The following is a 68,005-nucleotide window of genomic DNA, read 5'->3' as shown; positions in this document are numbered from 1 at the left end:
ATCTATCTATCTATCTATCTATCTATCTATCTATCTATCCATCCATCTATCCATCGATCTATCGATCTATCTATCGATCTATCGATCTATCTACACACATATATATTGCTATATATTTTACTACACATTTACTACATAATATGTGCAATATATACACATACATTGTATACACATAGTAATTTTCATTTTTGTCTCCCCCATTAGAAAGTGGCCTCTCTCTGAGAGCTGGGGCTGTGTTTTTTGCCCTTTTTTGTATCTCTTTTTTGTTTGTTTTGTTTTAGGTTTTTTTTCTTTTTGCTTTTTTTTTTGGAGGGGGGAAGGCAGGGCAATTGTGGTTAAGTGACTTGCCCAAGGTCACATGGCTAGTAAGTGTTAAGTGTCTGAGGTAAGATTTGAATTCACTCAGGTCCTCCTGACTCCAGGGCTGGTGCTCTATTTACTGCACCACCTAGCCACCTTTTTTTTTTAATCTCTTACATTTAGTGCCTGGTACATAGAATATGCTTGTTGAATGACTGATAATCTAAGTCACTTAATCTGTCAGTTCCCTAGTTAATTTTCTAAAACTTTCAAATGCACAGAAGGTGGCAACCTACATTAGTAGAGAGAGTTTCCTCATCTGGATCTGGGAGTTCCCTATATCAATGAAATAATAGGTCCAAAATCCATCCTTACCTATTCAGACTGTATGCTGAAAGACCACAGAGGAAGCTGTATTTCTGATGAACACAAGTAAAAAGAAGATAATTATGTCAACAGTGAAGAGTTCAATCTACAGGACAAAACAGAGAGATAAAGGTATTCACATCTGTCCCCTAAGTCCCATTTGGTCTTGTGCTGAGCCATTGGTAAGTGCATTAGTTCACAAAGGATCTTGGGGTCATGGAGCTAGAGATAGAGAGAACCTTGGGAGCCATCTAGGCTGATCCCTTTGTATTAAACAACAAGATCAACTTGGTCAATGCCACTTCTCAGCAACTAGTACAAGACTGATGAAGCTAAGTGGGCACAAGGCAAACCCTTCCCACAAAGAAATTCTTGGAACTAAGGAGGGATTTGAGACAATGATTACATCATGTCATATAGTAGAGGTTTCCAGATGCACCAATAGATAGAATAAGAGGTCAGGCAAGAGTAGACACACACACACACACACACACACACACACACACGAAGGGTGAGAGGGAAATAAAAGTCAGAGGCCAGGTGTGATTAAATAATATAGAACAGAGGTCTTTCTTGAGTCATAAGATATCCCCTAAGATCAATGCCAACATCCGGCATGGAATCTGAACCAAAGGCTTACCTAACTATGAAAGGGCTCTCCAAAAGCTCCTATTCACAAATGACATCTTAGGACCAGAGCACTGCAAAGTCTCTTCCGTGAAATCCACAGTAACATGAAAGAGATTGGTCTGATGGCCAATTGGAAAAGCAGTGTAGGTGACAATACATAGTGATGAAATTCTGATAGGCATCTGGACAGAAAGCCTGTTGAGCTCATTTATAATGTATTGACAAAATTGGGAGGACTTGGATGGATCAACTCATAAAAAAAATCCAAAGGAAGAAAGGGAAGACACCAAAAGCATGGAAATATTTCAGGTTTTATTTATTTGGGAGGGAGAGGGGGGAAAAAAGACATTCAAGAGAACATCAACTACTAAGACAGACGTCTACTTTTCCATATATATGTATATGTATGTATGTATATGCATGTATGTACACATATATATAATTTATTAGAATTATGTAGACATACATATTGGACATCCATTAATGAATGAATGATCAAATTTAAAAAATATTTATTGCCCACTTACTATAGGTCAAACACTGTGCTAGGCACTGGGAATATAAATGGAAAAGGGAGACAATACCTGCCCTCAAGAAGTTCACAGTCTGATGGAGGGAGAGAATATAGGAGAGGGAGTTGGGTCTGGGGACTCATATGAATGGTGGGTGTTGTCAATTATTATGAACCTTCTGGAATAAATGGTAGTATTGATTTGGTCACCATTCCCAGAGCAAGAAGTGAAAAAGGGAGTTGGGGGTAAGCCATCTCTTGGCAGGGCAAATGGCAACAAATCCAGGTTGGAAGGGATGTGAAGAATGTTCTGGGGCTGTCAAGATATAGTGACATTAGTGTGTTTGCACTCACTGTGATCAGTACAGCTTGGTGGATTGTCCAGTCTAAAAGATGCTCTTCCAAGGGGTGAGGAGGACAAAGAAAGCAGCAGGATAGATGATAAGATGTCCAAGACTGATTGGTTGGATGGGATGAGGGCATTAGAAGGAAACAGGTAGGCTTTCAAAAGGGATATGCCACATTAGAACATATCTTTAACATCACAAAATTTATTGAAAGATGAAGACAATATAAGAACCAATTGTGCTTCATCATTTCACTGTAAAAGAAAGCATTTGGTTCAGTTGAGCAAAGTGCCATCTTGTAGACCTTCTTCCAAAAAGGTGTGTCCCATTCATATGCCAAGATTTTTTGAAAGATATAACAATAGAAAGGATCTTGTTCAAAGACCCTCTGATCATTAACATCAGCAACCAAGGCATAAAACTAGAAAATGTATCCTCTCCAAAAGGACTCATCATTCTAGAGACCTAGCATGCAGTTCATGTTGGAAAGGAATTCCCTATTGATGGTCCAGATATTTCTTGGATATGACATTGTATGGTAGCATCAAGTCCTAACACTCAGAAGTGCCTCTAGGGAGAAATTTTTACCCACTCTAATGATTTCAGCTTAACCACCCACGAAGGAAAAAAACAAGTAGATGAAGAATGTCTATTATACAAAATATAACACATAGTAGGTTGTACAAACTATAGAATTTGTTCATCAGAATATATATGTACATATATGCACATATGTACACATGTACATATATGTATATACATACAGAGATAGATAATTTAGGACCAATAATAAGTTGGTCCCAAAATTAATCAGAAGGAGAAGAGTAAAAAAAGATTGCCTTCAGAAAGATGGGGTCATTCTTTAATGACCCCAAAGTTCTCCCAGAAACAAATGCATACAACCAATCTCATTTATTCCAATATTCTACCAGTGTTATCACATAGAGCCAAGTCATGGAACACTATGGTATCTGAAGAATAGGAAATGAGGATCATTCAGAAGACTCTGAAGAGGCATATGGTGGTTATAAACAGGCTGCACCATATAACAAATATGGAAGATCAAAGACAGCCTAGAAAGGATCTCATCAGGAAAAAGTATGAGCAAAAAATAAGATGTGGCGAGAATGAGGGACCCCTTCACAGAGGGCCGGCCTGAGTATTGACTGGTATCCTCACAATGTCAGAAGAAAGCAAGGAAGGTCTTCCAGAATGTTGGGTGGGCAGTCTATAACAAACTTGTGGGAGGACATGGACAAGAGTCATATGGGATGGGCAGGCAAGAATGGTCATAATCAGGGCAGCTAGGTGGCGCAGTGAATAGAGCACTGGTCTGGGAGTCAGGAGGACCTGAGTTCAAATCCAGCCTCAGACACTTAATACTCACTAGTCGTGTGACCTTGGGCAAGTCACTTACCCCTAATTGCCCTACCTTTCCCCTCCCCCCCCAAAAGAACTTAACATTTTAATTACTTCATTGAAACCTTACAACAACCCTATCCAGGGGTGTTTTTATTATTCTCATTTTGCAAGTGGAAAAATGGAGGCTGAGAGAATCTGTAACTTGCTTAGAGTCATATACTTAATCAGGAAAGCAGGATTTGAATTCAGGTTTTCCTGACTCCAATTCCAGCATTCTATTCACTATGTCATGGGCAGATGAAAGAGACAGATAGATAGAGACAGAAAGATTTCTACATATTATAGAGTAACACCAGAGTTGGCTGAATAACTGGACCCAGAGCTGAGCAAAAGATTGGGCTATGCTCTATTTGGGAATGTGTAGTGTCCAGTGACCTCAACCTGTTCGTCATCCCAAAAGCCTCTCTCTTTAGCAGTAATGCAGAGCACAGGAGATATTGCAGACAGAAATAAAGCAAATGAGTCACATGAATTTTTTGGTTTCCCAGTGCATATAAAAGCTATGTTCATACTACACTATAGTCTATTAAGTGTATTATGCTTTAAAAGTGTACATACCTTAATTTAAAAAAACTTTAGTGCTAAAAATTGCTAACAATCATCTAAGTCTTTAGCAATCATAATAATCTTTTGCTGGTGGAGGGTCTTACTCCAGTGTTAATGGCTGCTGATCAGGGTGGTGGTTGCTGAAAGTTGGGGTGGCTGCAGCAGTTTCTTAAAATAAGACAACAATGAAGCTTGCTACATCGATTGACTCTTCCTTTCACTTGAACACCTAGAGGTATTGTAGGGTTATTAATTGGCCTAATTTCATATTTTTGTGTCTTCAGAAACAAGGAGGCCCAAATTGGGGGAGAGAGATGGGGACGGCCAGTGGGTGGAGCAGTCAGAATACACACATTTATTAAATTCACCATCTTATGTGGGCATGGTTCATGGCTCCCCAAAGTAATAACAATAGAACATCAACAATTGCTGATCACAGATTATAACAGTTATAATAATAATGAAAAAGTTGGAAATATTGTGAGAATTACCAAGACATAACGCAGAGATACAATGGGAGTACACACTGTGGGAAAAAATGGCGCCGATAGACTAGCTTGATTCTGGGTTGCCACAAGTCTTTAATTTGTAAAAATTTAAAAAAAACAAAAAACAATTTCTGTGATGCACAATGCCTGTAGTCTACCAGTGATACTATATGACTGTGACTCCTGGAACACCAAGACTTCAGTCATTCCAAAGGGCAGTGGAAACAAGTCATCTACAACATATTACCAAATTGATTTCCATAATAAATATATGATGGGAAGAGAGAGGCTGGTTGTATAGTGAAAAATTAGACAGTCTGACAACTTCAAGATATTAAAAAGCCAGAGAAAGGCCCCCCAGGAAACTTGGTGAAAGATTTATGGAAAGACTAGGACAGAAAACATACAGATTGAGAAGGCACAGATGGGATTTTGGTTGGAATGCTATACCAGTGAAACCACCAATTCATGTAAGTAGCGAAATATGTAGTTATTATGTCTTTTAGAAAAGGCAGCACAGTGTAGTAAGTAGTGTTGGAACTGGAGTCAGAAAAAATTTGTTTCAAATCCTGCCTTAGACTAAACTTACTAGCTGTGTAAACCTGGGCAAGTCACTTAACCTCTTTCTGCCTCAGTTTCCTCATCAGTAAAATCAGGGGGTTGAACTTGATGATCTCTAAGGTCCCTCCCAATTCTAAATCTATACTCCAATGATACTTCCTGCCATTCCAGAATGGGGTGTTCTACTCTCTGGAGTCTCTTCTGGTCTCTTGAAGACAAGTACCCCTGAAGAGCCCCAGGGATGACCTTGTCAAGATAAGTCTTTTCACTTGGGCAGAAGCAGCTGGCAAGGGTCCTGATGCTTACTGTCCACAGGCTGCAAGCTAACCTTTGACCTCAGAGAACACAATAGGGTCATTGAACTCTATCTCTGGTAATGACCCCAGTGACAGGCTCCAGGCCTCTACCACTACCAGCTTTCATTTTCAAAGACAATTCCTTTTCTTCCTGACCAAAGGTCCCTTCTGTCGTAAATGAATATGTGGACCAAGGGACTGTCCCAGGAGTGCCTTGCATGGCAAAGCCCAGCCAAATGGAGCATTCAGGGAGGAAGCCTAGAGAACCAAGGCTTAAGCTCAAGCTATGTGAAGTCAAGAATCCCAAGGTTGGATGTGGGCAAATTGGAACACCAATGCATTGCTGGTGGAGTTGTGAACTGATCTAGCCTTTCTGGAGATCAATCTGGAATTATGCCCAAAGAGCTATAAATACTTTCATACCCTTTGATCCAGCAATACCACTCCTAGGGTTATATCCCAAAGAGATCATAGAAATGGGAGAAAGACCCATATGTACAAAAATGTTTATAGCAGCTCTTTGTGTGGTAGCAAAGAATTGGAAATTAAGTGGTGCCCATCAATTGGGGAATGGCTGAACAAGTTGTGGTATATGCATGTTATGGAATACTATTGTGCCATAAGAAACAAGGAGCAGACGGTCTTCATATTTACCTGGAGAGGCTTAAAAGAGCTGATGCTGAGTGAGAAGAGTAGAACCAGGAGAAATTTGTACACAATTACAGATACAACGTATGTGTGATGACCAGCTTTGATAGACTGGACCCTTCCCAGCAGTGCAGTGATATAAGTCAATCCCAAAAGATTCATGATGGAGAGAAATATGTGCATCCAGAGAAAGAACTAGAAAGAACTGAGTTTATATACAGGTGGAAGCAAAATATCTGATCTTTTTCCTTCTCTTGTTTGGTTTTATGTCCTCTTTACCATTTTTCATTCCATCTGATACAATCCGTCCTTATAACCTGACTAATGTATAATGTGAAAGTATTTACAGATCCTATACTTGACTATATGCCGCCATGGGGGGGAGGGGGGGAGGTGGGGGGACAAAATGTGAAACTCAAGGAATTGTGGAATTGAATCCTGTAGACTAAAAGGAAACAAACAAATTAATTTTTAAAAAATAAAGAAAGAAAAAAAAAAGAATCCCAAGGTTTCTCAGGATCAGAATAGAAAAAGTGTGTATGTGAGTGTGTGAGTATGTGAGAGTATGTGAGTGTGTGTGCATGTGAGTGTGTGAGTGTGTGTGTGCATATTAAAGCACAACCATGAATGCAAGAGTGAGTATCTACATATCCTCAATACATAACTGAGAACTGCATAAAAGTATGAACAGGAGTAGTTGTGGAGATTTGGTCCTGCACAGGATGAGAGGAGGGGCAGTTTAGAAGTCAATATGGAATGCCCATGCCACTGTATTGTTGTTATTGTTCAGCCATTTTTTAATAGTCTGATTCTTGGTGACCCCATTTGGGGTTTTCTCGGCAAAGATACTGGAGTGGTTTGCCACTTCCTTCTACAGCTCATTTTACAGATGAGGAAACTGAAGCAAACAGGGTTTAGCGATTTGACTTGCCCAGAGTTACACAGCTAGCAGGAGTGTGAGGCCAGATTTGAACTCAGAGAAATGAGTTTTTCTGACTCTAGGACCAGCACTCTATCCACTGTGCCATTTAGCTGCTGATGAAGCGACCTTAGACAACCTCTAGTCTAGACATCTCTTTTTGCCTCAGTTTCCTCATCTATACAATAATCTGGAAAAAGAAATGGCAAACCACTCTAATATCTTTGCCAAGAAAATCCCAAATGGGGTCACAAAGAGTCAGATACGACTGAAATGACTGAATAACAAAAAATTTTCCCTTCCAGCCCTATGTCTATGATTCTGTATATTAGGGACAACTGAAAGGACCAGCCAGGAAATGAAAATAGGCTCTATAGGCCGTTTGACTCAAATATATACTCAGAGACTTTTTAAAGACATTTATGAAATACTCAATCATAAAGGGAATTACTCTTATCCATAAAACAAACCAAACATTGAAACTGAGCCAACCTCCAATTTTTAAATTAACAATGAAATTTTACTTTCAAAAGTTTTAAAATAAGGCTCACTCCACCCCCCCCCAAAATAAGACACTAAGATATGCCCAGTCACAACTATAAGAAGGGATAACAGTCGGTAACAGCCTTCTGCCAACTGTGGGAGCCATCAGAGCTACTCAGATAAGGTCAGGTCATGTGTAGATCTAGGACGGTAATGCTACCAAAGAGGCATAAACTCCCAGCAGAAAATAACAATCTCTTGGTTCTGCAGGCACTGCAACCATTCACCCTATTAGTCAGTTCTGTGCTGCCACCTGCTGGCCAGTGCTTGTAAGCTCCCTGAGGGCACATACCCTCAGAGCTCTCAGATCCAATTGGCAAAGATTGGGAGCTCCCCTTTCTGCCTCCGCTAAGATCTGCTCTGTGTAAAGGAATGTGAAGACTGGCAACAACAGAGACAAGCTTGCCCTTTCAAAGATCTGTGACAAGCCGGCCTGAGTCAATGATGGGGCAGATTGGAATAAAACAAAACAGACCCTTGCTAGTAACAACAAGCCCTTCCATGTGGCCGACCAGGACCAGGAGTAAATAGACATGGGTTCTGGTCGTCCTTCCACCATTTACTGGCTGGGAGACCTTGGACAAATCGGCTGAGCCAGCTCACTCCCCAGAAACTGATAGCTTTAAGATATCGCCTGCTGTAGTAGCAAGCACCCCAGCATACCCAGGGTGGCTGCCAACACAGGTTCTTAGATCTGCTTTTCTAAAGGAAAGTAACTCAAAATGGGTTAACAATCTGCTTTAATCGATCAAACATATCATTTACCTAGTTCAGCGGAAAAAGTCAGCACCCCAAACTTCAGAGTATACAGACAGGTTACAAGCAGAAGTTACAAGGAGACAGAGAAACAGACCAGCAGACAGGGCTTCCAGCTGTCTGACCATTACATCCATACCTAGTCACAGCTACCAGAGAAGGAAGCACCAACATCTGGGTTTTCGAAGCGGAGGGGCTCAACGGCTGCCCACAGTCTCATCTGGTAAATCATACAACTCTTCTCAAAGTGAGCCCCAAAACAAAGCCCAACATCACGGTATATATAGCCTTCTCCTGGCTCAGAGAATGTCACAACCTTCTTGACTCACTACCCAATCATAAAGTATCTCCTGAAAACCAAGACTCCCACCACAGGCTCCAGGTGCACTTAAGCCTAGGGAGATCTTAAATTCCCATTCCCATAATACCTGACTACCTTGGGAGGGGATTTAGGTGTATCAAGAGAGATGGTACATATGGCAGTACTCTCACTGCTGGAAAGAGCTATAAAAATAAACATAAGGCAGATGTGCTACTGCTTTTCCATTGATCTCATTTTCTCCTTATAACCATCCCGTCATCTAGGGAAGAGTGGGGATTATTTTCTCATTTTTTCAATCTCATCAACCAAGGACCAGAGAATCTCAATGATAAATATTCACCCAGGATCACACAGACTATAAGAAGAAAAAGTTAATTTTAAGAGAAAATAAGAACTGGGTCTTCTGACTCCAGATTAATAATAATGTCTAGATTTGTATCTTGTGTTAAAGTTTACAAAGCACTTTACTGAGATTTCATTTGATCTTCACAATCCTGGGAGATAAGCAATATTATTATCTTCATTTAACAGATGGAGGAAACTGAGGCAGACAGAGGTTAAGTGACTTGCCCAGGGTCACATAGTTAATTAGTGTCTGAGGCTGGAATTAAACTCAGGTCTTCTTGATTCTAGGTTCAGTGCTCTAGCTAATTCACCACCAAACTCTGCTTCTGCACTTGGTGGTAGAGCTTTGCCTGGGCTTAGAGATCATTCCTTTCAGAGGCAGTGTGGAAGAGTGGGTGGAATGTTAGAGTTCAGGAAGCCAGGGTTCAAATTCCACCTATGTGATCATGGACAAGTCAAGTAATTTCCTGGAGCCTTGGTTTCTTCAAAAATGAGGAAGAGAATACCTGTATGCTGTACCCCATAGAGTTGCTCAAATGAGCTCAAGACAAAGTTTTTGGTGAGCTTAGATCATTATATACATGTTAGTAATAATAATAATCATAATAATAGTTAACACTTATGTAAGCACTTTAAGGTTTATTCCTCTTTGGACTCTATTTCCAACACTCTGGACTTATTTCCCCACCATTTCCTATCAGCCTTCTCACCCTGGAAATCACACTGCCCCCACAGCCCCTTCCTCTGATCCATCAATCCTTCCCACAACCTCCATTTTAAGTAAAGTGACCAAACCAGCTGTGTTCACTCCATTCATAAAGGCTCTGCTCCTGACTCTCCAAACTTCTTTCTCTACCATTACCAAAAGGTAGGTGAGTCCCTCCTCCTTCTCCCACTCTCTTCCTTTTCAGCTTCCTTTTAAGTGTTGTCTTCCCTCAAACAAACGTAAGCTCTTAGAGGGCAGGGATTATCCTGTTTCTTTTTTGCTTATATTTGGATGCTTGACACTTAGCTGAGTGCCCAGCTGAGTGCCCAACAAATGCTTGTTGACTTGATTCACATTATAATATCTCACTTGAGCCCCACAAAAGCCCTGTGAAATAGGTGGCATTATTACCCCATTTTATAGATGAAGAAACCAAGGGCAATGAATTGACCAGGGTTGCATAACTAATAAGAAGCAGTATTCAAACTGTGGTCTTCTGGATTCCAAGTCCAGTGCTCCATTTATTCTTCTGCTTATAAGATCTAGAGCTCAAGAGACATGAGAGGTCTCCAATCTAACCTTTTAACTGATGAGGAAATAAAAAAAATCTAGAGGGAGAAAGTGATTCACCAGTGGTCACACAGTTAGTTGGTATTAGAGCCAGAATTTGAATCCAGATCCTCTGATTCCAAAGCCATCCCTTTACACCAGACCAGATGTCTAATCCATTTCCAGTGGCACAGGAATCTCACAAGAGAACAAGTCAAATCCCAACAGGGTCTGGGCACAGACCAGAACCCATATTATCTCTGCCTTTGTTACTCAAGCTTGTCATTTTCCATTAGCTTTGGAGAAAATTTTTATTCAGTGAAAGGCTCTTTGGTGGTTTCCCAGAATCTATGCTGTCCTGGGAGCTGTCCATTCATTCAGTCCCCCCTCCCACTCGAGCCATTAGACTCAGGATTTAAAGTCCAAGTTTGTAGACCTTGGCTTTTCCCCAGGACTGCAGTGTGGAACTATGCCAAATGAGCAGGGCCCCATGCTTGGTCCAGGTTGAGGACTTAAGACCAAGAGCCTGGCATAGGCATGGCCACTTTCACTCCAGTTCTTCAGAGGCTGAAACCACTATTTCTGGGAGCTGTGGGTTAGAGGGGGAGTTTTGTTCCAAATGATTCACATGGGAATGAGGGTTTATACATTTCATTATTTGTGCCCCCTTCCCTCATGCCTTGCTTATTTCAATGATCTAACTAATCTCGGTGAAGAGAATTAGTTCTCTTAAATGTTCCTTGGTATCTAGAGCTGACTTTCCTAAGGATGGGAAAGCATTTCCCCTCTGATTTCCATGTATGAAATACAGGATGTGAAGCATAGGGATTATTGCAGGAAGAGCAGTGGATTCTTGTCTGGGTTGGTTTTAGGAAGCCCATGGATTCAAGTTTGTTTGGTTTGGTTTTTCTAACCCATTCTTCTTTTCACTTAACAAAAATACTTTAAACCCAGTCAGATTCCTGGATCGAATTCACTTTGCCATGCTCAATGCTCCCTTTTAGTGTCATTATTTACTGTCTCTCCCCCTTCCAATCCAGCCTGGGAGCCACTGACAGATAAAGAAAGATGCCTAAGGAAGAACTCCAATGAGGTCACTCTCAGGTTTAAAGACCTTTTTAATGAATTCAATTTAATAACGATTTGATGAGTACCCCCTATGTTCATGGAATTGTGTTATATTAGGCTGCTAGGTGGCACCATAGGACATAGCTTACTGGGCCTACAGTCAGGAAGACCATGGCCTCAGAAACTTACTGTGTGACCCTAGGCAAGTCACTTAACCTCTGTTTGCCTCAGTTTCCCCAACTGCAAAATGGAGATAATAACAGTACATACCTCGTAGGGTTGTTATGGGAATCAAATGAGATATCTGTAAAGTGCTTAGCCTGATATGCAGTAAATGCTATATGAATGCCTATTCCCTTCCCTACAGACTATGGAAAAATACAAAGACAGATAAAACAATCTCTGTCAAGTAGCCAATGATCCAGCAATAACTCCATGTTTGTGACTGGAACCATCCCTAAACACCTCAGTCTCTCTTTCAACTTCTTTCTCCATGATCAAGCCTAGGCTACCTGCACCTTCAGCGTTATTTCCCCCTCCTTTCCAACACTAGATCCACCATGCCCTACTGGAAAGTCAGAGGGGGTATGAGAGAAGATATGGAAGACAGCAGATTGGAGCAGGGGATATCCAGTGGGATCACTATTTTGGGGTGGTGGGTAGGGAAAAAACGGGGAGAAAAATTGTAACTCAAAATCTTGCAGAAATGAATGATGTAAACTAGAAGTTAATAAAGCATTTGAAAAGAAAAACAAAACAAAAAAACACTTAATAAATGTGAGGTTTTTTTCATTCATTCCAGGTTTCTTTGTGGGCATCTTACCTGCAGTTATTTCCTCCAGTCACAAAGAGTTCCAAGTTGAGGGCACAACGGGTGCTAAGAGAAATGCTGGCATTGGCCGGTGAGTCAGGAGAACCAGGGCCTACGGTGAGCAGCAATTGGGGTTGGCACTAGGGAAACAAAAGACTATCTTAGGACTTGGCCCCTACCTTCCTCAGTGTTAGGAGCTGTAGGCATCAGGGATAAGGGATGGGGGTTCAAACTTCTCTTTCTGGGTCGGTCTAGGGTCCTCTAAGACTGTTTCACTTCCAGGAAATGAGGGAGAAAATTTAATTGATCAACCCCCCCACCCCTGCCCCCATTTATCTTCTGAAATATACCTAGAGCATGAATGAATTGGAATAAATAATGTCCAGAGAGGCTTTAACCTTCCAAGGATCAAAGGTGCCAGGTTACTATTGCTAGCCCAGAAAAGCAAATGGACATCTGGACAGATCTGGTCTTTTAAAATCTCCTTGAACCACTTTAAATTGCCTCCCTCCAGCCTTTCTCAGATGAAATGTTTTATTTATGGTTTTATACAGCAAAAGGTTGGAACACTAACTTATATTAAAAGAGAAAAGAGAAAAAGTACCATCCCCTACACTTCCTTTGCAAAGACTGTTGGGACTAATGGACATCAGTCAATCTGAAAGACAGATCTCCCTCTGCCAGCTGGGTCTGTAACCCTAGAATATTGATCAAGTGTCCACATCCCTCCCACATAATAGAATTTCTTGGGAAACTAATTGTTTTCTCTCCTTTCATCTCCCTGAATGAGGTCAACAGCAAGGGCAAAGAACAGAGAATTAGTTCTCTTAAGTGTTTCTTGGCAAAGGAGACAGATTTTTTTTTTCTTTCTAATTTCCAAGTGTAAAGGGAGCTATTGGAAACACAGGGAGTCTTCATGAAACCAAAAATTCTATGACCGGAGTTGTTTTAAGGAAATTCAGTGGCCTTGTGCTCAGACCTTTTCTGAACGGTTCCTCTTCTCTCCTAAAAGAATCACAGGATTACAAAGCTGGAAGGGATGTCACAATGACCACCTAATTCTAATCCGACACACACCAGAAAAATATGCAATTTTTATTACAACACACCTGGTCCATGTGTTAATGAATGATCCTCCTGCTTTGCTTAAAGATCTCTCAATCAGGGAAATCTCACTGTTTCCCACTATACTTTTGGACAGAGGTCCTATAAAGAGGATGGCTCTGTGGTGCTGCTGAGCAGCATTGGAGATGGGAGGGGAGAGAAACAGAGACAGACAAAGACACAGAGACAGAGACAGAGAGAGACAGAGTGACGGAAGCAGAGAGAAAGAGAGAGATTCATCAAGAAATAATATCAATACTCAAAAGGGTCATCAATAAAACATTTCCCCAAAAAGTGCCTCCCTAAATAACTTATATATATATATATATATATATATGTATGGAAACTAAGACTGGGATTTTCCTTAAGTAACGGCATTCCTGAGATAAATACAATATAGTATTGGTGGTAACCTCCAAGTATGAGAGGCAGGAGTTTCTGGATCTTACTACTGGATGTTCTGCAAGGTTAGGTACCCTCTGTAGCAACTTCTTGAAGGAAAAGATGACCACCAGCAGAAGAATGAGCCCAAGCTATGTCCTGGTTGGGAAAAGGTGTGGATTTTGAGGATAGCAGCCTCTCAGGAGAGCACAGCTAGAGGGTTCTATCAGGTGTTAAGTATTTGTTAACAGGCAATTTCTTGTGCGGTTTTTAAAGCATTTCTTCCATGATAGAAATAGTTACTCTACTTTGTACACTGAATACATTTCTGGAAGGAACCTGTTAATCTTTTTTGAGGGGAACCCTAAACATGAGACAAATATAAGCTTCAAGAGATTTTTCTCTGAGCCTCTGGGGCAGGGCTGGGGAACCTGCAGCCTCCAGGACACATGTGGCCTTCTAGGTCCTAAAGTGTGTCCATTTGTATGCAGTCAAAGGGCCACACTTGAGGACCTAGAGGACCTCATGTGACCTCACAGCTGCAGATTCCCCATTCCTGCTCTGGGTTTTGGTTGATTTAATAAGCCAGAGAATACAAAAAGAGAATGACTCCTTCTCTTTGGGGGCCATACTCCCCCAGGGTATGAAAATTGTCTGAGTGAGCCAAGATCTGGGGTCCCTTAATGAACCCTTCATCTTGGTCCCTGGGCTAAAGGCTTTATATTTGGATGATTTATAAAGGATTTCTTCTCCTTGGCTAGGACACTTTTAATTCCTTATAAAGCCTGTTAGATAGAAAAGCTAATATAATTTTTCATTTTCTTATTAGTATCCATATAATACTCCCTTGGCTACTCGCCAGGGTCCATTTCTAAAACTGGCTGCTTAAAAATTCATCCAATCTCGGGTACTTCCTGAGCCATTCTTGGCAAAGGAGGTTTTTATCTTTCAGTTCTTTGGAGTGCTCCGTCTGTTCCTGAGACACCAGCTCTGTGCCAGCCAGACATCAGGAAGTCAGCATCCGTAAGCACAATCTTATGGGTCACCATCTTGTAACCATCTAGAGATTGTCGGGGGGGGGGGGGGGCTGGGCTCCTCTTTGAGGATGAAGGGACAAACAACAACGACAATGACAACAAGGATTCCTCCCCCAAGAATGCCAACAAGACCTTATACCCTCTGTGACTGCATCTTCCTTTATCCAGCCATAAAAGGTCCTAGAACTGATGTCTTACCGAAGACTGGGTTTTGGCACAGATGTGGCACCCATTCACAGACATATTAACTTGAAGGAAGAAGCAATGAGAGATAAAGAGCTCTTTTCAGATGTTTGGCCAGTTCTAAAAGGCAAAGGGATGTTGGGAAGTGTTCTTAGTCAATCTTGGGAAAGATGAAAGAGAGCCCAGCATTACCTAGATATACATTGATGAAAAGTCAGGAAATACAAACTAGGTTTCCTTTGTTGCTTCCAAAAGGTTCACAAGAAGGGAGGGAAAGGGAAGCAGAGGAGGGGCAGATGTCTTTGGGATGGCCCGATAATGATGCTTGGCAAGTGTGAATGAGAGAGCAAAATTAACTGATGATTTTGATATGTGTTCAATGAGAAGTACTGACAGTAACAATAAGACCACCACCTTGTGGCAGTGTTTACAAAGCACATTAATGAGGCTGCTTGTAGCTGGTCTCCTTATTTTCTCTGTCTGTCTCTGTCTCTCCCCCCCCCCCCCTTTCTTCCTCCATCTCACACACACACACACACACAGAAACGCACAATCTTATTCTCAGTTAATTCTGTTCCTTCTATCATCTCTCATGCCTTCTTCTGATTATCCAAATCCTACTCATCCATTAAAGCCCAATTCAAAGTTTCAAATGCCCCTCTGTCCCAAGATGCTTTTCTTTACTCTAATTGGACCAGACCCTGGACAAGTTACTTAGCTTCTCTGAGTCCTAGGCAACTCTCTAAGGCTATTAGTTACAAAGCAGATGCCGATATGTATTGGTAAGAGGAGCTGTGAGTTTCCTATTATCAATAAAATGATATGGCTGGTTGAAAAAAAGAAAGCAACAAATAAATACAAAGAATTGGTCAGGGCATTTTATAAAGAGAAATGGAAGAGAGACAAAGGGACAGGACACGTGGCTCAGACTCCAGAAACAAACAAGAGTAGGAAGGAGGCAGAGACAAGGAGCCCTCTGATCCACACTAAGGACAGCGTGCCTCTCAAGTGACAGACACCAAACCCTCAGGACAGGGGAGACAAAGGAGATGAGATCGCTGCATTAAAGAAATTGGAGGGCAAAGGAACCTTTGAAACCTTTCCAAAAGGGAGGTGTCAGCGTCTTGGTATTTTTTCTTCCCATAAATAAGGTGATAGGTTCTGCTGCCATAGAATGGAAACCTAGATCAAGCCCGAGCCAGGAAAGAAAAGGGATGCAATTCTTAGATATCTTCTACCTTGTAACAACATGTTGAGACGTAGAACAGCTGGCCTTCTTGAGGGAGGTGATTGTATAGGGTGAGCAGGGCCTGGTCCAATTCGAGTCCAACACCTAGCACATACACACAACACAGAAGAGTGTCAACTAACAAAAGTAGGCCAGATCCCTCCCAGGGGTACTCTGTCTGTCTCTCTCTGTCTCTAGCTCTGTTTCTGTCTACAAGCCCACATTTGGGGGTAAGGGATGTTACATTATACTTAATAGTTGGCTATTACTAACTAAAAAGCTATACTCTATTTGAATTTAAAAGACCAGGAGGGGTGGGGTGAACCAGTGCAGACCATTACTGTCAATCTGAAACACTCATCAGTCTGTTCAATCAAATCATGTACACAAAACGTGTGTATTATATGTGTATAAAAGATACTCATCATTATAATTGCATGCACGTTGCAGATAAAACTGCATTATCCAAAGACAAATATAATGCACTTGGAACTCTCCTCCCTCCCCCTATGTAAATATCAGGCATTAGGTGGGTGTGTTCATATCATAAAGCCAGACTAAAAGAATCATTCCTCAAATCCTGGGTGCAGAGAGTACAAAGTAATGATGTAATCACGATGAAGAGGCAAATTCCACAAATCACTTTAATGCGAGTCAATTGAACGAGTATTTATTCAGCACCTACCTTGTGCTAGAAACTCTGATAATAAAAAACAATATTGAAACTCCCTGACCTGGGGGAGCTTACATTCTTCTAGGGAATTCTAGGGAGAGAACTGCCCTTTGTGCATTTCACTAAGTCATTCTTGACTGATGGAATCTCTGAAAGTCAGAGCTGGAGGGAACCTTCCAGATTTTCTATTCTGTAACTCCCTCTCTGGCCACCTCAATTTAGAGGTGAGGAAAAGGGACTCAAAAGAGGTTTAAAAAGAGGTGACTTCCCCACACCCAGAAATAACTGGCCATGTAACCTTGAGCAAGTTACTTAACCCCAATTGCTTTTAAAAAAATAAATAAATAAATATATTCCTATAAGAAAAAATAAAATAAAAAAATAAAAAGAGGTGACAGAACTGGGATTTGTACCCAGGAAATCCCCTTATGAATCTTGGACATTACTGCCTCTCCCGAGACTTTAGAGTTGGAAAAGACAGTGATCAAAAGTAAGGTCAGGTTGGTCTGCAGATAGGAGCACTGGGCTGGGATTGAGGTCCTGATCATCACTGTGCCACGAACTTGCCTTTTGACATTAGACAAGTCATTTCTACCCTCTGGATCTTGGTTTCTCCACTATAAAAGGAAGGTAATATTTGCCTTCTCCCTCCCTTGAAGGCTTGTTGCAAAGACATTTTCATCTGCAAACAATTGGAAGATATCAGTGACCTTATATATCCATATTATTATAGTAATTTGACCGATGAAAGAACAGGTTTGGCAAAAAAAAATGTTATAGCTATTAATGTTTAGTCAATAATCCAGAACTTATGTTCTCTTTCTAAGGTCAGGGGATGTGGATTTAACACTGAGGTGTTATCTTCCCCACTCTTTCTCCAGTAAAAAATATTCATCCAGTGAAGAGAAAGAAATGTTTTCATTTTTGGCCAGAATTAAAGAATGCTTTTAAACTTATTGATGTCTTTTGTTTTAGTAGCATCTTCATTTATGAATATATTCCTTCCTCATCCCCTTACCTAGAAAGTCATCCTTTGCAACAAAGAGGGGGAAAATAGCAGTTCCTCAAAATATACCAAGACATCAAACTTATGTGGAAATGCATGCAGTATTCTACACACATTGGTTTACATACACATACACAAACACACAGACAGACAATACACACAGACACAGACAGACAGACAGACACACACCTTCTGCATAGAAGGGAGAGAGGTGCATTTTCTCAATTCTTCTTGGGGTCAGGCTTGACCAGTGAAGATGCAGTCCTTTCTAAACTGACCTGCAACTGGGAGTTTCAGGTTCTGATATCTGACTTGATCCTCAGACCTGTCCAGAAAGTTTAAAGATCTAAGAAATCACTCTCAAGGACTTGAGACTAGAGTCAAAGACAGAATGACAAGTGGGCCCTGTGGCTTAATATTTACTTAGTATCTACTCTGGGTAGTCTTTATAGGTTTTTTCTTTTAAATAATTTCCAAATCATAAAAACACAAACAATATTAGAATCACAAGAGAAAAGCTGCAAGTGTTAGACAAATTGAGAAGCTGAATAATTGGTAACTGATTAGGAGTCAAAGTCACCTAGCTTTGTGGCAGAAACAATCATATCAAGACGCTACTGTCTGAAGTATGGTTTTTTCCTCTGGTCATATTTAGATGGAGCTCCCAGAGATCAGAGACCCTTGATTGCTTCCTCACCTTCACCACCACACCAAGTGCAGCCCACAACAGCAAAGAGCCAGAAGACGGAGTTCATTTTCAGCTCCATTTTCTCCAGGAGGTGTGGTCATAAAACTTTGCCCCTTTCACTGAGCTGGGAACAGAGTTCAAATGACTTAATGACTTTATTTTAGGAAAGATAAAGATCATGTTTTATTTAGAAAGGAAAAGATGCAGTAGCTATGGATCAGCAAATAGTCTTTCATTCATTAATGGAATCAAATGGTCCATAGGTCGCCTTTAAACTCCATCACTAGACTATCAAAAAAAAAAAAAACCCCAACAAAAAACAACCCATCACATTTTGATAGTGCTCAAAGGTTGACAAAGCACTTTACTGCCATGGATCCCAGGAAGTAGTGTGAGTATTATATCTCCCATTTTACAGTCTGTGGAAACTGAAGCTATGTATGTATAGAGATTGACTGCTTTGCATGGCTTGGAGGTGGGGGACTTGAAACCAGGCCTCCCCGGCTGTGAGGATGGTTCCCTATCCATTGTGCCATACTGCCTCCAACACAATCAGAGAAACGGGGCATAGGGGATTGAATATGGAACCTGGAGTCAGGAAGACCTGAGTTCAAATTACTAGCCGTCACCTTGGATAAGTTGCTTAGTTTCTATGTAAATTAGTTTCCTCATTTGTAAAACAGAGCTAATAATGAGTAATATAATATAGTATAGTATAATATAACATATAATATAATGTATTACAACATAATATAATATAATTTAATATATAATAATGGGGGTCATGTGAGATAGCATCTAAAGTACTTTACAATCTTAAAGTTTTATATAAATGCAGGTTATAATTATTATAGTAGGCAATTAATAAATGTTTGTAGAATTGAATTTGGCCCATCCTGAGCACTGTATTTGCTGAGTGACTTCTATGGGGCCAGCAGAGCAGTTCATGGTTATCCATCTTGATAGAGTCTCCCTGTCTTGATTCCAGGGAAAAGTCAGATTTTTGCTGACTTCTAGGAATTCTGGATGCCTGGCCCTTCTAGAGAGACAGAGGAAGAGACTTCCCAGGTTCTTAGTTGATCTAGTGAGAAGAGATCTTCGTGAACAGATGAGTAGGATGAAATTAAATGTTGGTTGGTTCAAAGGGAAGGATATAAAGTATCTCTATAACTATTCTGCAACTTTGACTCAAGAAAGGAGGCAGAAGGAAAGATTTGAGTCGGGACTTGAAGGTAAGCTAGGTGGCAGAGAAGAGGAGGGAGCATTGTAGGCATGGGGGACAGCCAGTGTCTTATTGAAAGGAAAGAGTATGGGAAAGGAGAGGGAAGGAAAGGGTTACTAAGAAAGAGGAGGGGTAAGAAAGATGTTATACTTGACCTACCATTCCTGGAGGGCTGGCAGGCTTAAACTGGGAAAGGCAGAGATTGATCTCCACCCCCAGGGGCCCATTAATTTCCTGGATAGTATGGCAAGATCTAAGGAAACTACAGAGATGGGGAGATCCCATCTCCTGCCCACTCTGGTACACATTCAATGTAATATAAAGAGCTGACCCTTAGCCAAGGAGCAAAGTTTGACTCCCATGAAGTTTCAAAACCCCATTTATGTGTACTGGTATTCATTTCCTTTTCTCAATTTTCTAAAGGTTGATTTTGTTTTTCTTTTGGGTGCTGACAGGGATCCCATGTACTTTTTCCCCATTGAGTTAAGGACTCACAAGAACTCACATGTTCTTCCAAGGGGCCATCACTGGGGAATTCAGAAAAAAGCTAGTAACTCTAATGATGGAATTTTAGACAATGTGGCAGGTAGATGGGTACATATTTGCAAGGATAAAGGGGGAAACTCCCTTACATGAGCCAAATCAGATCACATTTACAAGGATCTGGCTGGATAACCATTTGTTGGGTATATTGTTGAGGGATTCAAATTCAGGTTGCTCTAGGCATTCTGAGATCCCTTTCAACTCCGATATTCTGAGATTGTCCTAACTAAAACCTCTAAGTTTTAGTTAAAACAAGTGCATTTTTTTTTGTTAAATTTTTCATTAAAATTTATTTTCTCTCCCTCCTTTCCCATCCCACTCCCCCACCATTAAAAAAGGTGGGGAGGATCGGGGAGGCTAGATGGTGAAGTGAATAGAGCACCGGCTCTGGGGTCAGGAGGACCTGAGTTCAAATCTGACCTCAGACACTTAACAAAAAAAAACAACAACAAAATAAAACCTAACCGTATGACCTTGGACAAGTCACTTAACCCCAATTGCCCTGCCTTCCCCCCTCCAAAAAAAAAATAGGGAGGGAGTAACAAACTTGCATAGACAAGCAAGACAAATTCTCACACTGGTCACATCCAACAACAGTCTCAGCACTGAGTCCATTATTTCATCACAGCTTTTTCAGGAGGTGGATAGCATGCTTAATCATTAGAATTAGAATCTAAACTCCTAGAATCATGATTGGTCATTCTGTTAATCAGGATTCTTAAGGTTTTCTGAGTCATTTTTTAAATTAAGCTTTTTTCAATCAAGCAAAAGTCATCTACTCCCCCTCCTCTCACCAAAAGAAAAAAAAATAAAGTCCTTATAACAAATATGAATAGTCAAGGCAAACAAATTCCCCCATTGGCCACATCAAACAACAACAAATAAACAAAAAAAAGGGAAAAACCCCAAACCAAAACTGATTCAACCTGCACTTTGAGTTCATTACCTTTCTTTCAGGATGTCAGTACCATGTTTTATTGTGAGTCCTCTGTAATCATGGCTGGTCATCCCATTGGTCAGATCTTTCAACTTTCTTGATTCTTTCAATATTGTTTGGCTTTACAGTATTGTGGTTATTGTATAAACTGCTCTCTTGGTTCTCATTTTACTCTTCAAGAGTTCATACAAGTCTTCCCAGTTTCTCTGAAATCATCCCCTTCATTTTTACAGTACAATACTATTCCATCACATTCATGAACCACAACTTGTTCCAACATTTCCAAATTGATGGGCACCCCCTTAGTTCCCAGTTCTTTGCCACCACAAAAAGAGCTGATATATATATTTAACCTATGTTTTTTTTTTCCCTTTTATAGCCTATTTGTCAATAAGGTATCGACCCAGCAGCTAAATTGTAACTAGGTCAAAGGATATGTACAATTAATAACTTTGGTGGCATAGCCCTCAATGAAATGGCTAGACCAATTCACAGGTCCAAGAGTAAATTAATATGACTATTTTCCCACAGCCCTTCCAACATTTGTAATTTTTTTTCCTTTGTCATATTTGCTAGTCTGGTGTGTATGAGGTAGAACTTCACACTTGCTTTAATTTGTATTTCCCTAATTAATCATTTGGAGCATTTGTCCTGTGGTTATTGAGGTTATCTCTTCCTTTGAAACTGCCTGTTCATTCATCTGTTGGGGAATGGCTCTTATACTTATAAATTTGAATCAGTTCCTTATAGATCCTAGAAATGAGACATTTAACAGAGACTGGTAAAGATGGCTATGAAGCCTCCCTTACCCCCACCCTTCATTCACCTATTCTCATTCTAATTTTAGCTATGTTAGATTCGGGTACAAAATCCTGTTAATTTTATGTAACCCAAATTGTCCCATTTTATATCGTATGACCCTCCCTATCTCTTTTTGGTCAGGTTCTCTTCCCTGTTCATTGATCTTTCTCCTCGAACTGTTTATGTTATTATCTTTTATATGCAGGTATACATTTGGAACTTATTTGATATAGTCTGGAGAAAATTAAAAGCAAGTCTAGCAGAAGCTAAATGTAAACCAAAGTCAGAACTGTATACAAAAATAATAGATGCCTCCACGTCTGACTCAGACATTTAGGTATGTGATATTAGGCAATGAATGTTGTTAGTAAACAATAGTATCAGTAGGTTAGTAAACAATAGTTACTAAACAATGAGTATTGTTGTTTATAGTTGTGTCTAAGTCTTTATGACCCCTCCTTTTGGGGGGGCTTTCTGGGCAAAGATACTGGAATGGTTTGCCATTTCCTTCACCTCATTTTACAGATGAGGAATTGGGGCAAACAGGTTGAAGTGACTTGCCCAGGTTCACCCAGCCTTGCTAGCTAGTATCTGAGGTCACATTTGAACTCATAAAGATGAGTCTTCCAGACTCCAGGTCTGGCACTCTAGCCACTGTACCACCTAGCTGTCCCAGTGAATATGTGACTTAGACGTAACTCCCGCAAAGATCTGTATATGTGATATTAGGCAATGAATATGTGATTTAGACTTTGATTTAGCAATACCACATTAGGTCTACACCCTAATAAAAAAGAGGGAGAAGAAATACACACACACACACACACAAATGTTTTTGTAGAAAAAAATGGAAACTAATATGGTTTCCTCCTATTGGTAAATGGCTAAACAAACTACAGTGTATGAATGTTATGGAATATTATTGTGGAATGAGAAATAAGTTGGATAATTTTAGAGGAAACTAGATGGCCCACTCTGAACTGATACAAGGTGAAATGAGCAGAACTAGAACAATTTCTACAATGACAATAACATTGAAGAGAAAAACTTTAAAGAAAGACTTTATAGAGACTTCAGAACTCTGATCAATGGAGTAATAAATCTTGAGACCAGAAGGCTGAAGATGGAATGATGGAACATGCTATTCATTTCCTGAGACAATGAACTTAAAATGCAGAGACACAGATTTTCAGACATGGCTAATGTGGGAATCTTGTTTTCCTGGATGTGTTTATGAGGGTTTTTTTTTTCATTTTTTTGTTAAGGAATTGGGGACTAATAGGAGAGACAGATTATAAGTCTATATAAAAATATGCACACGCACACACAATTTATACTCCTTTCTGTGAAGTCTTCTTACATCTTATTCTGTCATGAGTGACTCGACACTGGCTTCCTCGCTGTTCCTCAGACAAGACCCTCCAACTCCCAACACAAGACATGTTCATAGCTGTCCCATCCCTAGGATAGTCCCTCACTGTCTCTGCATCCTGGCTTCCCTTGCTACTTTCAAGGGCTAGCTCAAATCCCTCCTTCTACAGAAATTTTTTTGAAACAGGGACTGTTTTTTGCCCTCCTTTGCATATCCTATCCTTTGCATAGTGCCTGGCACACAAAGTGTTTCATTGCAAACTGTCATTAAGCCTACTCCACTGCCTCAAACCAGCGAGGACGTTAATCTTAAGGTTATTGTGCCCCATATGACACTTAAAAACCCACTATGTCCTCCCCCATCGTCTCCTTTGCTCCAGTCTCTGGGGAAGGGGAGACCTTTCTTGTTAGTACTAGCCCCTTCACTTATCCCCTCAACTCCTCAGGCTTTTATCATCACTTTCTATTCACTAACCACACTGATTCCTCAGGTTTCCTTTATCCTTGGGAAAGGGGGAAATCAACCTATCACTAGGTCATCACCTATCATTAGGATCTGGCTTGGTACTATGAGGTCATGGGTTTTACTACTAGGCTCCTTTTTCAGATTTTGTCTCATGAATTTCTGGGTGTTTCAGCTGCAGTTTTTCCTTCACTGTTATTCTTCATGTATCTCACCTGGTAAATCATAGATTACCAGCTTTCTTTCTTCCTTACCCTTTTTATTAGATATTCAGGACAACAGAAAAATACTTTTACAAGCCTTTGTTAGGAACACTCCATCCCTGGCCAAGGGTTTTTCATTTGGTATTCTAAGCACTGACCCACAAATTCAAACCCACTTCTCAGACAGCATCTTTAGTCAGCTCTTTACTTCCTAAATCATGCTTTCCTCCACTCCCCGCCCCCCCACCCCCATTTTAGCATCCAGTCTGATACTGATGATGCCTTTTAAGAGAAATACACTTACCAATGACCTCTTTGTATACCCTTTAAGCACTTAGCACAGTGCCTTGCATACAGCACGTACTCAATAAATATTTACTGAATGTTGAATATGAGCAGTTTCTTTCCCATGGACCAGAACTGGAAAAGGAAAAATCTGAATTTTGTGAAGTTTCTCCCTATTTCCATTTGTAAAAGGGCTGCCTACTTTTCAAATCATTTTGTTTTTTATAGCTGAAAGTCTAGTTTCCTTTATTCATTAACTTTTGGAATTTGCTTGGATCTTAAGAAAGAAGGCCTCAATCACTACAGCAGGGGACCTTACCAAGAGGTTTGTAAACTTGGGTTTATATGAACATTTTGATAAACTACATTTCAATAGAATTGGTTTCTTTTTGTAATTCTATGTATTTTTTACTTTATGTACTTAAACATTTTTCTCTGAAGACCCTAAGTTTCACCAGACACCAGAGGATTAATCTGGCTACCCAGGAATACACCTAAAACAGTCCATTTCTGGACTTAAGCTCACATGCATAGGCCCCCTTAACTAGGTATAACTTAATGATATTAAAACAAAGGCTAAAAAGGGTATCTGCCAGTCTGACATTCACCCAAATCCCTTTTCTCTTAACTCGAGACCTGCCATAGCATCTAGGAGTTCTCTTTTTTGCTTTTTGGAGGGCAACTTGCCCAAGCTCACACAGCTAGTTTTTGTGTTAAGTGTCTGAGGCAGGATTTGAACTCAGGTCCTCCTGACTCCAGGGCCAGTGCTCTATTCACTGCACCACCTAGCCAAGTTATTTCTAAGGGCATCCAACGAATTCAATAATAATAAGCTGCTGCTAGTCACTCCAAAAGAAAGGTACTAAAATGAAAGCTTTTCCCTTTCTGTGGCTTCACCTACAATACCCCTCAAATTCTTAGCATAGGCCTCCCCAGGGAATACCAACCAGCTGAACAACCAGACTCTAATATTAGCAGACACCACTTAGCATACCACGAACACTAAAAAATGTTCAGGTAGGAGCAGCCAGGGAGCACAGTGAGTAAGAGCACTGACCCCAGTGTCAGGATGACCTGGAGATCGAATCCCGGGCTCAAAAGCACCCACCCAGAAAACACCTGGCTGTGTAGCCTTGAGCAAGTTACTTAACCCCAATTGCTTAGGGGCGGCCAGGTGGCTCAGCGAGTAAGAGCACCGGCTCCAGTGTCAGGATGACCTGGAGATCGAATCCCGGGCGCTCAGATACTCAGCACCACACCCAGAAATAACTGGCCATGTAACCTTGGGCAAGTTACTTAACCCCGATTGCTTAAAAAAAAAATGTTCAGGTAAAAATCTCATCAAAGTCTTCATGTAAAGAATGGCGTGCGGCAGAACTAAATCAAACTATCCAAACCGCTCACAGAATAAAAGGATTTGAAAGAGGAAAAAACAGGCTGCTGATTTTCCTCCTCTAGCAGATATATCATGAAAATAAGGTCAGCAGGCAATTACTCAAAATCAAATTTCTGAGGCATTTGCCCATAATGAAAACTACTACACCGCAATTCACAAGAAAATACTTTAATGATTCTATGTAGGGGGGCTCTGTGAGCCCAACTACACTGCTATACCTCAAGTGTTGTAGGAAAAAATCCACCAAAGCATAAATTATCTCAATTTCTATCTGTACGTGTTCCAAATGCTCCAAGTGCACCCCACGTTATCAGCATCAACCTGGGTGTCTCTTCTCCAAGAGGTGGTCTGTGGGCAGTCCAAGCAAGAAGTCTGACTTAGAAGCCAGGCCTTTCTTTGGCTTGCTATCTTCAAGCCTGCCAATATTTTAAGTGGTCCTCGAAGACAAAGCAGACGCTCTGCCCAGAGCCTTCAGAAGGCTGCCTGCCCTGACGTCCCAGTCCCCTTCAGGCTTGACCTCAGATTCTTTTGCTCTTTCTGGCCCCTGATTCGGAAGAGTTTTTTCCTGGCTTCTTTCTGACGCTTGAATTTCTCCTCCTCCTCTTTTTGCTTCATTTTGAGGTGTTCTTTATGCTGCTGGCGATGCTTGTCCTTGGCCTTCCTCATCTTGTAACTGTGCACTGTGCCCAGAGCAGCAAGCAGGGAGAAGATCTGTTTTGGAAAGAGACCCAAGTCATCAGAACATAGTGTTTTAGAGACATAACATTTTGTAATCTCTCAGTTTCAGAGAAGCCTAGATATGAAACCTGAGTCTATCAGAGATAAGAATTCAGTTGGGAATAAAGTGAAGTGTCAACTTTTACCAAGTACAAAGTGATGGTAAAATACAACCCATTATATCTTCCTTTGCATTCTGTATATCTTTCTGACAACAATGATGAAGAGTATTTACTTGTATGTACATCTCGAAATACTTTTGATTCTATGGGTCACTATAAGTTAGCACCATTAGAGTTAGCCCTGAAATAAAACTAAAGCAGTAGACAAAATTCTTGCCTTTAAGGAGAGCTTGCTTTAGGGGACAAGTTTGTTTTTCCCGAAGTCAAGAAGGGTGAAAAAAACAAAAGAAAAATGATCTCTGTGATTTCTACCCAATGTCTTAATTATATCAACTAACAGCAGTTATCAACCATGAAATAGTCCAGTCTGCTCCCATTCATGAATACTAGAAATACTCATAAATGAAGCCTATTTGCATAAATGTTACAAATACAAAAATATTGGGGCGGCCAGGTAGCACAGCGAGTAAGAGCACCAGCTCCAGTGTTGGGATGACCTGGAGATCGAATCCCGGGCTCAGACACTCAACACCACACCCAGAAATAATTGGTCAGGTAACCTTGAGCAAGTTACTTAACCCCAATTGCTTAGGGGCAGCCAGGTGGCTCAGTGAGTAAGAGCACCGGCTCCAGTGTCGGGATGACCTGGGGATCAAATCTGGGCTCAGATACTCAGCACCACACCCAGAAATAACTGGCCGTGTAACCTTGAGCCAAGTTACTTAACCCCGATTGCTTTAAAAAAAAAAAATACAAAAATATTTTTGCCTTTTTACCCCCAAAATGAGATGAAGTCTGCTTTAATCTTGGGAACGCCTTTCTTTCCCTTGATGAATCATAAATAACAGATGTGACTAGAAGAGACCCAGGAAGCTGTCTCTGCTCTAAGGCAAGAAATGATCTTCCTCATCCAATTCAGAGAAAGCTAAATTTTCCCCAGACACAAATGAAGATGCACTGGAAAGGTAAGCAATACATCATGAAACCACATCAGAATACAATGCATGGTAAACCATAACAACATCCTACCTTTTTTTCATGAGGCTCTCTGATAACAGCTGGCCTCACCCGATCCCTTGGCACCTTGGCAGCCTTCTCCTGGTTCTTAGGCTTGCTCTTAAAAGGCAGGGCCTTCTGCAGGGCTTTGGGAATGTGGAGTGAATTAAAATGCTTCTTCTGCCTCACTATTGGCTGAAAAAAAATAAAACCATACAGTACAGTATTTTCAAATTATATTTAATGTGTATTTTTTCAAACTCTGGCACTTAACCTCCTTAAAGGATTTCCCTTTACCACAAAAAAGCACTAAATTTCACCTTCAGGTACAACTGAAGAGTAATCTGTGTATCATATTTATTGAGCATCTCTTATGCTCACACTTTGGTAGGTGGCATGGAGGGTACAAAGAAAACACAATCTTGTTAAGCAGATTATACTACATGATTATCAGCAATTAACGTAACTATCCCTAGGCAAAAGCTCATTGTAATATTTATACCATATTGGCACATAAATGCTTTGAAAAATTTTGAGTAAAACAAATAAGAGAATAAATTATTACATACTGCTTGATTGGTACACTTATTCTTTGAGTGCAATGAATTACCTTATACAGAGAATCCTTGCTTTGCTTCAGACGGATGCCATTTGCAATGCGAAGCTGACCTGTTGTCCTCATTCCTGTCCAACTATCTTTTTCACCTACTGGTTTCAACAAAGATGTTACTGGATTATAGAAGGTTGGGATGGAAACAGGATACCAGGTTCTCATGAAGACAATATCTAGAAGAGAAAAATTCTTATTTAAATCTATGAAAGAAATTCAAGTTCATTCATTCTCTCAAAAAATATTTATTAAGAGTTCACTATTTACTAGGTCCAAGACACAACGTCAGGAGTTTTGGGGGAATACAAAGGTAAGACATAGTCTCTTCCCATTACCATCCAATAATTAAAGTGTCCTGTATTCGTTGGCATGTTCTAGAAGCAAAAGCACTAATAAATTCACATAATAACTCTGTGATTTTAAGGAATAATTAATCTGTGAGAAGACAGGGAGGAGTCACTAAAATAAATCAAATATTCCTGCTCATTGAACCTCTATTACATTCTTTTAAAAGGCTGACACTTTAATTTGTACCAAAGAGAATCCACACAGTCTGTACTTCTCAACAGTAAAAATACAACATAAGATATTCAACTGCAGTGGCCCCCTAAAAATCTCTTCTCAATAATGAATGGCCTCAACTACCACGAATTAGCAAATACCAGTAAAAAATCAATTACCTGCTTTGGATCAGAGCAAAGGATTACTTACCACTCATCAACAACTTGTCCTCAAAGGTGGCTCTGAAGGCACCTTCTGGGGCTCGAAGAGCCTTCTTAATCTGCCCCCTTATCCCACTGACAGTCCGGATTGCAGCACCTTCAAACTTGGCCACTTCCAGGGCAGAGTTGAACATTCCCTGTGGGTGATTTTTATCAAAAATTAATCATGCCTGTTATTTCTTCACGCAAGGCTTTTAAATCAATGATTTGAGAAAGGTTTTTTTTTAATACAATTAAAACGCAAATAACCAAAATCCGGTCAACATAAAACTGACAAAGAAAAAAAATACTTAGGATGATTGGTGGGCACCAGAACAGTGTGTGTGCGCCCATCATTAACCTACTTGGGGTTTTACTGTGTTCCATCCCAGCACAGACCCCGGGAGAAGAAAGGCCCCTGGTCAAAAGGTTAAAAGTCCTATAAAATGATAACCCTTGTCAGGAAAAATTTTTGCTTAACAGATAAGAATAAACACAGGCATTTATGGCATAGGCCTCTTCTTTACTATTTCTCAATTCAGAGTCCAAAAAAAGCTTATGAAAACTTACCAATGAATAAAAACAAAGAGAAGCCTGTTGTACTTCTACACCCAGTAGCTGATAACTTTAAGCCTGGGCACCTATGGCTCTAATCTGTATAGTCACCTCACTTTAGCTGCAACAAATGAAGACTCTGTGGCTTAAGCAGGCTAAGTAACTACAGGCAATGAGTATGGATGAAGCAAAAGAGGCCTGCAGTCAGAATCAGAAGCCCTGGATTCACATACTGCATTTTCCACTTTCTACCTAACTTCAGGCTACCTTACCTAAAGACAAACCTCCCTGGACTTCAGTTTCATCACCTGTACATTGAGGGAGTTGAACTAATTGGCCCCTTAAGGTTTCTCTCAGTTCTCAATTTTTGTTCCTATGAACTTGTCAAAGGTAAGAAATATATAGAATAGACCAGAATTAGAACACAAACTTTTAAAAATCTACTTCTTTCCTATTTCATTCACTCCTTTGAAATTTCTAAGAATGCGCGCAGGCACAAAGAAATATAAATGCTTTGTAAAGTTTAAATATAAACTGGATCACATTTCCAGTTCACATTAAATACTGAATTGCTTAGCATTTTTTCATCTTTGCTTTATTCTGAACATACAAACCTTAACAAAAGAAGTGTTCTTGAAGATTTTAAAGGGAAAACCTGTTAGCTTTAATTTCTTCACAATTGTTATGGATTTGTCCAAGTCAAGGACAACCCCTGTGGCAGCTATCCGGAAATCAGTCTAAAAAAAAAGACAACAAAAAATGAGTATTTGTGGTTTGACATTTTATTATAGAATTGTGTTTCATTTACCATCACTAGGAAAGATTAGGTACTCAGACTCCAGTTAATTAAAATCAAGGCAATGAAGTTTAGTGCTCCTTCTAGAGCAGGGTCTTTAAACTAGAGTCCACCAAGGTCCATCAATAGAGCGATTTCAGGGAGCCCATGACTTTCTAAAAATTATTTTGATAAATGTATTTTAATATAGTTTGTAATGCGTTTAAAAGCATTATTCTGAAGAAGGTTCACCAGAGTGTCAAAGGGGACACAAAAATGGTTAAGAAAGGACCTAATGTGAAATTAAGAGGTGAGAGAGGAGATGGGGAGAGACAGAATGGGGTAAAACTATCTCATACTGAAGAGGCAAGGGAAAATGGTTACAATGGAGGGGAAGAATGGGAAGGCAAAAGGGAATGGGTCAACCTTATTCTCATTGAATTTGGCTCAGGGAGGGAATGACATACACACTAAATGGGGTATCTCACCCCTGTAGGAGAGTAGGGGGTAAGGGGATGAGAGGGGATGATGGAAGGGAGGGCAGGCTGGGGGGGAGGGAAGTTGGAAGCACCCACTTTTGAAAAGGGACAGGACCAAAGCAGAAAATAGAACAAGTGGGAGGTGGGATGGGAGGGAGGGAAATGTAGTCAGTCTTTTACAGTATATGTACTATGGTAATGTTTTGCATTAGCTACACATGTACAACCGATACTGAATTGCTTATCTTCCCAGTGGGGGTGGGTGACAAGGGAGGAAGGGAATGAATCTGGAATTCAAAGTTTTAAAATCAAATGTTTAAAAAAAAAATTATACACACACACACACACACACACACACACACACACACACACACACACACACTATTATTAATACTATTTTACAAGTAATTGGGAAATAAGACACACAGGCACTGGGGCAGAGAGATCCACCATGCCCTACTGGAAAAGTCGAAGGGGGTATCGGAGAAGATATGGGAGAGAGCAGATTGGAGGAGGGGATATCCTGTGGGACTCCTATTTTGGGGCAGTGGGTAGGGGAAAAACAGGGAGAAAACTTGTAACTCAAAATCTGGCAGAAATGAATGATGTAAATCAGAAGTTAATAAAGCATTTGAAAAAAAAGGCCTAATGGGGCGGCTAGGTGGTGCAGTGAACAGAGCACCAGCCCTGGAGTCAGGAGGACCTGAGTTCAAATCCAGCCTCAGACACTTAAACAAAAACTAGCCATGTGACCTTGGGTAAGTCACTTAACTCCAATTGCCCTCCCAAAAAAAGGACCTAATAATGAGGTATTCAGAAGAGATAAAAAGAACTTCTGATGAAAAGTATATTTACTTTTTTAAAGAAATGCAGTTTTATAACCCCCCCCGCCAAAAAGAAATAAAAGAGCGTATAGCAGATCACATGTAGCAAAAACCTTATTGCAGAAGCATTTTCCCAAATCCATAATTAACCCCACACATTAAAGATGACTCCCAAACACAAGTAAGACTATTCCAAGCATCTGAATTTACCATTGTGCCACTGACAGACTGAATCGCCAAAAACCCAGTTCCCTGTGGGGTGATAGGACCTAAAAGTAAATGAAAAAAGAAAAAGAAACACCATGAACCAAAAAGGGGAAGAGAAAAGATATGGAGGACTTCAGGAACCATTTCATGATGCCCCCAGCAGTCAAGAGGCACAACTAAGGTCTCCAATAACTGCTCATCATATGCTGTCCCTCTGAGGACTTAACAGGCAAGCTACATATTCAGGGAAGGAAGTACTTCTAGTCTCTGATGGTAAAATCACCTGGCTTAAGCTCTCAACAAAAGGTCCGAAAATTCTTTCCTCTCAATCTATAATCATTTAAAAAATTTAGATATTTATCACATCCTATAAAAGTTCCTATCAGGATTACTTATGGAAAGTTGCATGTCATGAAATTGTATAAAGGAAAGAAAAGCTTACATTAATATCTGAAAAGGTTTGAATTAACTAGAGGATTAATCACTCTAACCATTTTACCCCAAAAGGTTGCTCCACAATGCATATGCTGTGGGGTGTATTTAAGAAGCCTCTGTCGCCCATTATGGTCTTCAATGTGATATAATGGGATAGTCTGAAACCTCCTCCATCCAAGAGAGAAAATTAAAGGATCCCGAGACTTGAGAATTTTCTTATACCAACGGTGCTTCTTCAGACGCATCTAAATTAGAGGGGGAAAAAAATCATTCATTGGGATCATTAGAAAATAAAAGCCCACTCAGTCCTGAATTTCCATATATTAAAGCTTCATTCAATTTACTTCAACTTTAAAGTTGCACCTACTCTGAGCACAGCACTGTGTGTGATAACCAAAAATACAGAGATAAAAAAACAATAGTCCCTGCCCTCAGTGAGTTTCTAATCCGCGAAAGGGGAATCAACATAAACATAAAATAAGTACAATATTAGGTACAAAGAGGACATTACCCCAAAGATAAATCGTCAACACATATAAAGAAATAATCAAAAGAAACCTAAGAGATTAATAACCACGTGACAAAATGCTTCAAATCACTAATAATTAGAGAATTACAAATTAAAGTAACTCTGAGGTTCCAAAATACATCCATCACCACTGACAAATATAAAAAATAGAAAAACAGGCACTCTAGGTGCACTGCTGGAGGACCATGAAAACGTCCAGCCATTCTGGAAAGCAATTTGGAACCATGACCAAGAAGTCACCAAAACATGTGCACATTTTAGCTCATCTATACCACCATTAGGCCTACATTCCCTAGATCAAAGAAAGAGGAAAAGAACTCATGTATAAACATATTTGTAGTAGCTTTTCTCGTAGCAGCCAGAAACTAGGAAGAGGTGCCCACCTACTGGAAAATAAATGGCTGAACAAATTGTCTATGACTTTCCTAGAATATTATTGCACCATAAGAAATGATAAAATGGACAGTTTCAGAGGAAACTAGGAAGACCTCTAGAACCTGATGTAGAGTGAAGTGAGCAGAACTGAGAGAACAAAGCACACAATGACAAAATTCTAGAGAAAAAGGGATTTTAAAGACTTCAGAAGTCTGATCAATCCAATCATAAACCACAAGAAGATGAATGACAACCCTCACCACTGGCCAAAAGTGCTGGGAATTAAAAGCCAGAACGAGACATTGATTTTTGGCCATGGCCGCCGTGGGGATTTATATTTAGCTAGACTGAATGTATGGGTGAGGGTTTTGTTTTTGTTTTCTTTAACTGTTCAAACTGGTGGGGTGGAGGGGGGCAGCAGAAGAAGATTATAAAGCCTTATAAAAATAAATTAATGAATAGATTTTTGAGAATAAAGGATTTCTTAAAAAAATCTAAAGATTTTAATCCTAAAGCAGGTAGGATTAACTTTCAACTTGGAAGAATCAAGAGGCAGTTTCTTGGAAGAGGTACCAGAACCTGAACAGGACCACAAAAGAGGATGTGGATGGAGCAGGTTCCAGGCATAAGAGATGGTCCACAGGAATACACAGACAAGACTCAAGTCCAGTGCAGCTCTAATAGAGCACATGAAACAGACTGATGAGAAATAAGGGAAGAAAGGCAGGCTGGAGCCTGAAATGACCAAAAACACAGAACTAAGAATGCCCACCTGTACATAGCCCACGTTGCCTTCACTATTACCCAAGCCACCCAGGACAATTGGGTAGTGGGGGTCAAAGTTAAGCACAAACTCGCAGGGGACATTCTCTATCTCGATCCGGACGTACATCCCAGGTCGGAAGCCTTCATACTGAACTCTGGCTTCATCATCTTGATCCTCAAATTCTGCCCGGTTAAGCTACGTGTGAGACAAAGATCATCATACTGTTATCTTTATTTTTAAAATGTGAAAAACTTATCAGTAGTTTTGAAATTCAAAAACCATGGACGATGTTTCAATTACCAATCCTAATGCCAAAAAGAACTGTATTCTCGCAGTCAAAGCAAAATCTGGGTGTTGCCTTTGCTTCCTCAAGAAGTAGCTAATCTGGAGGACTAAGAAGGGCACATCTACGTCTCTTCTTGCTCTTCAGTGTAAACTCTGACATGGTTCACATATGTCTTACTAGCCCCAAGGCTCCCACTCTCTGCGGAGCATTTCCTTTCCCCTCTGTGGCTCTTGCAGCATTTCATGATTGCCAAGCCACATACTCACAGAAGAGATGTGTTCAAGCGATTCTTTGCCAGATGAGCTGGTTCTCGCCTCACACAGAAACCTCGTTTCCCTGACTCTCTACTGTACTCAACACCTCTTCCTGACCTTGTCTCTCTCCTCCATGTGTCCTATGCCATCCCTTGTTCTGGTCTCATGTGAAGAGGCTGGTCCTCCTGCAGCACTGCTATCACCTGTGGCCTCTCATATTCTCAGTCTCCTTATCCCCAACCCCCTGCAGATGGATGTGCTCAGGGCCACCCCAGGCTTTAAAAACCTTCACTGGATGCTACAAAGCCCTAAAACTACCACACTATGTATCTCTCCCTTGTGACTGCCAAATACCTAGAACTGTCTGTACTGAACTGCCTCCTCCCTCCGGAAGTTCTTGGAATCTAACTTAATGGCCACCAGCCCAGCCACCCACCCACCCACTCCTGGCCACAGCTTGCCCCTGGTCCCTTTATACAGGCTGCCTGACGTGCTCTGTCTCCTCCCCTCCTCAAATTAGCTTCTATTATTGACTTCTGAAGTTTCCCCACTTTGGTTTCTGTACCCTACACACCTTATACACCATAGGCTTTAATAAATAGGTTCAAGTTAAACTGTCACAGTTGCTTGTTTTTCTTTTTTGCCACTTAGTGAAAAGCAGCTATTCACACTACAAATGTTCTATTAAAAGAACACTTCAGTCCAGGATTCTCTGGTAGTTGTTCCTGATGTCAGAGGCTAACTGATACAGCCTGGTGACCACCGTAATGGCTCAAGCAAGATTTCTGTGAGACTGGATCAAGGAAGAGGTTAGAATGAGCCTCTTCTTGACTCTGCATTTACTTAAACAAACCGGTAATCTCCTCATACAGAGGACAAGGTATTTAACACAGCTGCACTGACTTCACCAAGAAGATGCAGGCCACCAAAGAAAGCTCATTCCTCTTCCCCTTCATGAGGACAGGACATCTTATCCAAACTCAGAGTAGGGATTATCTCATTCTTTGTAATTTTATCATGGTAATAAATAAATGTTTGCTGAGTGACTACTTGACCTAACATGAATTTACCCCAGTACCAAGTACAAGATTCTAGACAAATGCCCAACAAATGTTTAATGAATTTGGTAAATTGAACAATGTTCAGAGTCAGATTTTAAACTAACTTCCTGCCCCAAAGCTTGCAACACTTCTCAATGGCAGGCCATGACTGAGCCCCCTAAGATGTTTCCAGGCCTTGCCCCAGTCTGTCTGTGTGTGTATGGCGTCCTGTTTCACCACCATCCCAACTTATCCCCATCCATTTTAGCTCCTACATCAGACTCCTCAGGCAGACAGCAATCTCTCTCCCTGATGCCCCCTTCCACAGAACTTGTGGCTTCAGTCTGAGATGCCCTGAATTCCACTTATGTTTCCTCCTCTCTGAAAAGCTTGTTTTCCATCCGTTCTTATAATCACAAAAGGCTAAGAGCTGGATGGGCACTTAGAGATCAGTTGGCTCACATTCCTGTTACAAATAAGGAAACTCAATTCCAGAGTGAGCCAGACTTGTTGCAAATGGTGATGAACAGCAGGGCTGGATCATCAAGCCTCCCAATTACTTACAGTATTTTTTAAAAAATGATGATGATAATAAATAACAATTATTTAGTGCTTGCTATGAGCCAGGCACTGTGCTAAGTGTTCTACAAACATTATCTTATTTGATCCTCATAACAACCCTAGGAGGTAGGCACTGTTATTATCCTCATTTTACAGATGAAGAAACTGAGGCAGGTAGAGGTAAAGTGACTTGCCCAGAGTCACACAGATAGTAAGTGTCTGGGGGTCTACTGCCTCTATCGCCTGGCCTCCCAAGCTGATCACTTAAAGTCCTACTATACAGAGTCCCATTCATCTATTCACAAAGAAAAGGCATAGGAAAAGAGATAAAAGAACAAGGTGGACTGAAAAGGGGAAAAAAGGGGAACAAGGAGCTTGGTTCCAATAACTGCAAACTTTACAGTACACAAATGGGGCTGACATGCTCTGTTACCTGAGCCTGTTTCTGCATTTCACCTTTAAGATCGTCAAAATATGTAGTTTCTCCTTCATCGTACTCATTGTCAAATAATTCTTTTAATTTCCGCTTTTTCTCCAGACGCTTTTTCTTCGCATCTTCCTCTACCTTAGGCACTTCCTCCTCCTCTACACTTTCAACCTGGAAAAAAAGGAAAAAAAAAAACAACACCTCAATTCCAAAGGAAAAAAGGTGTTAGGACTGTTTTCATCTTAAATGAGATTACAGGGTTTTCCAACCATACAAAGCACACAGATAAAGAGGAAAAACCCAGAAGTGAAAATGGTTAAAGTTGAACCAGTGTTCTCCTGAACTCTCCAAAAGCTAATAGAGACATCTTTGTCCCTCATTAGACCACAGTTTGCTGGCACATGGAACAGGACAGTTTCTGACCTACTATCTCTCAAGAACATGAGTTACTTACCTGAACCCTGAACTAGTCACTGCTGCTTCTTTCTATCTTTTTTCTTAAGTGGAGTATTCGCACCCCACTCCCCAATCTCTGCAACTTGGGATTCACCAAATGCTTCTTTCCTTCTTCTCCACCACAGCCCCCTGCCCTGATTCTCCTCTGGTTTTCAATTTTATAATGCTAAAGGCTTTAACTTTAAAGCCTTGAGAATTTCTCACATACACTGCTTTCTTGAAACAAGAAATAAATCATTGCACAAAACAGCTCTCATAATCAAAGTCTGACTTCTAAAATCTAAAGGAAATTAATACAAATTTGTAAGAACAAAAATCAATTTGCCAAAACATAAAATGGTCAAAGGATGTAAGTAAACAGCTCTTAAAAGAAACAAACTATCAACAGCTGCCTTTAAAAAGGACTTAAAATCACCAGTAACTAGAGAAATGCACATTAAAACAACCAACAGGTTGCCCTACACTGTCTAATGAGCAAAGATGAACAGACAAGTTCATAGCTGACAGGGGCACAGAAAAAAAAATATTTGCTACTGGTACAATCATGTTGGAAAACAATTGGGAACTATGCTGGTTATAAAAATGCTTGCTCAAAACAATCCTACACTTGGGTGTAAACCTTCCCAAGGAAGATACCAATAACAAGAAAAGGTCTATCTGTAAAGAAGTATTTGCAGCAGGAATATCTGTAACAGCAAAATAAATAATTAAATCAAAATAAAGTATACTTCATGTCTTGCTACTGGGGAATGGCTAAACAGGCATGTTGTGACCACAATGGAATATCAGTCTACTATAAGGAACAATGAAAATGTCAAAGAAACAGAGGAAAACCCGTCAAGTGATAGAGAGAGAACAAGACAAAAAGACTAAATGCAATTTACAAAATCTGCATAAGCAAATTCCACTTTGACACAGAACAAAATTCAGACCACAAATAGCTGCCACCACCAGACTGCCAACACTCCAGAAAGGCTTTCAGGTGGTCTTGCTTGGAAACACCTTGCATGCAGCGAGCTGAAGGCACATAGGCAGGAGTCCCCATTCTTCTTTTATGCTGTTTCACTTATTTGCTTGTGAGGATTTATTTTTTTAAAAGAAATTTACATCTAACCTAAGATTGGTTATTTCCCACCTCCTGAGAAGTTCCCTAGAAACAGAGCATCCTGGGAGTCCAGAGAGCCACGGTTCAGAGGAAAGAGGCCCATCCCCAAAGACAGGGTCAGTCACCCTTTGCCTGACCACTTCCTCTAGCGTAGGCAGCACAATCCATTTTTGAGGAGGTCTACTAAGTTTTTCCTTAAACCGAGCAAAAGCATGCTTCCTTCTAACATCCACCCATAGACCAGCTCTTCAAATAACTGAAGACAATTATCACGTCCCTCCTAGGTCTTCTCTTAAACTATTCCTAATTATTCTGATTAGTCCCCCTCACATGGTATGGCTTCCAGGCCCTTTATCCTTCTGGTAGCTCTCTCTGGGGATTTACCACACTGGCAACATCATTCCTAAGTGTGGAAGGTAGAACTGAACCTAGCACTTCAGACCTGGCATGTCTGAGTTCCACAGAGCACAGGGCAGGCGGTCACAGACTTCATTCAGGAATTACAGAAGTTCAGGTTAAAGGTATAACAGTTTTGTGGCAGACATATAACACGCTGACATTTTAAGCTCACAGTCAACTAAAAAAATCCTGAGGTCCAGCTACAGGTAGTATAGTCTAAAATTATACATCTGATTTTCTTAGGGATAGGATTTTACATTCAGAATCCTGGACTGTCAAACCTAGAAAAGGCCTTAGAAATCAACTAGTCTCATACCTTCATTTTTAGAGATGAGAAAATGAAGGTCTTGATCTTATTAAATTTCATTTTATTGAATGTAATGATTCATAGTTCCAAGCTATCAAGATTTTTAATGCCCTTCCTGTCTTCCAATATAATAACATCCACTAATTTGTTAAATGTAGCATCTGTGTGTTCTTCTTCAAACTGCTGATAAAAATGTTAAATGAAGAGGGGTTAAGGACAGTCTGAAGGCATTCCACTGACCACCTTCATCCAGACTAATCTATTAATTAGTTTCTAAAAGAAAGGAGCCGGGGGTAGGGGGGGGGGGGGGGGAGCCAAGACAGCAGAGTAGAAGCACAAACTTGGCATGGGCTCCTGCTCCAATCACTTCTAATACTTGTAAAAAAATGACTCTAAACAAACTTTAGAACTACAGAACCCACAAAGTGACAGAGAGAAAAAAAATCTCAAGCTGAAGGCAGCCCAGCAGGCTGACAGGAAGGGTCTATCGCACCTTGCTGGGAGCTGAGCACAGTCCTGCATGAGCCTACAGTCCTGCATGAGCCTCACTGTTCTGGCCCCAGGGTGGTCCTGACCAGCAGCAGCCAGAGCAGACTTCAGGAGAGTGAATCACCAGCAGCTGTGGTGGTTTCCAGATTTCTCAACCCATAAACACCAAAGAAAAAATAAAAGGTCAGCTGGGAACTCTGTTGGAACATGGGGGACAGAAGAGCATGGTCCAGCCCCTGCTCCCCAGGCGAGAAGCGGCTAAGGCGTGGCGCCTGCCATAGATGCCTCAGGAGCTCCTGGCCTGCAGATCATAGGGGGACCAAGTGACCATTCAAAGGGTAATCGCTCTTGCTTTAACCTGCTTGGATCTGGATGACGGTCTTGGGTGGTGGTCCTGGGGTGTGTGGCCAGTAAGCCAGAGCTTGTGGGGTCTGTAGAGACAGTGCCTTCCTACTAGCTCTGGAAGTTGTGAAAACCCCAGAAATTTGGGGCACAGCTCTCTCCACTCTGGAAGCAGACATCTACTGTGGCAAAGAGCTCAAAAGTCAAGTAATTGGCTGGCAAGATGAGCAAGCAACAGAAGCACAAACAGGCCACAGAATCCTTTTTTGGGGACAAAAATGATGCAAGAAAATCATGAAAAGTGAGTCAACAGCCTGACTGAAGAAAATAACACCTTAAAAAACAGACTAACTCAAATGGAAAAAAAGGCTCAAAAAGCCAATGAGGAGAAGAATGCCTTAAAAAGCCAAATTTGCCAGATAAAAAAGGAATTTCAAAAACTCACTTGAGAGAATAATTCCTTCAAAATTAGATTGGAGCAACTGGAAGCTAATAACTTTATGAGAAATCAAGATGTTATAAAACAGATCCAAACAAATGAAAGAATAGAAGGCAATGTGAAATATTTCACTGGAAAAACCACTGACCTGGCAAATAGATCCAGGAGAAATAATTTAAAAATTATTGGACTACCTGAAAGCCATGATCAAAAAAAGAACCTAGACATCATCTTTCAAGAAATTATCAAGCAAAATTGCCCTGATATTCTAGAACCAGAGGGCAAAATAGAAATTGAAAGAATTCACCAATCACCTCTTAAAAAAGATCCCAAAAAGAAAACTAGGAATATCATAGCCAAATTCCAGAGTTTCCAGGTCAAGGAGAAAATACTGCAAGCAGTCAGGAAGAAACAATGTGAGTATTGTGGAAACACAGTCAGGATAACACAAGATCTAGCAGCTTCAACATTAAGGGATCAAAGGGCTTGGAATATGATATTCCAGAGGTTAAAGGAGCTAGGACTAAAACCAAGAATCACCTACCCAGCAAAACTGAATATAATGTTTTAGGGGGAAACATGGTCATTCAATGAAATAGAGAATTTTCAAGCATTCTTGATGAAAAAACCAGAGCTGAACAGAAAATCTGACTTTCAATACAAGAAGCAAGAGAAGGATGAGAAGGTAAACAGGAAAAAGAAACCGTAAGGGACTTATTAAATTGAACTATTTACATTCCTACATGGAAAACCGATACTTGTAACTCATAAGACTTTTCTCAGTATGAGGATAGTTGAAGGGAATATATATGTGTGTGTATATGTATACATACATATATGTGTGTATAAATATATATGTATGTGTGGGCATATGTATGTTCTTGAATACATAGACAGAGGGCATAGGATGAGCTGAATATGAAAGGATGATATCTAAAAAATAAAATTAAGAGGTGAAAGAGGAATTTATTGGGAGAAGGAGAAAGGGGACAGATTCGGGTAAATTATCTCATATAAAAGAGGCAAGAGAAAACGGTTACAATGGAGGGGAAGAGCAGGAAGGTGAAAGGGAATGAGACAACCTTATTCTCATTTAATTTGGCCTAAGGAGGGAATAACATACACACTCAATTGGGTATCTAACCCTACAGGAAAATAAGGGGGTAGGGGATAAGAGGGGGGTGATAGAAGGGAGGGCAGATTGGGGGAGAGGTTAGTTAGAAGCAAACATTTTTGAAAAGAAATAGGGTCAAAGGAGAAAACAGAATAAGGGGCGGGATAGGATGGAGGGAAATATAGTCTTTCATAATATAACTACTATGGAAATGATATACACATGTACAATATATATAGAATTGCTTGTCTTCCCAGTGGGGGTGGGTAAGGAGGAAAGAAGGGAAAAAATCTGGAGCTCAAAGTTTTAAAAATAAATGTTTAAAAAAAAATTTGGTTTTTTTTTTACATGCAACTGGGAAATAAGATATACAGGCACTGGGGTATAGAAATCCATCTTGCCCTATTATAAAATTAGGGGGGTGATGGGGGAGGATATAAGAGAGAACAGAATGGGGGAAGGGGTATTGAGTAGGCTTGCTATTTTAGGATGGGGGTAGGGGAAAGATGAAGAGAAAAAAACTGTAACTCAAAATCTTGTGGAAATGGATGTTGAAAACTAAAAGTAAATTAAAAACTTTTTAAAAATTAATTAATTAAAAAGAAAGGAGTAATGATAGAATGAAGGACAATCAACTTTGTGGGTGCTTCCTATTCAATCTTGTATGATCCCCTTCAAATGAAGGAAAAAATCTAGAAAATTCCTGATCATGGAGGGTAATGGCAACCAATATGAATATTGAGATGATTCCTGCTTCAACCCCAATTTTTTCAGTAAATAGGGGAAGGTCCAATATGTCACCCCACCTCTTTAAAACCTAACCCATCCTCTCCCCCCAGCCACAGAGACAGTCAGTAAATCTTCCTTCTACAGAAGGGGCTTGTGTGCTAGAAAGAGGGTCACATTGAAAGGTAATAAAAAACATACCTCTTCCTCTTCCTCTTCATCCTTTGGCTCAGCAGATTTTCCCTTGTGTACATCCCCAGTCTCCAGGTCTTCAAAGTCACCATAGAGCTCTTCTGTAAAAAAAGAACCATCAAAGAATGACTGTGAAACCCACAATTCCACATACTTCACACTGAGCCCCCATCACCTGACACTTTTCTTTCAAGATTCACTACACAGAAACAGGCCCCCCTTTTCTTCTTTCCATTGCCAGAGTTCTGCATTCTTTGCCTTCTTTCAACAAATGCAAGCCATCTGTTAAGCACCTACCAGGGAAAAGGAAGACAAAAATACAGCAGCCTTTTCCCTCAAAGAGTTCACAGTCATTTGAACCAACACACAGAGAAGGCAAACTGTGGGGTGGGGGGAAGAACATTGCCAACTATGGCAGGGATCTCTGCTTTTTGTGTATCGTGGTCCTTTCTAGAGTTTGGTGAAGCCTATGGACCCCTGCAGAATAGTGTTTTTAAATGCATAAAACACAGGGGATTACAAAGAAAACCCAATTATATTGAAATAGATTATCAATAATAGATTATTATGAAATAGATTATTTTTTTTTACTGTTCAGATACCAACTCCATATAAGAACCCTTGCACTAAGAGGTTGTAAGGAAGGTTTTACAGAGACAAAAGGAAAGAGTGCATTGAGAAGGAGTCAATAATGTTGGGAGATGGCAAGAGGTAAAGGAGAAGGTCAGAAAAAATGTCACCAGCTTTGGCAGCAAGAAATCACTAGTAACTTTTGAGATAGTGCTCCTTACTGGATGAAGGGGTCATCAGAAACCAGATTCTAAAAGGCTAAGAGATGAATGGATAGAGAAAGGGAAGTGCAGCATATATATCAGGGGTGTCAAACATAAGCAGAAATGGAGGCCACTTAACCATACCTAAAGGATCCTTGCAGGTCACAAACTAGCTCTATTTTAAAAAGTAAGATTATCCATGTTTTATTGTACTTGTTTATTCTGTTAAATATTTCCCAATCAGACTTTAATCAGGTTTGTGGCATGTACCCGGGAGCATTGTGGGCCACCTGTGTTTGACCCTTTGGTGAATATGACACTTTTTAGGACATTTTTGGCAGTGAAAGAGAAGACAAGATATTTCTAGGACAACCCGAGAAGCTGATAGTTTAAGGATGGGGAAGAAGCTAGTAGATGGAGATGATAAAGGTAAAGTTATATATATGTGACAGAGACAGAGAGAAAGAAAAAAATATGATGGAAGGTAACGAAGAAGTATTTTGTTTGACTTTTCATATTTGTTAAAAGGGTACTTCTACCCCCACCCCCCCAGGGGGGAAGGAGACAAGAGTAGGAATAGGGTTGTCCCCTCCAAAAAAGGAAAACAGGTCACCAAGGAAATTATTTTAAGATGCACAGGCCAGAAAGATAGAAAGGAACCATGGAAAGGCAGGTCAGTTTTGAAAGTTAAATGTTCAACTTCACATAGACTTAAAAGAAAAGCAGGCTTTACACACTATTCAGCTTCACATTCAATCCTTTTTTCTGTTTTATGGAGGTGCTCTTTTTATCTGGTGTTTTATGTTCAGAATTCTTTTTTTTAAAGCTACTACACTAGCTCAGAATGACAGAAGGGATAAATTCCCTGAGGAAACAAGGAAATATGAGAATAAAGTACATGTCACCTGGCTGACCTTGACAAGAAGGAGTCTTCCTCAGATACAGGAGCAAAAGAAGAAAGGATGGAGACAGAGACGGGTTCTGAGGAAAGCCGTACAAAATGAAAGCTCATGAATGGCATCAATTTTCTCAATAAATTAAGAGAAGTTGTCTGCTTAAGAAAAGTAGGACTGGGATGGAGAGGGGAATGAGGACAGCTGTTTGGATACCTACCGAAGGGATTATGTTAGTTCATCAGGGAAGAATCAAATGACTGCAGCATAGTAAAGAGCTTGCTGACCTTACATAGCATGAATTTCTATAAGACCAGATAAAACACAGTCATCTGACTGCTTTTAGCATTGTTGCAGGGACAGAGAAAGCAGATGGCGGGTGAGACTCTAAGGCTGAAAGTTGGCAGGGCATAAACGGTAGAAGAACAAAAGTGCAGGGGATTCAAGGGTGGCAAACAGTACAGAGCTGAACTAGTTAACTAAAGGGCTGCCGCTCTATTTCAGGTCCTCATCACCTCTCACCTGGACCACTGCAAAAGCCTCCTCACTGTTCTCTCTGCCCCAAGCCTCTCCCAAATCCAATCCATCCTCACAAAGCCTACAATAGAATGGTCCTACAGTGCAGATTGGACTATGTCACACATATACCATCTCCTAACTAGAACAACTCAATTACCCTTGGGATCAAATATAAATTCCTTTGCTTGGCATTATTTAATGTTATTTATATCATATTAAAATACTTATATTATTTAATATGCCATCTTACCTTTCTAGTACACTTACACCTTACTTTCTTCTACATTCTGGTATCCCATCACAGACTACTTGCTTTGTGGTTCCCCCTCTCTGGGCCTTTGTCCTGGCTGTAGCCCCAGGCCTGAGGTGCTATCCCTCCTTATCTCTGCCTCCTGGAAGACTAAACTTCTTCCAAAACTTGGCTTAAGTGCCACCCTCTGAAGGTGGCCTTTCCTACACCCCCCCAGATGCTAGTGCAAAGTTTCTTAATGTTTTTGTGTCATAGATCCCCTTAGTTTATGGAAATCTTTTCCAAATAATGCTTTTAAATGCACAAAATACATAGGATTACAAAGTAACAAAAATATCATTGCAATAATAATAAAAAAAAATTTTTTTAGGTTCACAGATCCCAGGTTTAGAACTCTAATGCCAAAGCTTTCCCCTCCAAAATTATCCTGTATTTGACTATATACATCTGTAGTCTATGCATACATGTTGTCTCCTGCGTTAGAATGCAAGCTTCATGAAAGCAGGGAATGTTCCTATCTTATTTCTGTATCTTTGGGGTCTAGACCAGTACCTGGTATCAAACAGGTGCTCAACAGACGCTAGAATGACTGATGAATGAAAGAGCCAGATTAGTCCTGGTCACTAGGGTCAGAGCTCTTTAGAGGTTACTTTAGACTACCAATGATTTAAAATACGATAGAAAAGCAGTTTTTCAAAATCACTGACTTTTCAAGTGAGGTAACGGGAATGAAAGCATTTCCTAGATGCCAATGCACCAAATAGAAGTAGGTATTTGCTAAATATTTGGCTGCTTACTTACCATCATCGTCCAAAAGTTTCTGTGCATCTTTATCTGCTTCCCATTTTCCAGTCACAAAGCAGTCTCGAATATTGTTCATCACCTCATATGAAAAAACAAAAATCAGTATTTAGATCATGGGCACCAAAACACTTCATATAAACTTCCTAGTTACCACACAGCAATATGGTTTACATTTGCCTCTGGCTCTTACTTTCCCAAGAAATCTTACATCTACTCTCTTTTGTCCTAAAGGCTAAGCTTCTCTTTGATGCCTGCCTTGAGCACAATATGGAGCCAAAGTGAGGCAGAGATGTGAAGTGACTTACACAAACTGGCATCAGAGTATGGTAATGCTACCAAGTCCCACAACTTGTCCAAGATCACAGTCAAACAGACAACACAAAGAAAAGGGTCCTTGCTACATTTCTAATTCCAATCATTAAGAGCTTGACAATAAAATTTGAAACTTCCCTCCCATTTTTCCCCTTTTCATTTAATTTCAACAAAATGAAATTTTTGCAAAGACATTTTTCACAGCCTACCCCAACATCCCTCTAAGCCAGGGACTCTTAGCCTTTTTCTGTGTGTTCCAGCAGGGGGCCCTCCACACACACACAGTGTGATAAAGACTATGGACCCTTCCTAAGAATGTTTTTAAATAGATTAAAAACCAAAACCAAAATAAAAGAAAAACTACAGAATTACTAAGGAAACCAATCATAATGAAAGAGAATTATTGGGAAAGAATTTTAAGCCATGAATACAAACTCCTTTTCTAAACAAAATAGTCCCTTAACCATTACCTCTAGGTCCAGTTGTATCACAGAAACTAGCTCACTTTTTTTTACAGTTGACTAAGCCCCTACTCAAGCCCAAGTAATTAGGTTTCCCCCTTAATTAGCCTGTGATTTTGTTCCTTCCAGCTCAGTCCCCCACAAACTGGGCTGCTCCTTAACTTCCCTACTGGGCACTACAGGGACTGAATTTCCTACCTCTAAACCCCAATATGTAGCACTTGCACTACAACACAACTCCAATAATAACCAGCTTGACCCTCTGCTGTTTGCCTGTCCTGCCCACTCCTGGAATCACTGCCTTGGTCTGGAATCTACATCTCACCGATCCTTTCTCCTATGGTTTCTTTCACCTCCAAGTTCTGGGCCAACCTTCACACTTCTCTCCCTAGTTCTCCAAAATAACCAAATGCTGGTCATGTTCCCATGTTCAAGACACCCAAGTTTGTTTAATCTTTGGGTCTGTCTGAACTCCTGGTTAAGGCCCTGCCCTGGTGAAGGACATCCCACTGCTACCAAGCCCAGGTTCTAACCACAATTATCACACTCTACCTAACTGAAGAACTTAATAATAGGAAATAATAATAATTAAAGATTAATGATAGGGAAAACAACAGCATTAACCAGAGCCTAAGGTGTTATTCCCAATAATGAGAGGCTATAGGGATATAGAAGAGAAAATTTAAATAGACTCTTTTCAAATGAGAGAAAGTAACTCTTCTGACACTGTTTTAAAAGAAGGTTCAAACTCAGGTCCAGCCAACCTCTATAGTCAACAGCTTTCATTACTACTGGCAATTACTTTATCTACAACAAAAACTAAGAATTTTAATCTCTTATTTTCTTGCTAAAACTATATATCAAAGCACCCAGCACAGAGGATACCACTAACACATTTTGTCCAGTATCTTCATGTTTTCATCTAGGAAGGGCCCACCATCTTGATATATGCAATCAACCAAAGGTACAGATAAATCTAACTACACTGGGGGCACACTCTTGATTTTCCTCATGTAGAAACTATGCCAATTTGTGTGAACTGTAGTTATCAAAAGCCACACTGCTGCTATTCCCATTTTGTAGTATATATTAGATAGACTTAAAAAAAATGTTCTTGATCAAAAAACAAGGTACAGAGGCGAGAAAACTTAAAGGCAAAAACACAAATCTTTATAATAACTTCCATTCAGAGCAAAACAGAGACATTCAAATTAATGCCAGAGAGGGATAGTTATCTATCTATAGAAACTCAAGAATTACAGAATCATAGAATTTTAAAGCTGGCCCTTAGAGATTTTCTAGCCCACCTTTCTCAATTTCACAGGTAGGGTTTTGTTTTTTTGCCCTATGGAGTATTAAGACTCACTTAAATTCTCTGGTCCTCAGTTTCCTCAGCTATAAAATGAGGCAGATGGATTAATCTGATTGCTAAGGTCCCTTCTAGCTCTAAAATTCTATGTAACTCCATGTATAATCAAAAAATGGGAAAGTGAAATGGTGTCAAATATACTTTTCACATAGCTTTGGCTGGGCGTGGCTAGGTGGCACACTGAATAGAGTACTGGCCCTGAAGTCAGGAGGACCCGAATTCAAATCTGGCCTCAGACACTTAACACTCACTGTTAAGCTGTGTGACCTTGGGCAAGTCACTTAGCCCCAATTACCCTGCCTTTCCCCCTCTAAAAGAAAAACAAGAAAAAAAAAAAAAAAATATATATATATATATATATATATATATATATATGTATATATTTCTCACATAGCTATGGCTCCCCACCAATATAGACCACAACCCCTTACAGCTTGACAGATGGTTTTTGAGACCCCGCCAAACCAGGGACAAGTCTCCCCAAATGAGAGCTAGGTTGATCCTTGTACAAATAATATTTAATAAATATGACTGGGAAATCTCAAAACACACACCCAGAAAAGTTAGGAATCAGAATCAGTGATCCTAAAGAGAATTCCTGGCACACCCCAGAAAGTTAAAAAAATTTCTCCTCTCTAAGGATGAGTGATATACCCACAGACACAACGGTTTAATCTGCAACAATATTATCCTCAATAATCACTAAACCCTTCACAGACATGAAGGATCCATGCTCAGCTAAGCAGAGCATAAAGCAATCCGTTTCCAGGAAGAGCCAGGTCTCTCAAAGAACAACGCATGGAGGTCTGTCTGCATTCCTACATGTCTTACCTCCTCTAAATCCCAATCTTGTGGTGATTCCACAGGAAACTTGGAACAGTCCAAAGAGTCAGCCTTTCGCTTGGACTCTTTGTCTGGCCGACTGACACGGAACAAGCCTCCGAGCTCTTCATTCTCATCACCTTCTTCATCATCATCCTCGGCCACTAAACGAATACCAATGGGAAAGGTATGAACTACAACTCCATAGTAATCCCCTTCAAGGGAGAGAATTTAGCAGAGGCAAGACAAAAGTGAGAAACCAGAGGATTTGAGTTCTAATTTTGCCTGAGCATTTTCAGCCCTAAGACACAGGCCAGTCATTCATTTTCTGTTTCAAAACTACCATCTGGAAAATGCTATGTAATGTCACTAAAAATAATTTTCTTATGAGTTGATGTCAAAATATTTTAAAAAACAACATGGCTTTTCCTCTCCCCTTCTTTTCTATTCTAAGTATGTGTGGCAGAAAAAATGAATATTCTGAAATGTAAGGTTTATGAAAGCAAAAGACAGCAATAATTTTTAACCCATTTGTCAAATATGAAACATTTGAAAAAATATCACTAATTTACCCAGTAGCTAGTACCTATGGCTATGAACTAGCCCTCCCCAAAACAAAATTCCAGGCTCCATTTTCATCACCGCTTTGGGAAGCCAACATGCTATTAAGTTAACAGACTTGGTTCCGGGCCACAGCTGTTTGGTCTTTTGACATACCTGTCCCATAAATAAGCTTTCGAAGGTTGGGAGTTGCCTGCTGCTGCCTCAGGAAGGCCTCAGCGGCCTTTCTGGAAAGACCTTCCTTCCACTTGAGAGCCCCTAGAAGCACAAACAACAGGACTGTCAGTGTCTTTTCAGCCTTCAGGTCCCCAAGCCTGTATGTGCATCAGCTTTCCATTCTTCATGAGACAAGCAAAAGCCACATCTCAGTCTTCTCATTTGATTAGATGAGACAAGGAAGCTGAGTGTCAAAAACTTCTCAAACTTACCTGTGGTTTCTGTGGAAAAGTCAATCTCCTCATCATATTCCTCCTCTTCTTTCAACAAATCTTCCACCTCAAGACTCTCGTCTTCCAGGAGGTGAACGCCCTCGCCTGTGCGATGCTGGCATTTCTCAAGCCTTTTCTTAGCACCTTGCTCTGTGCCTGAACCTTCTTCCAGTGAATCAAGACACGAGTCTTCTTCAGATTCCACATCTGATGCAAATGCCTCTTCAGCTGTACAATGACCGGAGTCTGTAATGGTGAGGGCTGCTTTCATCACTGAAGCCTTAGTTTCTAGACTCTGATTACTTTGGGACTTTCCTGGGACAACTTTATCAACAGTTTCTCTCACTGCCTTTGACTCTGAGATTTCCTCATCACTCTCTGCTTCTTCAGATGACTCCTCTTCTTGACTGCTTTCATCAGCTTCATGAGATTCCCCTTCCTCACCTGAGCTCCTCTCAAGGTCATCATCACTATCAGCAAATGCAGGCAGATCCATCTGGACATCTTCTTCCATCTCCTCTAGCTTGGGTCGTTTGATTCTCCTAATAGTCTGTTCTTTACTGTGAAATTCATTATCAGATTCTTCCTCATTTGCTTCATCATCACTGGAATCATTTCCCACCATTTCTTCCTCAGGCATTTCTTCATCTTCACCGTCATCATCATCACCATCACTATCTTCATCCCCATTTTCCTCACCACTAAAGATTGCTTTCCGACGAACTCGACCAGTTTCAGGGTCTACTTGTCTCTCCTCTTTTGGCATCAGAAACCTGTACTCCCAAGCAAGTATACAACAACTTATTTGCACAGAACTAGTTAGATAGGAACTGTTAATACTTTCCATGAACATGCATAAATAACACTATTGAGAGTACATCATGCATCACTTTCTATATAAAAATGATTTATGATCGGTTTAAGACCAGTAAGTTTGTACTTAGCTAGTAACTTCCACAAACATAATAAACTTCAAACCCTTCATGAACATGGATTCTCACAAGAAACACAATAGTTGAAATCCATAGAACAGGGACAGGGGATAAAGGATAGGGCCTGGAGCTGGGACTTTATTCACAGAGGTAACTCCTGCATGAAGAAACTTACTCCACCAATGCCAGTTGGCATGTTCTCTAAAAGTAAGAGTATCAGAGCAGGGGTTCTAAATGTTTTCTGTGTCATAGACCTCTGAAAAAGGCCAACTTATAAACTTCACCATATACTTGGTGAAGTATATGGACTCCTCAGAATAACAAGTTTAAACACGTAAAATAAAATACATAGGATTATAAACTAAATTAATTGTAATTAAATAGTTTATAAAAGCATTAAGAACAAAAACACAAGTTCATAGCTCTCATTCAGAATGTCGGTCAAGAGCTGCCCAACCCCCTGAGATATTAAGTCATTTGCAGGGTGCCATACAGTGAGTATATATCAGAGACAGGACCTGAACCCAAGATCCTAGATCCAAGGCCACAATGACTTTCTCTGTTGAAATTCACACACAGGAAGTATTGCTGTACCATCAACTAATCATCATAGAACTACGAGGTCAGAAAGTTTGAGAAAGCTTATGGGATTATGCAACTCCTCAATTAATCAGACCTTTTACAGTTATTTTGGCCACAAGAAGAATATATCTCCTAAAGAAACAGAAAGAAAGCTTACCCTTGGTTTTCTACTTCCTCTAACCCTAAGGGTTTAGAATCTGAGAAAAGTGACACTTTACTTGAAGCCATTTTGGCATCAATGGTAGAATGTGTGGAAATGAGGCTCTGGACCAGCTCATGAGTTGGCCTCAACTCCTCCTGTCAAGAAAACCAAGAAGAGAAGACTACTGTTATAAAAAAAATTGATGTGATCACAAAGAAAAATTTGTTAGTTTAAAAGAACTTTTTAAATTACATGAGAAATGATTACATCACAAGAAGTTTCTTGTCCGGGGCGGCCAGGTAGCACAGTGAGTAAGAGCACCGGCTCCAGTGTTGAGAAGACCTGGAGATCGAATCCCGGGCTCAGACACTTAGCACCCACCTAGAAACACCTGGCTGTGTAACCTTGAGCAAGTTACTTAACCCCAATTGCTTAGGGGCGGCCAGGTGGCTCAGCGAGTAAGAGCACCGGCTCTAGTGTCGGGATGACCCAGATCAAATCCCAGCTCAGATACTCAGCACCACACCCAGAAATAACTGGCCATGTAACCTTGAGCAAGTTACTTAACCCCGATTGCTTTATAAAAAAAAAAGAAAAAGAAGTTTCTTGTCCAACGAGTAATATATAACCTACCTAACCTAACCCCATCCCCCCAAACCTCAATCCTCAGGATTAAAAAAATGGAAGAGCAATAAAAAAGAACTTTTTACATTAATAAAGTAAGATCAATAACCAAAAAGACAATTCTATCTCGAGATTGTGGACAAAAAAAGATAAATATGAAATTCCTTTTAAAAAAACTTTATTTGTTTAAATTTGTTTTATTTGCTTTAAAATGACATCTGAAAGAAATGAGGAAAAATTCAAAGCAAAAAAGTCCTCCCTTACCTCTTCATCTTGAAAAGCATGACTGCCCCCAAGATCAACATACACTGCATCCTTATCATATAACACGCCACCAACTCCAGATAGAGGTGCGTAAACCAACTTCTCTTTCTCATTTAAACCTCGCTTTTTTTGGTGGTCTGGAAGAGCACAAGGGTCTGGCAAAAAACTGACATTACTCACATTAAAATCTCCTACACCTAGGATACAAAGCAATAGGAAAGACATCAGCATTTACACAAAAGATAATCTACTGGAAAACTATATTATACCCTCAAAACTTAAGTGCTTAAAAAAAAAGCAGATAAAAAATTGTAATAAATACGCAAGAAATAAAATCCCCTCGATACTAGATACTGCACTCTTCTAGGTGAAGGGTCACCCTCTCATTAAGTACAGAAGAAAAAGTTTCCATGAAATGATGTTTTTCTTGAAATACCTAATAAAGTTTATTTCTTACATTACGTTTTGGGATTATTTATCAGTGTCAGCAGTCACTGTGCCCCAGTGCCCTCCAGACAGCACAAGGCCGGTACCTGGCATGTGGATCTGGCCCTTAGCCTTCAGGTGCGCCCCTCTTAGATACCCATACAGAGACACCTTTCTGTCACACTTAGTATTCAATCGGATATCTTCTGGATTAGTCAGATCTTCCATCCTGGGAGGGAAAAAAAGGAAGATCAGGATGCCCCTCGCGGATGCAGCAGCGTCACAGGAGAAAGACAGAGTCTGAGTTATCACAAGACCTGAAACCTAGTTCTCCTATTAACTACTTATTTCTCTACAGTCCGCAGGGTCCTTCTCTGTAGAAGGAAGGGCGGAGATGAGACATTCTCTAACGTCTCATCAGACTCCGAATTCTGTGGTGCTCTCTGCTTTCAAGCCTCATGATTCTAAGGGGTCAATGCATGACACCACCTTTCACCACAGCACTGAGCTCACAAAGCTGTTGTAAAGATCAAATGAGCTAACAAATGGAAAGTACTTTTTAAACCTTAAAGAACTCTAACGCATAAACACTATCTAGCTATTATCATTATCATAGTCTGGTTCTAACCAATCTCCCTTTAAAATATATTGTTTACCAAACATCGTTATCACTCCTGCTTTCTGACAAAATGAATTAAATGAAAAGTACCTTTACCTGTCTGCTAGAATATAAGGATGAGAGGTTTGCCATGTGAGAGGCCGAAACTTCATAACTGTGATAAAGCGCCCCAGATTGTGAATTTCCTGATTTTGATATTCACCATGGACCATCCCAGAGAGGTAGAAGAGCTTGGCACCCTACAGGGGTAAAAACCAAAGACAAGATAGCACTTCACTCTTTTCCACATTGCTAAAATGACAACAGTGGAGGTAACTCGTTAGGCCCCAGCTTACTCATCTGTAAAATGAGGATGGATTAAATGATTTCAAAGGTCTCTTCCAGCACTAGAGTCTGCTTTCCTTCAAAAGGATAACAAGATAACAGGTTTAGTCAAAATAGTCAATAAACATTTCTTGAGGGCCTACCTTGGGCCAGACACTATTGCTAAGATTTCAGAAGTCACCTAGACCAGCCCCTTCATTTTACAAGGAAGAGTCCTAAAGCCTAGAGAAGTTAGAAAGAACAAGGATCAAGGTGCTCAAGGAGATATGTAATATAGGTACCAAATTTTAACTCTGATACCTACTGGATAGACTTCCGTCCAAAACCTGTGTTTTAATCTCTTCTTGGTCTTCTTTAGCTGCTTGTTATTCTTGAAGGTGTCAAGGTGTGTGAGGATACCCATGATTTTAGGGAATCCATGTACTTGGCAGATGTTTAGAAATTCAAATGTTTCCATTTCAAACCCAAAGCTGGCATCAATAAGCATGAGAACCTGAAACACAAAAGAGCAGTCAATTACCTGAGACACAAGATTCTCTTTAGACAATCACACTGACAAGGAAAACAGTCTTTGGTTCCACTCTCAACGCATCTCACTATCCACCAACAATCACAATCTTCCACCTTGAGAATTTGAATGTATTAGGAAAAAAATAGGTAAAAACAGAACCTTCTCATGCTTCTTTACTTTTAAGAGTACTATATAAAGTTTAGTACTTTGTAAAGTACTTTTAGATCTAAAAATATAAACTATAGGTCGCTAAGCAGCCATCCTCCCATTCAACCTAGAATGGCAACGAAAAAATATTAAGAGAATGTAGAATCCTATATAAAGCCAAATGACTTTTTCCAATCTCAGTTTGAGAAAAACAAATATTGCCAAAGAAATTATCTTAACAGATTTCCCATATAGCTGTTTAAGAATTGTTCCACTAGTGCTGGTCCAGGAAGTAATTTGAAAAAGCATAGAAATCAGACTGAAAATGTGTATAGGTGATGCTCTTTACAAAAATATAACATACATACAAACACAAATTCAAATTTACAACAAAGATAAATATTGGAGATGATTTAATATCAAACTCCTCTACCTTTTTAAGATATAATAGAACTAGGGGCGGCCAGGTGGCTCAGTGAGTAAGAGCACCAGCCCCAGAGTCGGGATGACCTGGGATCGAATCCAGGCTCAGATACTTAGCACCACACCCAGAAATAACTGGCCGTGTAACCTTGAGCAATTGCTTAAAAAAAAAAAAAGATATAATAGAACTAAATGCATTTTACTAAAATGCATTTTACATATACCTTTACATACACAAATATTAGTAGCAAGAACAAGATACATCTGAATACAATAAAAGCATTAAGTCTCAATCAATAAGCATTTACCAAATAATTAGTAGGCTCTGTGTCAGAAACTGAAGAACTAAAGAGCAGCTAACATTTATCTAGTGTTAACATTTTCAAAGCACTTTCTATTTGTTATCTCAGTTGAACTTCATGAAATCCCTGTGAGATAGGTTATTATTATTCCCAATTTACAGAGGAAGACTCAGATTAACCAGTCTTCCCAGGGCCAAGTGTCAAGGTACAGCATTTAAACTTAGGTCTTCCTGAGTCCAAGTCCAAGGCTCTATGCATTACATCACCTGGCTACCAGAAATGAAACAGCCTATGCCTTCAACAAACTTACATTATATCGAGAGAGATCACACATTCAAAAATAAACATATATGAGGCAATTTGCTTTATTTAGGGATTGGAAAAGCACTAGCATAGAGGTGGGGATGGGAAAGCTAGGAAATACTTCAAATAGAAAGTAGCATTTGAGTTGATCTTTGAAAGGAACTAGGAATTCTAAGAGGCAATAGTGAGGAGAGAGTGCATTAAAATTATTACAAAGGCATGGAGAACGGAAAATCTCTTTGTCAGCTGTGTGGAAGGGAGACTAGAAAGGGGAGATATTTCAGGCAGGGAGACCAATTAGTAAGTCATTTCAACAACAGAGCTAAGAGGAGATGAAGTTCTGCACTAGGATGTTAACCACGGGAAGAGAGGGGAAAAGACAAGTATAAGAGATGTAGCAGCAGAAATCACAAGATTTGGCAACTGGATATATGAGTAGAGTGAAGAGTCAAGAATAACTGAAGTTTTGAAACTGGGAGACTGGATGGCAGTCCCTTCAGCTGAAACAGGAAAAGGGGGGTAAGGAAAAGACAACGAATTATTCTGTTTTAGACATGTCAAAGTCTCCAACAGAGTCTGAAGTTTTCCCTGATAACTTACCAAATCAGCCACTTTTGCCAAATCAATCATTGTGTTAATGTCACATCCACATTCAATAATGGTGAGCCGTCGTTTTTTACCTAAGAATAAAGATGTAGAAAACTTACATTTTAAAAACACTGAAAATCATTTACCTTGTCAACTGTTTTACTCATATATTTCTAAGTGTTTTCCAAAATACTGCGCTAGTTTCTGAAGTGTTGTTTTGTGTGTGTGTGTGTGGGGGGGAGTTAATAGCAAAAATTTGGAAACAGTGAGAGGCCCTTAATTGGGAATTACTGGAATTGTGGTATCTGAGTATCATGGAATTTTATTGCACTGTTAGAAAAAAATGAATGTGACAAATTCAGAGAACTATGGAAAAATGTGTACATAGTAGTGTATTTTTAAAGTAATAAACACCAAGAAAACAACATATACAACTACTGTAATAACGTAAATAAAATCATGACTAAATAGCAGTCATTAAATATGACCATTCTCAGTTCTGAAGAACAAGTGATTTAGCTCCCTCTTCTCAATCAAAAGGTGGGCAACTATGGCCATGGATGCTATGTCAATTGGTTTTTCTTAACTCTTTTTCTTTATTCCAAGTAATGTTCAATGGTGGGGGGAGGGGAGATATGTAGGAGGAATTTATAGGGATTTAACTATAGTGTGTAAACAAAAGGCATCACTGAAAATTTAAAAACATATGAAACAAAAATATTCAAATATTATGCTATAAAATGAAACAGTATGGAGGAAAATACCAAATAATTATATACTCTCAAAGACTGACACATAATAGTCTACAACAGAGTTCTTCTGGGAAAGAACTATTAAATATAATATATTAACCATAGTAACATCTATAAACATTAGCTAGTAGCACACTAAATAGGAGATCTCTATCCAATAACAAATGAACATACAATAACAAATGTCACTTTTTCTAAAAGTGACACATAACCATACTGACATTCTTGAGATATATGTTTAGGAAATGACAATCAAACAATAAAATCCATATGGCACTCAGCACAGCACAGTGGCTGGTATCCAGGAGGCACTTAATAATGACTGTTCCTCTCTCCCTTCCCCATGAGAAAATTTTATCACTAAAGAAAAGAACTACCACACATTTTCCTTGGAGAATAATGTGGGCAGAGCTGGTTTTACCTTGTCTCCAAACGCAACAAGAAACATCATTTTATGAGATAGCTGGTCATCTCACACTCAGTGCCATGTGAATATTTGCAATGAGAACATCATGAAGATAATGACAGCCTATATACCAAATGCTGATATGGATGGTGAAGCAGAAAAATCCTATGACAGCCTTCTAAGTTAAATTCATATATTCTAACAATTGATGACTTTGATGAAACTAGGGGGTAACAGCGAAAAGCACACTGAAAGTATCGGTCAGGACTAAGAAATAAAATCTGTAACTATAGACCGTGAACATTCTCTTCAGGAAGAGTCAGGAGGCACTGAACGCCCGAGCACCAAAGAAACTCACAAAAAGTGACAGAAAAGGATCACTTCCAAACGAACTTCCTCTGGCTGGATCGTCAATTTTTTGGAGCCAAGATAAAAATCAGTAACAAGTTGGAGGCAGATAGGTGGTTAGGAGGATGTAGCACCAGACCTCAAGGCACAACATGCATCTTCCTGAGTTCAAACCTAGCCTCAGACATTTAGCAGTTGTATGACCCAGGGCAAGTCACTTAACCTTGTTTGCCTCAGTTCCTAATCTGTAAAATGAGCTAGAGAAGGAATGGCAAACTACTCCAGTATCTTTGCCAAAACTCCGCAAAAAGAGGTCATGAAGAGTTGGACACACCTGAAATGACTGAACAATAAACTAGAAGAATAAAAGTCAGAAGATCTGACTCTGAGGAAATTCCAACATGACCTATTTCAACCAATTTTTGATACTCCCCCCCCCAAAAAGGAAATAGACAAAAGAAAAGACAGTAATCAAGTGTCTATTATGCATGAAAACAGCTCCTGCTCTCAATGAGCTTACAAAGTCTATCAGAAGAGATAACAAAAGGCATAAATAAGTATTACAAAACATACCAAAAGATACAAAACATATTGGACTGAAGACACTAGTAGCTAAGGGGATCTCAACAGGTCTCAGACTGAAGGTGAGAAGCAAACTGAATGATGAAGGAAATAAGGAATTCCAAGAGGCAGAGGAGAAGTGGGAGTGAACTGCAGGCACTGAGGACAACCTTAGCAAAGGGGCAGAAGATGGGAGAGTCATGTACAATCTGTATTGTTCAGGAAGTGTTTAGAGTCACATATGGGTCAAGGCAATAAAGCAATCTGAAAGTCAAACAGAGGATCTCCTTAAGGAGCACTTAAGAAAATGACACTGAGAACTGTGTGGTTGAACAAGAGGAATTAATTAGAAGGTTATTTCAACAGTCTAGGCAAAACACAGAATGGGGGTTCTGTGAGCAGAGGGGAGGAAAAAGATGGGAGAGAGAATGTAGAGGGAGGAACATCAACCGAGACTCACCATTTCCTAACATAGTTTCACTGATGTCAGTCAATACAGAGAGGAGATCAAAAGAGAATGGAAGCCTCTTCAGCAAGCAACAAAGTGAAATGGAAGCCAAAGCCACCCCTGGTTTACAAGATTTTATAGATGAACATGGGACAGCGGGAATATCAGGTGTATTCAGAATCGGCAGAATGGTTAGACTCAAGAGTAGTCTTTAATGATACACCTTCATTGGGGTGCCCCAGAAATCTGGGGTTGGTTTTGTGATGCTTAATATTTTTCAATCACCTTCAATATTAAGGTGACATAAAGCTGGAATAATACAAAGTTAACAAACTCAACAACAAATTTAGGATACAAAAACATCATAACCAGCTAGAAAACTTGGCTGAGTATAATGAAATTTAATTGAAATAAATGTCAAATCTTAGATTTTGGTTTTAAAAAAGACTTCAAAAATGCAAAATGGGATGGTATAGTTAGATAACAACTTGTCTGAAAAAGATTCCCACTCTACCTCACCATAAATATGAAATCATCTGCCAGATTCTGCCGCTTCTCTCTTCACAACTCTCCCATCCATTCCCTTCCCTCTACTCAAACACCATGCTCCTACAATATCATGCTCCTACTCAATAAATTCCAGGGACCCCATATTGCCCCAGAATCAAATATAAAATCCTCTGTATAGCTTATAAAGCCCTTCACAACCTGACCTCAGCCTATCTTTCCAGTCTTCTTGTTCATCACCTCCAGTACCTTACTCTGAGATCCAATCAAGCTGGCTTTCTCTCTGTTCCTCACCCCACAAAACTCTAACCCAAAACACAGATCAGGAACCACATTCTCCATAAAGCCTTTCCTGACACACCACCACCACCACCAACGCCTCCATGGCCTTGGAGCTATACCCTTTCTGTTTATTCTGTATGCACTTAAAGTTGGACTTGCTATCTTCCTAGTCTAAATGTAAACTCCTCCAATGTAAGGGTTGTTCCGTTCTTTGCATTTGCACACCCAGCATTTCACATCATTTAGGGCTGACTGGTCATTTTAGTAGACTAAAACTGTCACTGGTGTGACAATGGTATGATGTGGTAGGAAAGAGAATTAATGAGACCTTAAGCTGCATGAAAAGGAAGCTTCCAGAACCTGAGGTGGCAAAGCTCTCCCTGATTCTTTTCAGACTCTGCCTGACATATAGTGTATCTGGCTATATTTTAGGAGGGATACTGACAAACTGGAGAGTATGCAGAGGAAAAAAGCCTCCATTCAGAAGAGAATCAGTTGAAGAAACCAGGGATGTGTAGACTGAAGACAGCATGAGAGGTACATCAGAGCTGTCTCAAGTGTCTGAAGAAGTCTCGAGTGTGGAAGGAGAGAGGATTTATTCACTTTGGATTCAAAAGGAGGAAGGGGAACAATAGATACAATGTATAAAGAGGCAAATCAGAACAATCAAGGCAGCCAGCTGGCAGTGGATTCTCCCCCTGTGGAGGCCTACAAGCAAAGAGTGGAAGACCATTTGTGGCAGGTGTCAGACTACAAGATCTCCCAGTTCCCTTCCAACTCTTAACATTCTATGACTGAATAAAACTCTTCTTAGTAGGTGAAATTCTAAGTATAGTGATTCATTTTGTGTCAAAGTGGTGGTTTATAAAAATTACTAAGTAGTAAAAGGTGACAGATTCAAGACAGTTTACCCTATTCCAAACAGTTTAAAATCACCCTCCCAACCACAAAAGAATTCAGTTCCATAGCATATTGCTTCATTTTCAGATTAAACTAAAATAAAAGCTGATTTGTGAAATATATTCTTATATCTAAAAACTGATGGCTATAAGGAAACACAACAAAGAAATAAGCATGTGAGAATATATTAACACTCTTCATACCTGACACAATTGTTACAGGACCTCTAATTTCTGTCAGCTTCTGTCTTGTAAAATTCCGAATAAGGCACTGAATTAAAGTGCTCTTCCCAACTTTTGGAGGACCCATTACCACAACCACCACTGGTGGGGGTTCCAAGGGAGTTCGATCAACCACTGGAATGTGATGTTTTTTTGTTTTCAAGTCCTGAGTTCTATATGTAAAGAAACAAGAATAAGAAATTCACACGTACATAATCATGAATAAAAAGAAAACCTGCCAACTCCTCTATTTTACAGTGGACAAGTATATCTCAAAGCCCTGCTTGTTTCCTTTTGATAAAGAAGCAATTGTCTTCTGTTATGATTTATCAACTGGTCATGTAGATAAGACTAAAAAAACTTCAAAACTTATACTTCTGAATTCATTATGTTTAATGAAAAACAAAAGATGTGTATAGGAGTGAAGAGAAAAGCAAAAAAGCCCTTAACTGTAGTCACTGGAATCAATATTTTGCAAAGAGATCACTAAGTACCAAAAGACAATTCAAAGTCTGAGTCATAATGAAATCCTCTTTCATTATGTTAAATGTTAAGTTAACATGTTAAGTTACTTAACATAACAAGTTAAGTCACATGTTAAGTGACAAGGACAAAGCCTTTCAACATATTAACTAAAGTAATGTTCTATGATTATATGGGGGCATTACTTCACTTAAAATAGAACTAATTCCGCGTCTTTTACAGTGCTAAAATTAAATCATTCCATCTCATGGTGTTCACTGTATAAAACAAGGGAGCCATGAGACTCAAAAAGAAAAGTAGACTGTACCTGTGGAAGGACCGTGCCATCCGAACAGCCGACTGGACAGCAAAAGCCCTGGGGTTCCTCTTCCGAGCATCTTCCTCATCTCCAAGTCCTAGATCCTTCAGATGACGTTTCTTTTTCTTCTCTGCTTTTGGTCCACTGTTTTTCTTCCTATGTCTTTTTTGATCCTTGTCCTCCATGGTGATTTTTAGCAATCAACTATCACCTATATCAAAAGACAATTAGTAATCATGTTCCAATAATTCTGGATATGAAAAACCAGACAACTAGGGGGGAAAAATCCCTACCTGTATGCAAAGACTATGTGTCTGATCATCTAACAGGGTCAGAAAAGAGCTACTAAAAATTATTTCCAACTTTATTCTTCCATAAAATCTATATAAAAGATCATCTAGTTCAATTCTCTAATTTAAAAATAAACTAAGGGTTAGAAAAGTTAAATGACTTTCCCAGGGTCACAAAGCTAATAAATGTCAGAGGCAGAATTTGAATTAATATCCCTCCTGACTCCATATCCCACACTTCTTAATAGCTGAATAACTATTTAAGACATAAAGAGATAAGCATCATTTGAACTCCCGAGTCCTACAATTCCACAAAAAAACATTTGGTCTACTGAAAATGGAAAATTGTCCCTTCCTTTATAATTACAGCACAAAATATCCCAGCAAAATAATGAAGACAAAGGAAATATGTCATGTACTTGGGATCAAGTTAAAAAGAAAACAAAAATGTTCACTCAGTTCAATGAATGCTCTAAACAGTACTCACTGATTCATCCAAGTTCATACAGAATACTGATTTCTTCAGAACAAACCAAGAGGCCTGTGTAATAGTCACTCATCCCTTCCAGAAACTAGAGTCAGAACAGACCAATAGGGCATGAATCTGCATCAAACAGTTGAATGCCCCACAAAGGACAATCCTTAAGGAACAAAATACTATCACAATTCTGAGATTAAAGACATGTATATGGCTAAGGATGCTTAGGGTAAAAAGATGCCAAAAGTCCTGAGAAAAATGATGGTGCCAAAATTCATCTACTAGGGGAATTTTGCTGCCTGATTTTCCATTTCTTACTCTGAAACAGACAACAGAGGTTAGGAAAACTAGCAGAATTACAGAATCAACGATATCAGAGTTAGTCTAGCAGCAACAAATAGAAAGAGAAATTCCATTTAAAATAACTGTAGACAATATAAAATAACTGGTAGTCTACCTCCCAAGACAAACCCAGCAACCATATGAACACAATTACAAAACACTTTACATTAATAAAGTTAGATCTAAACAACTGGAAAAATATTAACTCCTCAAAGGGTAGGCCAGATCAATATAATAAAAATGACAATTCTACTTAATTTATTTATTCAGTGCTATACCAAACTATCAAAAATTATTTTACAAAATTAGGAAAAATTATCAAAATTCATCTGGAAGAACAAAAGGTCAAGAATATCAAAGGAATTAATGACAAAAAAAAGTGAAAGAAGGTAGCCTAGTTGTAGCAGATCTCAAGCTATATTATAAAGCAGTAATCATCAAAACAATGTGGGAGTGGTTAAGAAATAGTGGAAGATCAGTGGAATAGAATAGGTATGCAATATACAGCAGGTAATGACAAAAGTAATCTAGTATTTGATAAATGCAAAGAACCCAACTTTTAGGACAAGAACTTGCTATCTGACAAAAATTATTGGGAAAACCGAAAAAAAAGAAGATCAATATCTCAAGCCATATACCAAGATAAGGTCAAAATGGGTACACAAATGGACTTAAAGGGTAATACCAAAAGCAAATTAGGGGAGCATGGAATAGTTTATCTGTCAGATCTATAGATAATGGGAGAATTTATGACCAAACAGGAGATAGAGAGCATTATGGAATGTAAAATGGATAATCCTGATTATATTAAATTAAAAGTTTCTGCACAAACAAAACAAATGCAAAAAGATTAAAAGGAAAGCAAAAAACTGGGGAAAATTTTTGTGTTTCTCTAATAAAGGTCTAATTTCTGAAACTGTAAAGAATTTAGTCAATTTAGAAGAACAAAGCGGAGAGAACCTGGAACTCAAAAAATATTCTTAAATGAATTTTTAAAATATTTTTGTCTGTAATTGGAAAAAATAAAATATTAAAGAATCGTTTTTAAAAATTTTCTGAGGAGACTTTAGAGGTAATCTAATAGGTACAAAAATGTACCTACATATCTGACAAGTAGCCCTCCATGCTATGCTTAAAAACTCACAGTAAAGGGAGTCGGCTGCTTCACAACAAATTTAAGTCTCTGCAATTGCTTCTATTCCATTTCACAATAAGTACAGAAAATCTACTCCTCCTTCCACATGAGCACCTTTCAAATACATGAATAAAGCGATCATTTACCTCTCAAGTCTTTTCTTAAAGCTAAAATCCCTTTTTTACTAAATGATTGTCATATGGCATTATCTTAAGGATCTTTATCATTTTGGTCATATTCTTCTGGGCATTCTTCAGCTCATCAATACTTTTTCTAAAAAGTAGTCCCCAGAAATGAACACAATTCTCCAGCTGAGTGACCAAAGCAGAAGTGTAGCAGCACTGTCACCTATTATACCCTGGAAGGCAGTTTAAAATCTCATTAGCTCGATAAATTGCCACATCGAACTACGGACCCATATTAAAACTGAAATTCACTAAAACCCCCAATCTCTTCGGTCTGCTCTTTAGCTACGGTCTCTCCCCAACTGACCCGGCCCCACTCCCATCCCAAACTTGTGATTGTGAAGTCAATTTTTAAAAATCCAATAGAAAACTTTATATTTATCCCTACTAAATTTTATGGTATTCAATTCAGCCCAACATTCTGGCCCACTGAAATTGTTTTCTAAATCGTGACTGTTTTCCAGTGTATGAACTACCCTTCTCGGCTTCTGTCGTCCGAAAATACAAGAGGTGTCAAAAGGCTTAAAAGACAACAGGACTCTAGGGAAAGAAACCCTGTGAAACAAATGCGACACAAGCAATGGCAAAGAAGAGAACGAATACCGGACTTTTTGTTTCACAGAAAAGGTCAGAAAGACGAATCAGTGAAAGTAAGAGTCGAAGGAAACGGGAGACAAGACAGAATGGAGAAAGCACCCTCCCTCCAGAACCACAAATTCTCCAAATCTTCCTCATTCCCGCCCTCAAGCTAGAGAAGGAAACGGCAAACCACGTCAGTGTCTTTGCCAAAAACCACCAAAAACCAAAACCCCAAACGGGGTCAGCAAGAGTCAGGCGCGACTGAGAACGGACCAACAACCAACACGGGACGACGGGCGGACATCCGGCCCGCAGCACGTCTCACCTGGGGAAGCCTCTGGCCGCTCTCTGCCTCGGCTTCCCCGTCTGTAAATGGCTCAGGGAGCGGAAGGCAGGAGGAGCCACACGAAAGGCGAGATAAACTGGAGCGATCACCGAAGCCCCCTTCCCACTTTCTGGAACCCGAGGACCCGAATCCGTTCGTTACCCCCACCGGGCTGGGGGAGGAGGAGCGACTCCCGCGCGGGACACGAGGATGGGGTGGGGTAAGGTGGCGTGGGGAGGGGCGAGGGTCTCTGGTTGGGTAGCTCCCCAGTCCCGGGCCCCCCAGAGACCGTGGGGCTCTCCACAGACCACTACCCTTGCTAGTTAGCCCCCAGCCCCGGGGCCGCTATTGGTCAGCCTCCTGCTCACCTTCGGCCCGTAACTACCTTCTCTTCTCTTCTGTCCACCTGCAGCCGTTACTGGTACCCACAGTGACCACCGTCCTCCACTCCGCATGGACACCGCCGGAAGCGGAAGTACGTTTTGTGCTTTCTTCCCTGCCTCCCCCAAGACTGTGGAACAAAGTTCCCGGAGAAAAAGGAAGGGACAGCTTTTCCCGAGACACAGAGACTGAGACGCATTTGATTGGTTGGCGCCAGAGCGCCAGCACGCATGCGCACTGTCAGGAGTATGCTAGAGTGGTCAGAGCTGACTCAAGAGATCCTAGCAGGTGGTCCAGTGTTCTTAGCGTCCTCCTTAAAGTGCGAGGTAGGAAACCTTGAGTCTGATCTTTTCCAACCTTTGACCAGAGGGATTCCACTTAATAGCAAAACATTTCTGGACGCTCACGTGGTAGTATAACCACATATAGACATAGATATTAAACCGTTTATATATATATATATATATATATATATATATATATATATATATTATATATCTATAACGGTGTCAATGTGTATACATAAAATGGCGTGTATATGTGTATATATAACCTTGACATATGTACATAACCACATCGTTACCATTCATTTGCAGTCGTGTCCAGTGCTTCGGGACTCCAAGTGGAGTTTTTTTGGCAAAGATACTGAAGCAGCCTGCCATTTCCTTCTCCACCTCATTTTACAGATGAGGAAACTGAGGCAAACAGGGTTAAGTGACTTGTCCAGGGTCACACAGCCAGTAAATATCTGAGGTCAAATTTGAATTCAGGTCAGCTCCAGACCCTTTACTCTATCCACTGTGCCACTTAGCTGCATATGTGTGTGTGTATGTGTGTGTGTGTGTGTGTGTGTGTGTGTGTGTGTGTATTAGTATAGCCCCACTGATTGGGAAAATGCATAACCCCTTCTTGAGGTATCCAAACCCCTCTCCTCATCCCCGCAGGGATACTGTCATTGTGTTTATGGCCCACTTCTAGTACGCAAATCTTTTACAGAGAAGAAATATATCCTTTCTCTATGGCCAGGGGAGAGGAAAGGTTAGGTTTTAGAGTGGCAGGGTGACATACTGGGTGTTCCTCTATTTACTGAAGAAAGGGGGTTGAAGCAGGAATTTTTTTTAACATTCCTATTGATTATTACCCTCTATGACTAGGAATTTTTAAGTTTTTTCCTTCATTTGAAGGGGATCATACAAGATTGCACAGAGAGCAGCCGCCAAGTTGGTTGTCCTTTAGTCTATCATTACTCCTTTTTTTAAGAAACTGATGAATAGATTGGTCTGGATGAAGGTGGTCAGTGGAATGCCTTGAAACTATCCTTAACCCCTCTTCATTTAACATTTTTGTCAGCAATTTGGAGGAGAAACACAGATGCTACATTTAAGAAATTAATGGGTGTTAATATATTGGAAGACAGAAAGGGCATTAAAAATCTTAATAGCCTGGAATTATGAATCACATTTAATAAAATGAAATTTAATAAGATCAAGCCTTCCATTTTCTCATCTATAAAAATGAGATTAGTTGAGATTAGTTATGAGATTAGTTGATTTCTAAGTCCATTTCTAGGTTTGACAGTCCAAGATTCTAAATATAAAATTCTGTCCTTAAGAAAACAAGATATACAACTTTAGACTGGCATCTTTAGCTAGACATCAGGATTTGTTTTAGTTGACTGAAAGTTTAAAATTTCAGTGTGTTAAGTCAGTCAGAAAGCTATCACAGCCTTTATCCGAACTTCTGTATTTCCTGAACAAAATCTGTGACTGCCTGCCTTCTCAGTTCTGTGGAAATCAAACATTCCAGGTCTGGAGGGTTAGCTAAGTTCAGCTCTACCTTCCACAATGTTGTTAAGTTGGTGTATGTCCAGAGAGAGCAACACGGAGGATGGAAAGCCTGGAAATCATGTGACAGGAGGATTAGTTGAAGTAATTAGGAATAGGTTAGAGAAGACCTAAGATTGATGTGATAGTTTTCTTCAGTTGTTTGAAGAATTGTTTTATGGCTGGCAATTACAAGGAAGCAAGTTTTAGCTCAGTTTCAGGGAAAACTTTATAACAATTAGAGCTCCTCAAAAATGGACTGTGCTGCCTGTGTCAGATGTTTGGGCAAAGGGCAACTGACCCCTTGTTGAAGCCTACTGTGTCATAGTGTTGTTAAGTCCTGGAGATACAAACAGGAGTCCCTGGAAGCAGAGAAAAGCCTAAGCTACAGACTCAAGAGAGAAAATTCTGTCAACACAGGCAGGCTCTGCAGAGGAAAAGAGTTCCAACTGAACAACCCTGTCAGCAGAGACACTGCCCCCAAGGAAAGGTGTGTGAGGATTCAATGAAGAAAGGAATTCCAGGCTCTGCAGTAGCAGGTGCTTGGAGTCTCCCTTTGCCACAAGTCTTTCATATACATATACTTCACTATCCTTGTATTTTATTTTTTATCCCATTTTTCCCTAGGATATAGTTTGTATTTGTGAAAAGTGCAACCCAGTTTCATGGGAGGAATGTTTTGTTCTTACTATCCCATCTTAATAAATGCCTTTGCTAAGAGCTAATTATGTCTACTGGCTGGTTGTTTGAGAACACCTGTTGGGGTTCAATGGTTTTAGATGAGCAGAACCACTGAGCTACCCCTAGAAGCTAGGACAGATGCTCCCCCAGGAATCCAACCTGAAAAACTGCAAGTGAGAATTATGGAGTACCCCTCAAAGGTGTTAGTATGCAAAGCACTCTACAAACTCTGAAGTAATATGTCAGTGTTGGTTCTTAAGCAGTCACACCTCAATATATCTTACCAAGTCGTCATAGAACTGATGAGTATGGGCTCTGGGAGCCCCCTTGAATCTCTGAGGTACAGGCTCTGGAAAGCCCCCTTGAACTCTGATTAAATCGTCCCATTTGATGAGGCATTTGCATGAGGCCATACGCCTTACATTGTGGCTGGGCCCAGACCTCTGTTACTAGCCTAGCCCTCCATTGTCCATCTACTTCCCACCCCTGAGCCTATCAAAATATCAATCCACCCTTGAACTGGCCTAGCCCACCATTATCTGTCAGCTCCAGGTAGCCTCCTGCAGCTTCCCACCCTTAATCACTCATTGACCTCATCTGCCCCCTGAAGACCTCCCCCCAACCTCCTCCTCTAGACCACCCCTAGATTCCTCCCACAACCTTTTGTATATAAGACCCCATCTTGTCTCCATGTGAGAGTGGCATAGGATGACCTAGCACAGACTTACTGTGTCCAATACAAGTGAACTTTTAATAAACTGTACTTTTCTTTGGCTGAGAGAAGACTTGAGTCGAATTCATTTGGCAGGAACCGGCATGTTGGTATTTTGGGGTTTCCAGAGCAACCCTAACTCTCTTTCAGGGTAACCTCTTTAGAACCTCTGTCTGAAAAACTGCAATGAGGGGGGACCTACAACTTTCCAAAGTAGGCTGTTCTGCTTTGTGGGAGATTTAATTGTTAAACTTTGAAATTTAAAATAATTTTGCTTAGCATATTTTTCTTGGTGATAAGTCATAGGCAACCTTGAAGTAGGTGAGAGGTATGTACAATTTTTTGGGGTGCCAGAATAAATACTTTGGTGCAATATTAATGAAAGCATTTACATTATCTATGCTAGTTTGTTATAAACATGTAGTTTATTTTAAAATATTTATATTGTTAAATGCTATACTCATTTCCATTATGCCCTTTCCAAATACAGGCTCTCAAACACAGATCTATCAAAAAACACATCTATCAAAGTCACACATTCATTCATACTGTTTAAATAAAACTAAAGTGTGAACATAATCAACAGATCTTTTAGAACTGTTTTTA

The 68,005-nt window shown here is 40.0% G+C and overlaps 1 protein-coding gene across 2 annotated transcripts; it reads right to left on the bottom strand.

Moving 5' to 3' along the window:
* Positions 1-25,807: 25,807 nt before the first annotated feature.
* Positions 25,808-64,316, bottom strand: BMS1 (BMS1 ribosome biogenesis factor). Of its 2 annotated transcripts, none has more exons than XM_069068362.1 (23): positions 64,171-64,316; positions 60,478-60,679; positions 59,670-59,860; positions 55,275-55,354; positions 53,293-53,481; positions 52,761-52,903; positions 52,153-52,274; positions 51,620-51,816; positions 50,747-50,886; positions 49,076-49,848; positions 48,804-48,905; positions 48,096-48,250; positions 45,120-45,201; positions 41,893-41,984; positions 36,321-36,485; positions 33,753-33,941; positions 32,141-32,321; positions 31,645-31,703; positions 29,971-30,093; positions 28,812-28,959; positions 28,101-28,276; positions 27,524-27,685; positions 25,808-26,366 (listed from the first exon to the last, which is right to left on the bottom strand). In XM_069068362.1, the coding sequence occupies exons 2-23, from the start codon at positions 60,651-60,653 to the stop codon at positions 26,127-26,129; spliced, it is 3,885 nt and encodes a 1,294-aa protein (XP_068924463.1). In that variant the 5' UTR covers positions 60,654-60,679; positions 64,171-64,316; the 3' UTR covers positions 25,808-26,126. The 2 variants fall into 2 exon arrangements, with proteins under 2 accessions (XP_068924463.1, XP_068924464.1); XM_069068363.1 differs by having other exon boundaries at positions 64,188-64,302.
* Between the last annotated feature and the right edge of the window lie 3,689 nt (positions 64,317-68,005).

Source organism: Petaurus breviceps, unplaced genomic scaffold (assembly GCF_028583685.1).
Source record: "Petaurus breviceps papuanus isolate PSGF00001 unplaced genomic scaffold, PetGlider_PUasm1.0 90762, whole genome shotgun sequence".
Lineage (NCBI taxonomy): Eukaryota > Metazoa > Chordata > Mammalia > Diprotodontia > Petauridae > Petaurus > Petaurus breviceps.
This window is presented reverse-complemented; position numbering and strand designations above follow the sequence as displayed.

Excerpts from the sequence above, each read along its gene's own strand:
- BMS1 (XM_069068362.1), bottom strand. The coding sequence starts at position 60,653 with ATGGAGGACAAGGATCAAAAAAGACATAGGAAGAAAAACAGTGGACCA. Across the intron at positions 28,960-29,970 it reads AGAACACTTCTTTTGTTAAG|GGAATGTTCAACTCTGCCCT; the intron begins GTTTGTATGTTC and ends AATCACCCACAG. Across the intron at positions 27,686-28,100 it reads GCAAGGATTCTCTGTATAAG|CCAATAGTGAGGCAGAAGAA; the intron begins GTAATTCATTGC and ends ATTTTTTTTCAG.